Here is a 72,089-nt window from a genome sequence, read left to right as displayed (position 1 = left end):
ATGTTCACGGCGTTATGCAGAATTCTAATCTTTGTACATTACTAATCTTCATAACTAACGAGCACATGGTGATACAGTCGCATTAATTGGGCATGCGAGGCTCTTTTTTATATATCGACGACAAATAACCATCATAGCAGTTGTCTTGTTAGTGCAAATCCGATGCCAGTCACTGCTCCATGACCGGTATTATTTGAAAAGTATTGCTTTCGTTATGCTAGCCGCCAAATTAGCAAAAACATAAGAACAGAATAGGTCTAAGGACAACTCTTGTAGAATAATCACTGCAACTCCTCGCAAGAACTCAGATTAATTAGTATATATCTTCGAATATACAAGTAAAATATAGAAGAAGAGTCAAGATTCCACTCCTCAGTTTTTAATCAAATAAAAATAAGAATAAGCATAAACGTTCAGGCGAGACACCGCGATACTTAATTTGGCTACCGAAGACCAACTATCGGTTATCCAGCATGGCCGAAGACTCCACCAGGACCCAAGGGCTCTTGGCTGACGCCTTGGCGGGGTTAGGCTCAACGCACAAACATGCAGAGCTCAAAATAAAGTTTTTGTTTCTCTCTCTCTCTCTCTCTCTTTCACTAGAATTGTTTGTCAAAGACACCAACCGGTTTTGGTGTCGAACACATTAGCCGAGGCAGTCGGCCAATGGTAAAAAGCACTTACGAACAACTAGCTTTATGGGATCAGCCACAATGCAGGAGCATGAAGAGTCTGTATTCATGAAAATTTCTTACTCTAGAACAATTCGTAAAAGTCGATACGAGCCAATAGTTATACCGGGCATACCGGCGTCAAAGCCCGTTGGCCAATATGAACCAACACTTACCAGTGGAGACACTTGAATTTGGCCCCGATTCCACTTTGTTCCTCTTCATTATCTGCGTAAATTATCCCATACCATGAAACAAAGCACCGTTGCGTCTACGCCATCGCTTTATTGCTGAACTTTTTTTTTCATCTATATATCTGCAGTTATTATTGTTAACACCACGGGCTCTTTGGTAAGAACGCTTCCATTTGGTCGTAGTCAATAAACGACGGGTTGCATTGCACACCAGGCTCCGCCGTCATATGCATGTGCTCCACTTCGTATAGACGCGACACATTTCTTTGGTTTGCATCCCTCGGAGCGACGGCGCGCCTACTGCCGCCTCGGGAACACATATCCGCCTCCGCCGTCCGCTCCAGTGGCGGTGAGACAGCGCTCCCGGGGCCAGACAAGGCTTTTGTTTGTGCGCCGGCGAAGCGCGTGGCTAGCCAAGGACCGCCGGCACGCGGAGGATTGCTTATGCAACCGCAGAGGCGAACAGCAATCGTCCAAAGGCGCGAGCCAGTGAAGTGCCGGCGGAGGAATCGACCCGCCGACGGGAAGTTTCGGCGGCCAGAACAAAGCGGACCGCGGCCCAAACAATCGCTTCAGCGGCCAAGTGCGGCGTCAATCAGACGCACCGCAGTTGCGAACATGCGCACGTGGCCGTCCAAACACGAACGTCGTCGCCGCGTCTGGCCCCTCGCAGACAGTGCTGCACGCTGACGCATTCGCTCGGGGCCTCGCCTGAATCAGCGCTGCACCGCCACCAGGCGGTCCACCCGGTTCGCCGAAGCGGTGACAATTCGCGCGCGACAGAGCGAAGGGGCCTGCAGAGTCGTTATCAAAGACCTCGCCTCCTGTTATATTTGGTCGTGCGGATATACGCCTGCGCCCAGCGAGCGACGCTCCATAGGACGCTCCTACAAATGGGCGCGCGAGGCACAGGAAAAAGGCAATAAACGGGGCTGCGAGGCCGGCCGCCGTGTTCCGCGTCGCGACGCTTTCCGCCTGTCTGTCTGTCGGGTAGAAGTAGATGGTGAGGGGGCGCATAGGCGGGCTGCAGCGGAAAACAAAGCGGCCAATCGGCGAAGAGGCGCCCCGTAAACATCCGTTTTCTTCAGTCCTTAGTACGCCCTGCGAGCAAAGAATGCATGAAATTCGTACGATGCCGGTGTCATATCCGTGGCCGAATCGCACTGAGGCTTTCAACTAAAGTTGGATCCACATGGTGACCCGGAAAAGTTCGCAGAAAAGTTGGACCTTGCTGAACTACAACGAATCGTGCCCAAGGCGGTTTTCAGCTGCTTTGTGTGCGCGTGTGGGCGCTCGTCGTGGTTATAATTTATAAGCCACACGTCCAGCTTGTACGCAGACAAAACCGGCCCATCATGTGCTCCGCTCTATTGAAGCCTTCCTTTCTGTGTCCCCTCTTTATGTTCTAGTTTGATCATCCACAGCCCACGGCTGACTGATCTGCTCGAGAACGTAGGCGGATTGCTAATCTGAACACTTCGGATGAAAATCAATACCGCCATCTGCCGTTGTTTTAGCACTAACATATCAAAAAAAAAAACACTGTAATATTTAAGGATTCTGACACTTTAAGCGGTAAAATGAAGTTATATAACTACGAGGCGCGCCGCACTTGGGGACCCTTATTTAATTTCAACCACCGGGGAATAGTTAACGTGCAAGCATCTAACTATATACACGAGCCATTTTGCTTTTCGCCCCATCCACATGCTACCGTCGGGGCCGGTAATCTAAAACCGTTCCTTCGCAATATGATATCCGCTGAACCACCAGGACGGGCAGTGAAGCGTTGACGCTATATTTTATAATTGCTAACTACCGATTCGATTACCCAGTATACCCAGTTATGTATAGTCAGTAGACTGACTACACATAAACCATAAAGCTGCAGTGTGAGGCAGGCTGCATGCCAGCCTTACAACATACTTGCCGTCGTAGCAGATAACCTATATGGTCCCTAATACATTATAGAGACCATATACGAGGTGTCACATTGCTCAGTTTGAGGACGCGGGTTTCCGGCCACGACGGCTGCAGTGCGATCGGGCGAAATAATAATAATAATAAAAAAACGCCTCAAGCACTCCGTACAAATGGTTAACCAGCGAAAGCTGAAACGCGCGGCCAACGCGGCACTGAAGCTTTTCACAATTATTGGTTACAAGTTTGTGCATTCTTAATGAGGTTTAACACTCGTTTGACTTGGGTTTACCACCGTGTTTATTTCACATGCCCCACATTGTGCCTCGAGTGGCCGTTGTCATGGCGGAGTGTAATGAGCGGTTAAATGCGCTTCGCAATGCATTAATCACAGTGGTTGTTCTCGAACCACAGGCGTCGCAGCCGAAGCCGAAGTGCCGTTGGAGAAACCCCCGCCGAAAGCGGTGCTCCCGCAATCGTCACGTCGGCGCTGTCGTGCCGGCAACGGCGCTTGTTCGGCGCGGCGTTGTTGCAAGCGTTTAACATCGCGACTTCACTCGGCGGCGTGGTTTGCAGGATCCGCCGGCCTCCGGCGCCTGCATTCCCGTTCGCGATTGAGCATGTCTTGGAAGGCTGTCGGATTATCGGTACGCAGTTGCTGCCCGCACTCGGCCTCCCGTGCCTGTTTTGTGCCCGGACTGCACCATCGGCCCGGCGAATGCGAGCTCTCAGATGTGTCCACTGCCAGCGCTCTTGTAGATTCGTCCGTGGCTTACCCATGTCAAAGTCTCAGTAGGAACTGACGCGCGTGCTCGACGAATGCCACCTTATTTCAGGCCCTGCTCACTGTGTCTGCCGCGGGCTCTGACGTCAATCCGCGTAGACTGGTGTGTTTTCGAGGCGTGCTGGTGTGCTTGATGGCGACTCGAGAAGACCGTCTTTTTCTGTGTCCGTGAATTGCAGCGTGGATATGTGATGCGTTTTGTGCACTGGATATTTGCAATTTGTACGGCTGCGAATCCGAACGGTTGGGTGATGCTGCGTGGCGAATTATCGTGGCGAAGGAACCGAAGTGGCGAGTGTTCTCGTTTTTTAAGGACAACCGAAGAACGGAATGGCAGCGTGTCGTTAGTCGAGCTGATGCTGTTGTGACTGGGGGAATTTGTCGGGCCTTGAGCCATCCAAGGGTCAGGGCGAAGACGGGCCGAGGAGCCGGAGCTGATAACTTGAACGATTTATTTACACTATTTTACATGATGTTGAAGGTAGCGTGTTACATGGAGTAAGCATCATACTAGATGATGGAAGGAAGCTCTCTCTCCGAGCGTCTTGCGCTCGCGTTTTTATGCCCCCGAAGAGAGAAAGTCACACCGCCTCCTTCCCAACCTGGGAAGGGAGGAGAGGCCCGCCCAGTTCGCTGCCCGGCGAGGGTGTAACACACACAATACACGACACCACTGGCACAGTGCGAGAACGGGGAGTCGGACGCGCCGAGATGACTCTTCGAGGAAACATCGCTCGGGAAAGGCGCCATGGAACGTGAGGAATGTCCCCGAAGATGAATACAAAGCGCTCGGCTCATTGTCCGCTGAATGTTGACGACCCAAGCAATGACCACTCCTTCTAGGCAGCCCAGACAGCGAACAGCCCCCCCCCCCCCCGGTAATCTGTCGGTCGTGCGTGCCCAAAGGGCTTTTTGGCAAGACGAGCCGACGACTCCAAGGAATTCGCAGTACTACTGCTGTGTTGTTGCCGATTCTGGACGTCTCAGGACGCGCTGCGAAGCCGGAACCATTCCACGCGTCCAAGCGGCGCCCAGACATGGGGGCCGATCACAACAGCTCGTCCGCCGCCGGGAAAAAGGACTCGTAGATGGGCAGCCCAACGCTGCACCTTGAAGAGGCCTGGCAGCGCAGCAGCTCTGGAACGGCTGCGGCTCAGGTTTTCTCTCTCGCTCAAGTGGGGTCAGCAGGTCCGTAAGTAGTACTCTCCGTCGAAGGGGCCCCCGCAGGTCGAAGGCTGGGACTGACATTAGTGATAAAATCCGCACAGTACCCAAGCAGCGACAAGGCGGTACACCACCCCTCCCGAGATATGCCAGGCTACTGAACTCTTAGCCCGTTGTCGGCATAAAAGCAGCCACACTAGAACGTTGCCTGGAACGTCCCCAAACAAAGCAATATGGCAACGCTCCTAAAGTTTTGAAGAATTTACCTTAAATAAATTGCACTCAAGCCGCAAGTCGCATAGCCTTGAGGCACATGGCGAGTGAGAAGTGAGAAGGTCGGGAAACTCAACTAACAAATTATATCCCTTTCTCAACGTCTGGCCGTGGCAGGCAGACTAAGTAACAGGTTCACCATGCAGTAAAGGTTAAAAAAAAATCCAAAACGAAAAGATACACGGAATGACATAACAAAATAAAAAAACCCGGGCTGTCGTAACTCAATCGGAATGCGCTTGCTCCTTATCACAGGAAGCCTCGGCTGAGAGCATCAGCATTTCCATTATCCCGCCCCTTTTTGTAGCGGATCTCAAAATTATGTTCTAGCAGTGCCAAACTCCATCTCAGTAGGCGGCCATTTTTAGGCGACATATTCCGAAGCCATGACAAGGGACAGTGATCTGTCTCGACAAGAAAGGGCGAGCCGGCCAAGTAGCACCGAAGCTTGTAAATAGCCCACACTAAGCATGCACACTCTTTCTCTGAGGTGCTATAAGCCTCCTCACGTGTGGAAAGCTTACGACTAATGAAAAGCACGGGGTGCTCCTCTCTACTTTCATCTCGCTGACTCAGAACAGCCCCAAGACCCCTTTCACTAGCGTCGCACTGAAGTACAAAAGGTCGGTTATAATCCGGAGCTCGTAAAATCGGTTGAGACGTCAGTGCTGCTTTCAAAGCCTGGAACGAACTTTCCCTTAACTCGTCCCACTGGACTTTAACGGGCTCTCCCTTCCTTAAACTGTCGGTCAGAGGACTGGCGATCTGTGAATATTTGGGGATATAGTGTTGGTAATATCCAGTGAGGCCTAGAAAGGCCCTGATATCAGTTTTAGTGACAGGTCGGGGATAGTTCTCGATGGCGGCAAGTTTTACCTCGTGGGGCCGCCGGCATCCTCGCCCAACAATGTGCCCTAGATACTCTACTTCCGCCTGTCCCAATTGACACTTTTCTGCTTTAACAGTGAGGCCCGCGTTCCTTAAGCGCGTCAAGACGTCCCGCAAGTGGCTCAGGTGTTTTTCCCAGCTGTCCGAAAACACTGCAATATCATCTAGATAAGGAACAGCGTAGTTCTCTGCTCCCGCCAGCACACGATCCATGAGCCGTGAAAAGCAAAAGGGCGCGTTTTTGAGCCCAAAACTCATGACCAGGGGTCGGAAAGTGCCCAAGGGGGAGATAAACGCTGCGTATTTACTGGCTCGTTCGGTCATAGGCACCTGCCAGTAGCCGCGTGTGAGGTCTAGCGTGGAGACGTACTGAGCCCTGCTAACAGTTTCCACTCTCTCCTCTACGTTGGGAATAGGGTACAGCTGGTCTCGCGTGACGGCATTCAGTTTCCGATAATCGATGCAGGGTCTCGGTTCCTTCCCGGGTGCTTCCACCAGTATTAGAGGGGAGGTGTACTCACTCTCCGACGGGACGATGACACCAATTTCCAACATTCTTTGAATCTCGCGTGCGAGAATTTCCCTTTGCCTGGGTGACACGCGATAAGGCCGTGAAAGAATGGGTTCATTAGAAGTTAGTTCAATGTCGTGCTCAACTAAATCGGTTCTTCCTGGCCGGTCGACGAAAGCTCCCTCAAACTCGCGCAGTAGGTTCTCCAGTTCTCTTTTCTGTTCTGCATTCAAATTCGAGTTACTGGTGACCGTGTCTAGCAAGATGTCGAGGGACTGAGAATCAGAAGCCTGCCCGGGAAAAGGAAAATCTGTCTCCAATTCTTCCGGAACGTTAAGCGCGAGTTGAACTACTGCTGACCGCTGGTGGTAAGGTTTCATCAAGTTTGAATGGTAAATCTTTACCTCTTTCCGCCTTCCCGGTAGTTTGACCACATAATTGGTGTCCGACAACTTCTGCATAACCTTCGCAGGGCCCTCCCACTGAACCGCGAGCTTGTTCGCTTTAGATGATGCTAAAAGCATCACCTGATCTCCTTCTGAAAACGAACGTTGACGTGCGTTCTTATCGTACAGACGTTTTGCTTTAAGCTGCGCCATTGTCATGTTCGCCTCAACGAGTTCTCTGCAGGTCTGAAGTCGCCCGAGTAAGCCCAACACATACTCGATCACAGTGGGATCCTCACCCCTCCCTTCCCAAGATTCTCGCAGCATGCGAAGTGGGGTCCTTAGAGATCTCCCATATACTAGCTCAGCGGGACTAAAGCCGGTGGCCTCGTGCGGCACAGACCTCAGGGCAAACATGGTGGCTGGCAAGCATGCTTCCCAATCTTTCCGATTCTCGTAGCACAATGCCCGTAATACCCTTTTGAGAACCGAGTGCCATGCTTCTACTGAATTGCTCTGAGGATGTCTGACGGAACTGTGTATTATCCTAATGCCACACCTCTCCAAGAATGTGGTAGTTAGTGCGCTAGTAAACACACTGCCCTGGTCGCTCTGTAACTCTGACGGGAAGCCTACTCTCGAAAACACTGAAAGCAAAGCATCCACTATTTCTACAGATGACTGCTCCTTCAAGGGAACCGCCTCCGGGAATTTTGTGGCAGGACATATCAAGGTTAAGATGTAGCGGTACCCTGACTTTGTCACAGGCAGGGGGCCCACAACGTCCACGACAAGGCGGCGGAAAGGTTCACTAATGAGTGGCACCAACTTTAAGGGCGCTTTCTGCTGGTCGTGTGCTTTGCCTATTCTTTGGCACACATCGCAGGATTGCACATACCTCTCGGTATCCTTGAAACAATTGGGCCAATAAAACTCCCTAAGTAGACGAGTCTTCGTTTTCTTTTTGCCAAGATGGCCCGACCACCCGCCACCGTGACACAGCTCCAGTACTTTGGCTCGGTATTTCTGTGGAACCACTAATTGATCATAGTGCACCCCCTTCGAGTCTTTGTACTGACGGTACAAAATTCCGGCGCGGCGGTGCAAAAAGACGTTCTTCCGCGCCAACCCCTCCTCCACCATATCGCTCAACTTTTGCAGCGTTTTATCCTCGGCCTGTTCCGCAGCGATAACCTCCGGGCTTACTTTCGATAGCTCCAAGAACCCGCCCATGCAAGGCAGCACGGAAAGAAGGTTAACTTCCTCGCTGGCCTCACTGGAACTCTTAAAGCTGCTTTCGCCATCGCTCGGGACGTTCTCCTGATTCGCGTCTGCCCTTGTTTCGTCGGGGGCCTGTGCCTCTCTATTTTGGGAACTGCCGAGCTCCTTTGCGATCTCCTTTGCCTTAGACCGCGTTAGAGCATGTACAGTGTGTTCTCCAAAGCTCAGACCTTTCTTTCTTAACAGGTCCTCCGAGTGGTTAGAAAAAAGGTAACCGTACTGCTTCGGCAAACTTTGTGACACGGCAGCCTCTGTTTCCAGTTCTCCGAAGGGACCCTTGATGAGGACTTTGGCCACTGGCAGACACACACTGTCTTCCTGCGCTACCTGTCTGATCCACGCGCAGTCTCCGGTGAACCCATCCGCGGGCACGTAAGATGGGTGTATTACATCCATAGTGGCCGCAGAATCGCGTAGAACCCGGCAATTTTGCCCATTGACAGTCATCTCTCTTAAGTACGGTTCAAGTAACCTCATGTTCTCATCAGTATGGTTAAAAAGGGAGAAAACGAGTTTTTCCTTACGGCAACCCACTGCTAAGTGCCCCGGTTCATTACATCGATAGCACACAATGGGTTTCTTTGCCTCAAATGCTCTGTCGCGATTCTTATCCTGTTCTTTCTCTTTGCCAGCGCGTCCACTCATGGTCGATTCCCCGTGCGTGTCTTTTTCATTCGTCCCTCCTGGTGCAATAGGGGCATAACTGTTGCGCTCAGACTGCTTAGAATTCTCACGGTATGGTTTCTTTGCGGGTTTGTTGCGCTCTCTTATTTCCTCACGCCTCATGGTGTATTCTTCAGCCAGTTCTGCGGTACGCTCCAAATTCTTTTCCCCGGGCTGATCTAATACCCATAAGCGTGCTTCGTCACTTAGAACGTTCAGGAATTGCTCCGTGCAAATCAACTCGACTACCTTGTCATGGTCTCCAAAAGCTCCCTCGCCCTTAAGCCACTCGGTGAGATTGCACCTCAGACTGTATGCAAAATCGGCAAATGATTCACTGCTACGTTTGCTACTATTTCTGAAACGTCGTCGGAAAGCTTCAGCAGACAGCCGATACCTCTTTAGTAGCGCACGCTTTACAATATCGTAGTCATTCGCCTCATCTCGCGGCAAACGAGCCAGTACATCCGCTGCCTCGCATGGAAGCACGGTCAAGAGCATTTGTGCCCATAACTCACGCTCAAACTTGCCTTCGCAACTTCTCTCAAAATTGACCAAAAATAACCCGATATCCTCTCCCATCTTAAAAGGATTCAGGAGGTCTTTTATTTTTGGTGCCTTGCTTACTGGAGCATTGAGTGTTGCGCCTCCTGAGGTAGTTGCCCGAGCTATTTCTAAGTCTAGGCGCTTCTTATCCAGTTCGTGCTTGCGCTCGCGCTCGCGCACGCGTTCCTGCTCTTCTTTATGGCGCTCGCGCTCCTGATCTTCCCTTTTTTTTTTATATCCTCCCACAACTCCACGATCTCCTCGTCATCTCTGCTTGCCTCCATAGCCCTGATGACTTCCGCCTTTTTAAGATGTTTCCCGCAATCAATCCCGAATTCCCCGCATATCACGTCTAGGTCCGATCTGTGCAACTTTCTCCAAGCCATGGCTGCTACTTTTCTGCCGACAAGTTTCTCAAGGGAAAGCGTTGAAGCAAGGTTCCCGTGAACAGGCTTCCAACACTCTTGTTACCAGGAAGAACTAATTTAAGCCTGGCAACTCTCAAGGAGAAAAGGTCGTGCACTCACCAAGCCGGAGTCGAATTCCTGCGCAGATCATCTCACCGCTGCCATCCACTGTTGTGACTGGGGGAATTTGTCGGGCCTTGAGCCATCCAAGGGTCAGGGCGAAGACGGGCCGAGGAGCCGGAGCTGATAACTTGAACGATTTATTTACACTATTTTACATGATGTTGAAGGTAGCGTGTTACATGGAGTAAGCATCATACTAGATGATGGAAGGAAGCTCTCTCTCCGAGCGTCTTGCGCTCGCGTTTTTATGCCCCCGAAGAGAGAAAGTCACACCGCCTCCTTCCCAACCTGGGAAGGGAGGAGAGGCCCGCCCAGTTCGCTGCCCGGCGAGGGTGTAACACACACAATACACGACACCACTGGCACAGTGCGAGAACGGGGAGTCGGACGCGCCGAGATGACTCTTCGAGGAAACATCGCTCGGGAAAGGCGCCATGGAACGTGAGGAATGTCCCCGAAGATGAATACAAAGCGCTCGGCTCATTGTCCGCTGAATGTTGACGACCCAAGCAATGACCACTCCTTCTAGGCAGCCCAGACAGCGAACAGCCCCCCCCCCCCCCCCGGTAATCTGTCGGTCGTGCGTGCCCAAAGGGCTTTTTGGCAAGACGAGCCGACGACTCCAAGGAATTCGCAGTACTCCTGCTGTGTTGTTGCCGATTCTGGACGTCTCAGGACGCGCTGCGAAGCCGGAACCATTCCACGCGTCCAAGCGGCGCCCAGACATGGGGGCCGATCACAACAATGCCGACACCCAATTTCTTCGTGACACGAATGTACGTGTGTCCGCACTACATACTTCTAAGTCCTTCCGATGGCCCCATCTCCACCATGTTTTGTTCTTGCTTTAAAATAAAAGGGTCGTGGTTGCGTCTGACGTCTTGGCGTAAGCCCTAGCATTAAAATAATAAACGCGCGTAGCAGAACGTTTTCAGAACAAGCGTTTTTCTTTCAGGGTTGGTAAACATTTTGCTATTGGCGATTAGCGCCGCGGACTTGTCTATGTTCACTTGGTTGAGAAAAATGGAAGGAATGCTGTTGCATTACTTAGTTTGTCAGTTTCGGACATGGAATTTTCTTGCCTGTGCTCCTATCACTTTATTGCGATGTAATAATTTTGCGCCAGTCTCGTCAGCACCTTAGCCTAATATGCTTCCTTAAAATTTATATGCGTGTAGACCCTTACGGTAAAGGTCTTTCTTAATTGGTTTTCAGGTATGTGAGCTCTACTTCAAGCTATGTTTAGGAACTCCTACAAAAAAAAAAAAATACCGATCCAACAACCGGCATGCTAATTTTGTGCGTATCACCCCTTAGTTTGTTCTTAAACGTAAAAATGTGATGGATAGTGAGAACATCCTTTTTTTCTTGCCCCATCGTTCAGCGTTTCTACTGTAAATAACATCGCTCAAACGTTCATGTGCGGCTGCTAGGTCTAACCTTTCTGTTAGCTGGCGTGATAGCGCCCGAAGGGACAGTGTGACTGTCTTTCCTTACGCAGCGCATTGGTGGTGAAAGCTTCACCATGTATAAGGTACACAATACGTACATAGAGCATTCACAGTGACTGTAATCCAATGAAAGCAGCAACTCACGTTGACGCTGTGGACGCGGGACGGTGATGTCACTGAAGACCGATTTTAGTGTTTGGTGAGGCATCCAAAGCCTTATGAATGTGTCAGGAGGTGCACAGTTAATGCATTCGAACAACTGTGGTTGTGTCTTGAAGTGGTTAGACGCAACAATCATATTTCAAAAGTGCGCCTTGTGGACGTATCTCACATACGAACTATATCGCCTAAAGAATGAGCTAGCGTATGAATGAACTAATGTGCCAGCACAAGTGATTATTTCGCGAGAGCCCCACTCGCAAATATAAACCTTCACACAAAATATCAAAGAAACTATCACACCAGAGAGAGAAACGAGAAAAAAAGGAAGGCAGGGAGGTTAACCAGATGCTAGTATCCGGTATGCTACCCTACACTGGGGTTGGGGAATAGGGCGTTGAAAGAGAAAGAGAGAGTTAAAAAATAAATAGGAAAAAAAACACCCAAACACACGTACCAAATGACACATATGTGGGAGGTTCCTCAACGATGCACACACCCAATGACTCGAAGGCATGCACGCTTTGCATAGCTGCCCTTGCATCGCGAGTCCCCCGGCTGATCGGTCAACGTAAAAGAGCCACAGAGAGCAATTTGATCTGAAATATACGAGCACGCAACAAAATCAAACAGAGAGTACCAGTCCTAATTCGAGTTGCTGCACTCCAGTTTTGTTTATTCAAAACAGCAACGTGAAATCTCTGATGTTCCGTAATCACAATTCCGAGCGTCTTTCCGCATACATTTTAAGCGCAAAAACCAGTACCGTGAACTCAAACCAGTCGTCGCATAACGACAAGCAGAAGACGTAATGTTACGCCTGGCATATTCCACACCGAACGTCATTGCCTCTGCAAAGGCAATCTGTGTCAAGGCCAGCGAGCGAGCCAGCCTGACGCCATCATTTCAACGACGTCATGCAAGCGGCGCCATCCAGTCTGGCGAGTCTTAAGCAATGCATGGCAACTTCACTCGTCCTTGGTTGCAACCCAGCGCAGCGGCTCCGGATTCGAGGATCATGACGCAACCCAGGGGCGGGTTCCCATTGAAGGATTCTGACGCAACCCGGCGGCAGTTCTGATTGGACGTGGATGACGTAAAGAATCACCTGGGGCCTATAAAGAACCACGCGGCCCTTCGCCGAGAAGCCGACCTATGCGTCAGAGAGAAGCCGACGTATGGGTCAGCGAAGGCATCTCGGCTTTTCGAGTCCCTAAGCTGCCGGCCCTCGTGCCGAATATGTAACGCCTCTATTTCTATGCTGTATATAAATCGTGTCCTAACTCACCATCAACTTGTCCGCTCGTCTATCAACTCTGCGCAGAAGCAACCGCGAGCTGAGAAACACACGCTACCAAACAGCCAGTGACGTTGGCAGCGGCGAGTTTCAGAGCAGTGGCGCCTTCGGGACCGTGTTGGCGTCGTGCCTTGTAACAGTAAGCATTTATTGTTGACAAAAAAGAACAGCCCCCGCAGAAACGGTAATGAAACCCGAGTGAGAGATCCCGACGTCCTGCACAATTAACTGCGGCTTATAGCAGAAGGCGCCACAACCACTCACGGCAACGAACCGCGACGTCATTCTTGAGTGAAAAGTATTTCATAGCACAGCGCGTACGGAAGGACAAGTTCGTATACGTCAAAACAGATGCGCTGCGCCCCAAGGAGTCCGTGCCTCGTCGCCAGTGATTGTAAACAAACGAACATTGCGAGCGATCTCACGTGACGGCACCTGGCCTATACCGACGCGGCGCCGGCCTCGGAGAGGTCGGAGGAGAGGGGAAAGAGAGGAGGCGCGTGAATAACCACGTACCTGACTACTTTACGAAGATTTAGGGGCTTAATATGACCGACTGCACATCACTGCGAGAGGGGCCAGAGCAAAAGATGAAACGCCGCTCCTTGTGTCGGTCATAAGAAATTTTTGTGAAACGAAAATTTAGTTTTCTCTTGCAATGGTCATCACCCTGATATTGTGCTGAATAACATGCTTGTGGCAGCAGCACATGCTCTCCTCAATAACTACGTGTCTATGAAGGCAGATGTTCACAATAGTACACATAAAACTGCACAAACTTTGCTATTGAGTTAGGAACAGTTTCTCTACATGCTCTAGATAGTGTGTGTGCGCGTGCATGTGTAAATAAATCACGAATAAAATTTACTGTACTTATTTTGTGAAGTTGTTGGTCTATAAAATTTTGCTTTTATAGATCGACGTGCCCCGTTCGATAGCGTCAATTTTTGGCTTTTTCGTGGAAGAAATGGCTCACAGGTGAATCTCCAAATGCTTTCAAGCGCAATACATTACTTAAACCAGCGCCTTTTTTACCCAAAAGGCAGAATAAAGCTTCTAAGCATGTAAAACTCACCGCGAACGCTTTATATTTTAACGGGAGATGATGGTGGCAATTGATTCACAACCTCCCGTATGTGCACTCACTCGTGCTAAACGAGTGACATCATAGCAGCAGTGAGCAGGCCTGATAAAATTTTTCTAGGTGGCATTGGCTCGACGCCCCGGCTGCGACGGGATGGACGACACTCACAACGGAGCTAATGGCATGCATGCTTAGGTACGACGCTGAGAATGACGTAACTGATAGCGCAGCCAATCGAGACTGCTCGTGATGTCGCTGCCAGACAGTTTTTTGTTTCTCTTAGCCATTGTTGCGATTCCGGGACCCGCGGGTCTCATTCTGGTAGCGGTTCCTTGTCCTAGGACCCATCGTCCACAAATCAGATGAGGCGCTCGTAAGGACAAGAACAATTTATTTACATGGTTGGTAGCTGAGAATTTGAAAGTAGGTGACCAAGTATGCAATAGAACTCAAGAACTCTAGAACAGAAAATATACAAAAGGTATTCTGCTTATATAGCGCTGCGTTCCCAACCCTGGGCGCATTGTCCGCGGCTTCAGCCAATCCGGCTCTCGATGGTCTGGGTGCTCCACCCACGAAGGGGGGGAAAGACACAACACAATGCACGTGGAGAGCGCACAGTCTAAACGATGCCCAAATATGGTCACCAAACGCACTGCACCAACGTTTTGCCCACGTCACCAAGATTTTGCGCACGTCCGATGATCTTAGATGGTCTTGGTTTACAAGAACTCTTCTAGCAGTTGGGGGAGGTTCGAAAGACCAGCTCCCGGTACACATGTCAAACTTGCCTGACTGCGTTCGGGAAGGACAATCTAGTGGCCTGCCAGCTTATCGTGAAACATGCCACTCCATTTAGTCGATGCTATGAAGAGAGGGGGAATGAGGAGTGGTCGACTAATTTCTCGTTGTTTGCTAGACGTTACTGCTCAACTGCAAATTTCCGGCACTTCGCTTCTCTTCGAACGAGCTCCGCTTCTCCTCGCAAGGTGCAGCAACAACCGGTTTGGATTTTAGCTTTCAGTCCAAACTAAAAATACCACGCTTGTTTCGGTCTCTTGAAATCCATGGTGAACTCTAAAATGGCCCAGTCGCTTCTTTGTTTTGCCGGAAACCCTTCCATGGAGTCGAGTTCACAATGGCCTTTCCTTGCTCGTGCGTCTTCTCAACGCCGAACCGGTCCTGGGACCCCTTGTTCACGTTTTGCTGAAAGGAAGTGAGCCCGTCTTGACGGCACATCCTGTGGAAAAAGTAGAAATATTTTCGTCCAGTTCACAAACGCTGAAAGAACTTCAATAATGATGACGGTCATAATAGCATATACAGCTCTCGCAGTTTAAAAAAAAAAAACTACCAGTGTAGTACTTAGCTTTTTCTGTACGTTTAAGAACCATTGGTCACCGAAATGAACACTTTCGTGACCACGCCAATTCCCATCGTTGGTCTGCGAACGATGACATCGAGTTCAAAATTTGGCGCTCTCTGAGCGAGCAACAGCTCATTCTATCCAAAATGTAAATGAAGAAGTAGTTCATCAGTTCACTATTGAGTTTCTTTTTTCTGCCATGAGGAGAGCTCCTTCGAAGCTGGCGAGCGAGCGCTCATGGCTTCGGTTGTCGCGTCGACATTGCTGGTGGGTGCTCCCCGAAAACAGCGAATTTCAATGGATTACGATAAACTTGAGCGAAAATCTCTTAATGATGGTTGTAACACAGACCCGGAAGCGACTTAGATTCCTCATATATTTCAGTACGGACGATGATAGTGCTTTAAACTACCCCGCAATATCAGCAGCTAACTGCCGGCCAGTTTCGCTCTCCTCTCGAGACGTTTCATCGCAGTCGCGTGTTGATGTAAACGCATCTATTATGTACCGAAGGTCACAGTTCTTATCTACGCGGTGTCAACTTCGTTCAGGCGGGAGTATTTTGTGCCGGCGGAAGAAATAGCGGAGTTTTCTCCGCGAAAATGGCATGGTGTGGACCTTGACATGACACTCCGGAGCGCCACCTGGTGGCTTTTTCATCTCGTTTTTCATCGCATAAGGATTTGAAGCAAGACGAATAAGTATGCGTGGATGCATATTTTTGAAAAACTAACACACAGTTATGGAAACAGGCTCTATAGAGGTGCACAAATTCATCAGACTTGTGATGGACTTGAGAATCATCGACACACACACACACACACACACACACACACACACACACACACACACACACACACACACACACACACACACACCCACACACACACCCACACACACACACACACACACACACACACACACACATATATATATATATGTATATATATATATATATATATATATATATATATATATATATATATATATATATATATATATATATATATATATATATATATATATATATATATAGACAGAGAGAGAGAGAGAGAGAGAGACAAGAAAGAGACGAGCGCTCGTCTCTTTTTTGTCTCTTTGTCGTCGTTCTGTTCTCGCACTATAACTATCCTCTGCTTCCAGCATTAGGGATGCTACAGAGAAGTTTTAAGCGATTACTTGCCTTCTTGAGTTTCTCTTATTTAGAGAAGACTGTCATCGCATCACACGAGAAGTCTCACCACTTGTCTTGACTGCAACACATGGATGATTCATTCGCGCTATTTTTTCAGCCATGTCGAAACCTTTTCGTGGACGAGAAAATGGTGAAATGAAAGAGCCAGTTTTGTATACGGCCGTACATGATAGACAAAGTGGTCAACTGAAGACACAAATTATGGGTTTTGGCAGATTCCAAAAGATGGCACACCATTCCTACTAAGGTATACGCAGGAAGGCGCCACAGGGTCTCCATAGCACCAACCACAAGAAATAGAAAAACAACCAGGACTGCTACGAGGAAAGTTGAGCAAAAAAGAAATAATATTTCATGCGAAATATATGCAGCAAACCTTCGTTTCACAGGATCGAGAAACTATTTCATGTGGTGGCATTATAGATGCTAGGGATTATATTTTTTACGTGTGTAAGTTTTTTATTTGTACTTAGAGAGGTCATATTGGCAGTACTACTTCAATAGGGCCTTGTATTGAAAACGCGTATTGCATTTTTATCTGTTTACTTTGTGCAGAATAGTATTGATACCTTTATGAAAGTTTACTTCTTGCTACTGTTTTCTTTATTTGTATAGTTTATTTATCCTATTAAAAATAAATCTGTTGTTTCAAACTAACACTGTTAGAAAGAACAACTTTTCTTCCATCATTTGATTACCTACGCAATAGCATCAATCAGTTTTTGTGCCAGGGAGTAAGAGAGTTAAAAGAAGATTACACCATATCCACGAAGTGAATGATGATGAGTGGGCGAAGCTCCAGGGGATCATTTGGGTAAGCGTGAATTCCCCGTACATTGCCCGGTGAAACATGCAAATGCGTAACAACACGTGGGTACAGTATATGCAATTTTCTTTTAGTGGTTATCTATGGTATGGAGGTGCGGACTTCATTTTTTTTTATTGACACTGAATTATGAGCAGTGAAATGAAGGGCCAAGGGATCTTGGATTGGATGTATAGCTAAAGTTCGCAAAGACAATTGATGTACACGTCCCCCTGGTAGTTGTTCGTTGTTCGTAGTTATACGAAATACATCTAAAAGGAAATTGCGATGTCACATGTGCCACAAAGAAGTCGCTGTTCATGATATCTACGTTCAAGTCACTAGCCTGGATCGACTTGCCGACGTTCCCATGCCGCTGCAGCTTTGAGTTAACGCTAGTTCTCATCTGTGGCAAAAAAGAATGTTTTGTTTTGAACGCGCTTGTTTTTCATGATCATCACTGATCAGACACAGCACAAAGTACACATAATGCCTTTCTTATGTGTAGCGAGTACCTCGCTAGCCAACGAAATGATGAATGACATAGTGGCTGCTTAATCATCATCGTCATGACGTATAGTGGGTATACCTTGCGTGTGCTGTGCCGTGGTAGCAAAAAGAGAACACGCGGTCTGGAACATGGATGTTCTTCATCGTCCTCAGCGTCATCGGCGGTGACGACGAATGCCAACGCCGCAAATGGACAAGCCTCGACCTCAAAAAGCTTCGCCCCTAATAGATGTTTATTCTCGAAATGGTGTCCCAAACAACGTCCGGTGTTGCCCTGAGGTGGGAGGGCTCCCTGTAGAATACAGGAACGCTCTGGCGTCGACGGCCCTCTTGACCCTGTCGACGAGTTGTCGCTGGTCTTCCAGGTCCTCGAGGGCAAGCTTCGCCCCTCACGTTTCGAGGAGGCGGTCTTAATTCATTCCACCTGCTTCTTTTCCAGCCGTCTCCGGTTGCATATTGAGGATTGCATACCACTCGCATTCAAGGAGCAAGTGTTCCAGGGTGTCGGGTGCGCTGCAGAGCGGGTACATGTAGCTACATTTCGTGGGTAACAAGCGGTGCATTAGTGTTCCCTTTGTATTTGTGCTGGCTTACAGGCGGCTGAATAACACAGTCTCTTCGTTTGTCAGTTTTGGGTGTAGTGGAGGGTACACTCGGGGCTCCAATCTGTAGTGTTGGAGTATCGACGAACAGGTGTTCTGTACAGGCTCAATCTCTTCAGCCACGGGCCGGGTCGAGGGCAGCCCAGCTGACGAGCTGGCGGGCTGTAGTGTGGAAGCTCATCTGTAGCATGAAAAAGAATCTTTCCTGTACTACCCCAAAACAACCGATTTTTTCGTGGTCGCGAAAACGTTTTTCTGGTGCTCCACCCTCCCCTTCCCCCCTCCTTTCTACTGCGTGCCTCATAATGAATGAGCTACGCGCCTTTCTTTGCTACCGTGCAGCTTGGAGCTTGATGCGACATCGCGGTCATGGGGTAACCGCATCTGCCAAAGTGTGCTTCAATAGACACGCTCAGAGCAGCTGAAGATAAATGACATTGACCCAGTGAAGGTGACACGAGGTAGCCGAAGTCGTAGCATTGCGGCACGTGGCATCTTTAACTCTCGGTGTCGTCACACCTGGCAAGCGTGCGACCGACGTTCTTGCAACGATAGGCGACAGCGATTCGCCAATCCGTCGCTCTTCCGAGAAGCTCTCGTTTTCAGCGCCCGCCGATCGTGTTTGCGTCATGCGGTTCTCCCGCAGCCGACTCTGTTTAACGGTGCCGCCTCGCCGGGCTTCACTTTCTTTCTCTATCGACCTCCTTCGTTGCCCTTTAAATACGAGTTTCATTGAACCCTACGAGAGTAATTTCGCGCACAATAACAGCCAAACCCGCTTTCATATAAGCCGCTTACGGCTTATATGAAAGGCGCAAATACTATCGCTAAGAAACAACGAACAAGCCCGCCGGCTGACACTTTCGATTTGTTCCACTGCGGGTGCAGATATTACGTGCGCCTCAGCGACGTTCGTCTGCGATAGCCGATTTTTCTTTCGCGGAGAGCAGTGGACGAAAGCGCGCGCTTGATCTGGCCAGGGTGTCTTGGGGAGGGTATTGAGGCTCGTCTCCTCCCCGGCGCCCTCTCGATTCTGAAGCTCGAGCCAACGACCTCTTGACGACGACGCGTAAGCGCCGGACGGAGGGCAGAGCCCGAGAAAAGAACGCACGCTGTTACGTAAAGACAACACGGCGCAGGTTGGAGCTCGAAGAGCTGAAAGGCTGCAGCGTTCTATAAGTAGATCAGGGTTCATTACCGTACGCTCACTTATATTGTGCGCGTCACACGTGCAGCGTCTGCGTGGTCGTCGTTTCGGTACATTAGACCAGAGTGCGCTATGTCAATAGTATTTGCGGAGTGGACGACCGTTCTGATAAAGGGGTTCGCACGCTCTTGATCGATAGGCTTCGCTACTTGTATGCATCTGTTCTGGCGTATATTTTGTGTCAAAGCCGAGGACACACGATGTGTGCATAATGCACGTAAGTCGCATCTGAAAATGGAAGTACCTAATTCGAATCGTCGTCATGCGTAAAGGTGAAAGGACGTTCGATAAGCGCTGTCGGCCCAAGTAGGTAACTGCGATATACAGTCGCAATTTTCGATGCTGTATTGCCTAATGCAATAAGCCTCGATGGATCACTTATTGGATTTGAAGGTATTTGTAGTGGGTAAGACTGCCTAAATGGGAGCGAGCATGAAGAAACGCGCACGGGCACCTTGGCAGCATCAATATTGCCAAGTAGGTCAACTTAGTTCTGGAGTCGGATTTTATTCGGGTTCGTTAAGTTTCTGGGAGCGTATTCAGTAAGGTGTCTTCCGCTGGAATGGTATATTTCGGCCAATCAAGACACTGACAGTACTGTTAGTGAGAACGACCATTCAGTCTCGAAGAGCGCTATCAAATTAAGATCGTTGTATATTCGGGCCATTGACCCGGTGTTGCCAGATATTTTCGTTCGAAATGGACAAACACGCAACCGTGACATAAGAACGAAACATGTTATGTATTCGACCCCCGCAGACGTACTTACCAAATTCTGTGAAGCCATATTAGCAAGACTGCCTTAAAAGTGCTCGTTTACTAGAAATTACGACATTGGTTTAGGTGTCGGCGTCGTTTGTTGTGAGCAAAAAAAAAAAAAATTGAGACAGGTGCAAATAAGATAGCTAATACAGTTATTGGATTCAAGTGGGAATCAAAACCAGGCCTTCTGCGTTGTAATCAGGTGTTTACCTCACCCCTGCGCCCCCCTGTTATTTCTTTTCTTGTTTTTTTTTCTCATTAGCCACGCCAGTGCTGGAAACTGCTTCCGAAAAAGACCTCATAAGAATTTAATGTAGTGCGAGTAGTCTCCTTCACGCACGCGCTATTTTTGCATGACAGAAGCGTAAAATCGCACCACACGTCAAAACGTGTGAAGTGCACTACGATTCATTGTCTTAAATTCATACCTATTACAAAGCATTCAGTCGTAATTGATCATCATCAACAACAACAGCGTCACGTGCAGCCGCTCAGAAGCGCGCGTTGCCTCTCAGATGGGTAGTTCGCCGATTCGCGAAAGGAAGGACTATGTGCGTAGTGGGCAGTTCGCGACTGTACTTCCAGTAGGCATTCTAGCATAGTTCGAAGCGGCGCCAATCTCACGCACACAGACGTTATTTTCCTCGCGGCATGGTTGAAGCGCCCACCGGGAAGTGAACCGAAGCTGGCGATTGAGAAGGTGATGCGAGTGGTGCCTGACTACACTATTGCGTTTTACTCTTCAGTGGAAGCTCAAGCGTACTCCAAGTTTGTTTTTTAGGCACGAAGCTCCTTAGGGTGTGGGTCTGTCCATCCTCCGTCGTTGTCGTTTGTAGCCTCCGGGATGCGAGATGGAAGATGGCAATACTTATAATGTTCATTAGATGGACGCACGGACGGACGGACAGGCTGAAAGACGATCGGGTAGATGGACGGACGCGTGGACGTACGTATAGATGGACGGACGGACGCATAGATGGACGCACGGATGGTCGCGTGGACGCACGGACGCAGGAACGAACGGACGGACGGAAGCAGGGACGGGCTGATGGACGCTTCGCTCCACTCATCATCATTCACTCCATGGATATGCTGTGCTTTTTTTCCTTTTTTGTCCAAAAGAACAAATTTAGGTCAATCTTGAAACTGGCATAGCGTCAGCAAATGTGGACAGCCAATGGCAAAAAAGTAAAAAAAAAATCAGACACACAATAAATAGCTTGCTAACTTCCTTCCTGGTTTCTCGTAGGTTCACTGTGCTGTTTAGTTGTGGCACTATATTGGGGTAAACTTTCTGCTGGTGGTTCATTTCTTTTTTTTTTCTTTCTTAAAGATGACTTCTATAGGTTGCTAAACGATTGTGTTCTTGCGCTGCAAGCGGAATGGCGCGATAAGACTCCACGAAGCCCCGAGCTTCCACGCATGCAGCGCTCCTCGTTGTCGCTGTTCGCGAGCGGAAGAAAGACAAAAAAAAAAATTACGAATTGTCTCGGGAGTGAGGATTATGTTCCATATAGCCGTGACGCTTGGCGGCAATTCATTAGTCGCTCCTCGCTAAGCTAAGCTCAGTCGCCGAAAGAGATACACCATGCATTAATTAAACGGAGCAAAATATCATTAACGCGGGTCAGAGAGTGAAACTTTTTTTCTTTCAAACAAGAAAGAAGATGCACATTTGAGGAACTCCCTCATAAGTTACTCTAAGGCTCACTATTTCATCTTGTGCGCATCCGCTTCACCGCGTGCAAGTGTACAAGAGAGTCCTTCATGCATATATTTCGAGAAAGGATAGCAGTATAATTTATTCCAAACAAACAAACAAAAACACAGCAAACGATGGTGCCTTTGTGTATGAACCGAACTTTAAAGCTATGACAAACCTTCTTCCATGCACCTTTAAGAAGCTGTTCAAGAATAGACGAAAATAATGCATGAAAGTTATCGTTGCTGAATGTCTGGGGAAACCTTGCAAGAATTAATAGGATGGAATAGTAAGTATGGAACACCTCAACGTGGGGCCTTAGCGGCTAAGATGTTGGGCTGATAAGTTGCCGCCAAATTTAACCTCTTTAAATGAGAGTAGAATGCAACAACACTAAAGTACTTTGATTTATATGCTCCTTAAAGAAAGGCAGTTAAATTTAATTCTGAGTCCTCCACTACGGCGTGCCTCATTATCATGTCAATCCGGCACGTAAACCTGCACAATCTTTTAATAAGTTATAAATTTGCCGTTCCTGCAACCATTACTCTCGTCATCTGGCGTGGGTTGGTGAATAAGCAAACCTCCACGTGTTTTATTTCGTTTGCTTAATGTTTCTCTATATTTTCATATTACCATAATAAGCGGCCTCAGTTCGGTGCAACACGGTGCTTGGTCCCGGGATACATCCCAGCCGTGGCGATCGTGTTTCTATGGGGGCTCAATGCTATAAATCCGTGCACTGTACGATGTCAGCGCATGCTGAGGAACCCCAGATGGCCGAAAGTTGTGAAGCCCACCACTGCTGTGTCTCATAATCAGAGTTTTGGCACGTCACCGGGAATCATTATTACTATTATACGCAGTAAACTTGCCACAGCTGTACTCTGTATGGCTTGTCTTAAAGGGACACTAAAGCACAATAATGACTTGGCTTATACTGTCGAACCGCATTCTGAGAACTTTAATGCCATTAGTTCACGATCATAAGTTCATTATCAGCGGAAAACATAAATGTTCAAGTTTCATTTTTTGAATTTCACGCCGATATCTTCGCGTTGACATCGCAAATTTTATAATCTATTTTTTTCGTATTTACATGTAATTGGCCGGATAAAATTTTCTGAAACTTCGTATACTAGATCACGGCACCTACAAATAACTATGTTTCTCATTTTTATCGCTTAGAAGCTACGTAGGACCCAGTAGACGTCTTCAAAATTTATGACATCATGGTGCTTGGTGCGGGAATCTGAAAGTGGCGTCTCCACTGCACTTTTTTTTTTTTGCGCGTGTCTTCTCGCTTACAAAGCGCCGTATTGCGGTAAGAGTTCTGTTTTCGGGATTGTGAAATTGTACTTTACTAATACGTGAAAAATCGCTTTTCTGATTAGTGACATTCGACTGCTTGGTGCGTGCTTGGTGGGCTGGGTCATTCGGTGCTTGCGGCAGGAAACTCGTCGCGAGCTCGGACCGCGCTTCGGCTGATTATACACGGACCCTTATCCGAAGAAACGTCTTACGCTGAAATTGTTTGTAACAGAAAAATCCAGCCAAGCCATATATACCTTATAAGAAAAGGCGAATGTTTAGTGGCAAAGAACACTCGCATACGGAAAAGCTTCGGAAGTCCGGACCGAAATGTGCCAGTTGATTGACATGTGGGGTTTAACTTCCCGAAACCACCATATGATTATGAGAGACGCCGTAGTGGAGGGCTCCGGAAATTTCGACCACCTGGGGTTCTTTAACGTGCACCCAAATCTGAGCACATGGGCCTACATCAATTCCGCCTCCATCGGAAATGCAGCCGCCGCAGCAAGGATTCGATCCCGTGACCTGCGGATCAGCAGCCGAGTACCTATAGCCACTAGACCACCGCGGAAGGGCAATGTGCCAGTTGATATTGTTTCAACTACGCAGTCTTTTTTTTTTTTTTTGCCCAAACTATCGCAGATGCTTCGGTTTGTTTAAGGATGCTGCTACAGAGACTTGGATTGAAGCCTGTATAAGGGGTATGGGTATTTTTTGTGATGTCGATTGCTTCGCTGTTATGATTAACGTGTACTTCTTGCGTATCACTTTTCACTAGTGATGTTGCACTTGCCAACAAGTTTCGCACTAGTCGGCACACACAAAGAAAGTACTGGACTACGACAGAAACTTATATGGGAAGGGGGGCGTATGGGGGGGGGGGAACCGGACCTTCCTTTATGAATATAGGTGGGCTCGCATTTTTAGTATTTCATCCTTTAACACAAGTGCTCATCTGTGCCTGACATGCATTTTAAAGTAGGGGCTATATAAACTGCGTGAGTCGTTTACTTAGTACACTTGTGTAGTGTACTTGTCACGGCTATGTACTCTTCGCATTCACGACATACCACGCAAGATTACCTCAAGTTGTGCAGCGATGAGACATTATTTAACCAATAATAACAATGGCGAAATAATGTGGCGAAGCGAGCACGGTAAAATCGCTTACTACTTTTCTTTTTCTTAAAATTTCTAAAGTTACTACCTATGGTTAGTAACGACTATGGTAGTATACATAACAGTTATTAAAGCTGTTAGTAACGGCAAATGTAGTAACTGTTTTCAACCTCGCCGTTACTAACTGCACTTATTACCAGGGTTGTAACATATGTGACAAACTATTACTACCCCAAAGTTAGCGAGTACTAGAGCCTTTTTTTTAAGAGTGTAGTGTATAGACATTTTTGCTGAACGGGAACGGCCCCGGGCTATAAGTAAACTGTGATGACTGAGCCCGCTATAGCTTGTTCAGAAATTTCTAAAGGGGTTATGCCGTGCATTAGAACCTCTTGAGGCTTGTAAAGAACATTCAAACTCACGAAATAAAAGTTTGTAGTGTCCGAAGCAATTTATGCATGCATATAGCGCACCACACAGCCGGACGACACATGAGGCGAAGGCCTGAAGAAGATGTGCTGTTGACAAAAAGCCGTACGCATCGTATTAAATGTGAGCAATGACATGACCAGTACAAGTTGGACCCAGATATTCACTGGTGAACAAGCCAACGATTAAATCAAAACGTTAAGCAATGTTTTCTGCTTTCCATGCTTCTTTTTACCAAACTTTTCTACATTTTTCTTATCCAGTCCACCTGTCTTAGAGAATAGATAGACTATATTGCTCTGGCAAACCTGCTGTCTGCCTTGAAATAGAGAGTTCTCTCTAATAATGATCTGAGCACTGTGATTTCATTGATTTGCGGTGTTTAGCGTCCAAAAGCAACACTTATGAGAGTATACCCTGCATAGATAATAATGCCCATTTCTTTGTTTCTTTACTCTGTTTTGTGAAGCTGATTGTACGTCCAGCACCGGTCAGAATGCGCATGCCATCACGGCAAAACGGGACATGGTGGTTAGTGTACTCCTGAATTGTATGTGTACAAAATTAGTCACTCATTTTTAATCAATCGGTGAAACCACCACGCCACAGAAAATCAACCAACTAAACGCATGCTCTCGTCAGATGTGCTGCACACGGAGCCTTGACTATATAAGTTAATTCTTGTCAAACAAATACTGTCGTCCTCATTTCTTAGACGATTCCTGAGCACAAAAAGAGCACAGTTAAAAAACAGTGGCATCATACTCCATCGGCCGTCATCTCGCGCATGCCGCAAACAGCCTGTCCGCAAGAAAACATGATATTATTTAGGAACCTGGCACTCGGCATCGTATTTCCCGATGAAGGCCGGTTTGGACGCATGTTTTCCGAGGTGCGTTTCTTGAGCAAATGTTCATCCTCGTGCGGCACTGCATTGTCGACATGCATGCCTCCTCTCTCAACTTTACTAAACCGACCAAGAGTTTATTTTAGGTCATTTCTTGGCATTGCTACTAATGTCACGCACCCAGGCTGGACAAATTGGGTGTTACGCAGTCACGCAGTGGACGTGAGCAGACTGTTAAGTTCAGCGTCTTCATCGAGCAAATCAGTCGGGGAGTAGAGTTACTCGTTCGTTAGCGTTACCCAAATGATTGCTGGGCCGAGCTTAACCTATACACTCTTAAAAAAAAGTAAGTGAAAAAGCTTGTACAACCACGACCAAATCGTTAGTAACAGCCGCTGCTACTATAACTTCCTTGGGCCATTACTAACTTTTTATGGCCTTTTTACTACCTACGTTAGCAGACTCTTGAAGGTTGCAACGGTTACTACCGCTGGCGCAGACGGTTACAAACTTTTCGCCATGCACCTGTTTAACGAACTTCTTGAACAAACCGTAGAGGTTATCATTACGGGTGCCTAACAACCTATTTACTGGCACGGGAATGCGTTCAAGTTCGTTGAGGTGATATGTGCAAGCTTAGTACCCCGTCTTGGGTCTTGTATATAAGGCCATGTTGAGGTGTTATTACGCAAAACAAACACAAAATACTGTTTTTCTTTGTATGCTTGATTAAAAGTCCTACGCTACGTTACCTTGTATGCTCGATAATCTTGTACGCCCTATAAATAAAAGCGCATAACGTAAATTATCTATCCTAAAGCATATCCGCCCACCGGCACCCGTTGCACTCCTCAAAGGTAGGGCTGTGAATACTCCTGGAACCACTTAGGAACTTTACGTGTCACGTAGACTTGCGTATGTGCGTTATTCTCATTTATGACATCATGTGCGTAATTAGTGATATATCGGAATGTTAATGCTCGCGAATTGGACCGTTATAAAAAAACGTGATTCGTTATGGAAAATAGTCGTGGCTACTACATTTTTATTAGTAACGGTTACTACTTACGTTAGTAACCGTTACTAGCTGCGTTAGCAACGGTGGAGGTAGTAATGATTACTAACCTCCCCGTTACTAACTTCACTTACTAACCAGTTAGTAACTCATGTCACAAGCATGCAGTTACTAAACCGAAGTTAATAATACTACAACTTTTTTTTAAGAGTAAAAATATTTACTTCAACTCGAAGCATCCTAAAATATCAGTACCAACTCTAAGAAAATAAAAAAGAAGACGTTGCATGCTACATACAACTCGTTATCGCAGTCTGTCTGTCTTCTTTCTTTTCTAAAACGGGCGTCGGGAGCGATGGGTGATGAATGACTACTCGTGCATGCAATACGCAAGTCGCAAAGGTCACCGCAGGTGCATGCGAATTCGTGAGAGATCACACAGCATTGAGATAACGTAATGCTTAACGGCATGCATGAGAGACACAGAGGCCACCGGGGCTTCGCGTGCTGCGTAGATGCCTCTACTATGACGCAGATCGTTCTTGCAACATCCATAGCCTATATGAGTGACATGCTGTTAAAGCCCACCTACAAGGGTTTTCATCGTTATCTCGTTTTGTTCTTATAGTGTCTAGAGAGTGCGTCGTACGGAAAAGTGCGACGTGCGACTTACGAAAAAGTATACTATTTGTCGTTAAAGTACGCACTTATAAGGAGGTTGTTAGCACGAGAACATGGAATCTCTAACGTATATGCGCGCTTTAGTGTTGCGTTCGGGAGCACACTCCACAAGCTGTGACATCTCAGAAGCGTGAAATATGCACTACTGTATACGGTGCGCACAATCAATTCATCGCTAGATGGAAACTTGCAGAAGGTCGACAAAACGAGCTGGATGAGCGTGCGCATGTTTCTTTTCTTGTTTTTTTTTGTCTTTTGTTTAGCTGAAATACAGTGTCCAAGGAATACCTATTGATTGATTGATATAACGTCCCAAAAACCGCCATATGTTTATGAGAGACACAGTAGTGGAGGTCTGCGGCGGCTGCATTTTCGACGGAGGAGAAAATGCTGTAGGCCAGTGTGCTCAGATATGAGTGCACGTTAACGAACTCCTAGTGGTCAAAATTTTCGGAGCCTTCCACTACGGCGTCTATCATAATCTTGTGGTGGTTTTGGGATGTTAAACCCTCACATATCAATCAATCAGTCGATCAATCAATTAATCAAACCATTCGAAGTATATAATCCCTCGTTATTAACACTTCCCTACACCTAAATAGAAAGTAAGCTTTATTATTGCTTAAACTGGCTTGAGGGTATATTGGCCCCGCTGTCAGTTACCGTCAGCGTTAAGCCGGCGTTATAAGGAGACGACGCTCAGCGAAAGTACGGCGTTTCCTTCCGTGCCAGCGTGATTTTGCTCTTGTGCCTAGAAGAAAGAGACAGAGAAGAACGTGCGAGACGCGCGGAAAGTATCAGTAAAAAAAAGTAGAGCGGTTAATTCGCTTTCCTCGGCGCGAAAGCGTTGCTACAGACAGGAGACTGGGCGAGGTTAAGCTGGCGCACACTAACGAGACGGATCCGCGAGGAGAGGTGAAGGAACGCCGTGACGTCATAAGGCATTCGCTGTTCGCGGATCGTCATTAAGCGCCGCTCGACAGGGCGCACCATGCGCGAAACAAGACACGCCGGCGCAAACACGCAATACGAGACTGGCACGCGCTCAGTCTTTGTTAGCTTCCATTTGGCGTCCGCGACCAATCTCGCGGCGATTTAACGCTCGCCAGGCGCTGGGTAACCGGAGCGAAGTCGTGCCACGCAACACGAGGAGCCAGACGCGCTTTCGTAATCACTCCCGCCACACTGTACGGGGCCGCGCATCCCTTTCTTTTGCTTTCTGAACGTGTTCGAGGACACAAGTCGGCCAATTTCAACTTTACGCTGTCGTTGAACAAACGCGACCAAAAATAAACCGGCGTCCTTCGCGCATTTTATTCTTTCCATTGATCCGTCAGAATGTATGCGTATCGTTCACAGCGCGTGGAGCAATTTCGACAGACAGCTGTACCACAGCTGCAGAATGCGCGCTGGTTCCACCCCTCACGTCTTGCTTGCCACCTACTCGGCTTTACTTCTTATATTTCGTATAGCGTCTGGCGGCTGCCGGATGCTGCTACGCGGCTATACCGACGGGCAAATGTATGTGCGCGCGTATAACTCGGCCCGTGCCGTCGCCGAAGAATAAAGGGGGCAAAAGAAGTAAAACTGAATATAGCCGCGGTGAAAGAATTCACCGCGCCAGTATATCCGGCGGACCTACCAATCAACTTAACAAACACTGGGCCGTCTTAAACTCCATTCCCAACCACGGCGTTGCGAATGAAGTTTAGGACGTCCAGAGCCGCCCGCAATTCACGTCATGCAAACGAGGTTCTAGCCACGCAGGTTTTTTTTTTAATTTTTTTTCCCCCAGGACGAGCCCGGATGCATAATACGCTAGCATTCTGAACTACCACAGACAGCTGCGCGTGACGACCGACCGTCGTATTTTCCACGCATCATTTCGCTATGCAGCTTTTTAGTCGGTCTGGGAACCCATGCATACATAATAAGAATGTGCACTTCTCTACATAAAGCGCGAAAGGTATTGACTTCAGCGCCCTCGTTACAGGATCATAAACGCAACATCTGTGAAATCTTGAACTGCGAAGCAGCTTCGTTGCCGATACTTACACATACTCACAACTGCACTAAAAAAATACTGTTCCTGCATGACTCGATCGGCGTCGAACAGAACGAACAGCTCGTGACACATCTCGGCTTGGCAGGAGCACGTCATAGAATAAAGAACCACGTGTTGAACCGAAGACCCAGCGCTCAACAGTCGAGTACTTTAACCATTATAACCATAAATGAATTTAAATTGTACGCACGGGTAATCGTTTAAAAAAAAAAACAGATTCAAAAGTGCAGTTGCACCGACGCAACGATTTATCGTTAAAACGGGGTTGTGCGATTACGTGCGGCGTCGGGAGGCACGTAGGAAAAAAAAAAGACATAGCAAGTGCAGCTGGGATGACGTAGCGTCTAGAGTCGCGGTTTATTGCACCAGAGAGAATGCGGTCGGCGTGAGGCTGAGTCGCGTCGCCCGCCTCGCACTGTGCAGTGGTTCAGTAGAAGTCGGGGGCGCCACACGTCATCGGGTCTCGCAAACAAGTTGGATCATTACGTTTGCGTCTTCGTGCTATTCAGAAACGATTCGCATCAGCCGCGAATATCCCTGTAGATAGTTCCTGCCATCACTTCTTTTATGCATCCAGAATATGCTGTATTTAGAAGTATGCGTGTATTCAAAGACGTATACGCAGGCATTCAGAAATTTCGTGAACATAAAGCACGTTCGATGTTCTACAATTAAGTTCCTCTGCTGAAATACTTTTGTAAAAACCCATTTGGTTTTCGGTACTGTTTTCAGAGTGGACGTATAGCCACATGGTTCAATTATGTCCGAAGTTCGAAAAACGCAAGTTTATTTGTTTGTTGTTCTGTCACTTTTTTTTTGCATGAACTGCTGAAGCACATAAGCACTGAGTCATTAGATGTGTCAGAGAATAAACATCGTCTCAAAGATCACGCTGTTTATGCCCTTCGTGTCACCTTATTCGAAGTATCGGTGGACTTGCGCTGATAGCCCATAGCCCTATTCTCCTGCCGAGTATTTAGGATTGGAGTGGTTATCATGCAACCCAACATGCAATGGCTGTGACTTTCAAGAGATAATCACCCGTGTTCTTTGCAAGTATCCTCGCTACAGTGAACCAAGAAAAGAACTTTGAAGAGTGTTAGTTGGACTCAACAATCACCCAATGTCGGAGGAAAGGGCCTGAGGACGCTGGCCAAGACCGTCTTCAGCAAAGAGGCTCTGAGAGCGTTGGCACGTTTCTTGCGGACAACTGTTCTTAGGGACATATACCTAAAGCAGTGTAGTTTATTGTATTGATTTCTTCTCTCTTTTTTTCTTCTTTTGTAAGATATCTTTTCTGTTATCTTTCAATCCCCTTACCCTTTCCCCAGCACAGGGGAGCCAGCCGGCATGAGAACTTGCTAACCTTTTCCTCCTTGTCCTTCTTTGTAAGGGCTCTTTATTGCGCCATTTTTTTTGTCACTTGCGAGTTTAAATTTATTGCTATTTTGTTTTTCTTAATTCTAATTTTTCTACTTATAACGGGCAGCCTTTTAGATTATAAATTTGAATTAATGTGTTGGAAGAACAGGCTTCCGCGGCGTAAAAGCGCCGTATGGGTATTTGATGATCATGTTGGTATACGCACTGTTTGCTGAGGCAGCATATTTCCTTGACATTCATAAAGTAGGTCACCCTGTTCGTCAAGTGACGAGCGCCACATTGCCTCCGCGTTTTTCGTCGCCTGCAAGAATTTCGGAAATTCAGGAGCATTGGTCATGATCAGCTATACGCTACTGCGTTCAGACCCACACTTAAATACGCGGAAGTCTTTTGGGACCCATCCCCTGATATCGGCATTACATGAGTACTACACACGATTTGGAAACACCGCAAAAGGGACATTTTTTTGTTTCCCTTGATACACGGTGCCAATGCTCGCCATACACCAGAGTCGTACAATACGTATTCATACGTATTTCGTATACGTATTCAATACGTATACGAAACGCGGCTTTAGTTCTCTTATTTGCTTATTTTGTTTTATTTTATTGCTCCCGCTTTTCTCGCAGTGTACAGAAAGGCACACGAGGGGACGGCACTGCGTCCTACTCATTAATATGCAAGCGTATGCATGCACTCTGATACAGTGTTTTGTAGGTGATATTGTCACGGGGTTTGACGAAATACCATCTTGGTAGATGAAGGCCTCGCAGCGACCACACTTCCTGTCAATGTCGGCACAAAACAGCGACAGAGACAATAGGCTGGCGCCACGGGCACCTTGCTTATTTCTACACTGTGCCATCATCAGAACCTGAAGCGTATACTTATTCCCAGGGATACACAAAGGGTTTCATTAGTCGCCGCTGAATTAGTTAGGAAAAAAAAGAAAATGTTTATTTAAGTACACCAAACCACGAATTCCGGTGCTTAATATTGTGATAGAATTCTCGCAACTATCCCAGGCGCATTTTCGTCGTCGCTGTGAGGTTCTGCACAAAATCCTCGGGTCATTAGGTCGCACCACGCATCGTACGTTCTGTGTGCGAGTGGAAGCATGAAGGGGGGCGGAGGGGGGACGCTGTTTTAATCCGGCAGAAATTTAGCGCTTTCTGCAGCTGGATGTGGTCGCGCGCGTCCTATCTATGTATAGCATTCTAAAAAGAAAGGCTGCTTGTTGTCACTCTCCGCACTAAAGGGACAAGGCGTCCAGCATGGAATGTTGCAAAAGCCAACCACGCTTCTCCACACGGTGGGTCAAGCGACATTCCTTACCATTACTCCACTACTCCAGTACTGGATGTCTTCTCATTACTTCTGTCGTCCATCTTCTCCTAAATTTAGTGCTTGTACCTTCCTCCTAAAATTGATTTCAGGCATTGTTTTCAGTACGAAAATGGCGGTGTTTCTTGTTCAGCGCTACCCAGGTTTGAATAGGCGCTTATTAATAATGTCCCATGACCGAGAGACTACATATATACAATGCTTAATCTCGGCGAACTGATTCATTAAATACTTTCATTACGGAGTTCTGAGCTTCCAAGCGTCAGTTTTTTGCGCCGGCGTCTGTTGGTGAAAGGTCATCGCTTTTGTGAAGCAGCCAATAGACTGTAAACGGCTCTCAGCGCCGTTTGAAATCTAAATCAGTCACATGATCACAAAGGAGGACGTAATGCGAGAGCGCTCGCCTATCTGACCTTTCAAGTTGAATCCCAAAATCTTCTTTACGTTGGGTGTCTCACTGCGCCTAGTGATAACAGGAGTCCAAACCAGCCGATAAATAAGAAATTCAGATTCTAATGTCTGAAGAAGGGATTCGGTGGGAGTGTGCGGTACGTATCTTTGTCAAGAAGACGGATAGCACAGATACGGCTATTTAAGGCGTGATGAGAAAAAGAATAAAATAATAATAAACTTAGTAAAGCTTGATTGCATGGTCCGCAAATTATTCTGGTTGTTAGCCGCGTAAGGGCCACCATAGACTTTTTCGACGTCCAACAGCACTCGTAGCGCAATATTTGTAACCGCTAGCATTAATATCAGCCAAAACCTCCGATAAGACAAAAACATTACTCGTGACAGTGCAGACGATTTATCCCGAACGACCCGCGAACATACGCTCTGGGCGCGCTGCTTCTTAAATCAAAGCCGCCGTTGCTGCAGAGGGCCGAAGCAGCCCAGAGAGACGGAAAGAAGCGAAGAAAACTGATGAGGCGCAGCAAGGACACTCCGACAGCGCCGAGTCCTCGCACGAGCGGCTGGACGCCGATTTGTCGGCCGCGAGAACGCAGGGGTGACGAGAGGAGAGCGCGCGGCGAGGGAGCCCCGCGGGCCCCGTGCTGGACGGGCGTCGGCCAATTTCCCGGCGGGTCCCTGGGGCGGGCAGATCGCGACTCGAGCGGCGTTTGGGAAGCTTCTCCTCCATGGGGACGCAGCTTCCCGAGTTCCAGCGCTGCAGCAGTCGGCGCCACCGCCGCTTCAGCCTGGAGCGCGCGGGGATCGATAGCCGAGCCACCGACGCCCCTTGTCCCAATGCGCCCGATTCCACACAAACAAAATCGCTGTCAAGGCACCCGCCGGGAGCCGAGGAAGACAGTCCCACTCGAGCCGATGTGTATAGGCCTCTGCGCCACTGCATCGTCGACGCCATTGGCCGACCGTAGGTAGGTCGTCAGGAGGTGACGACCACCGGCCTGCGAGGAACGACGCGGGCCACAGGATGCGACAAAGTGTTGATAATAATAATTTGCAAAGGTTTATGCTGCCAGAACCACGACATGATTGCGCGCCGTACTGAAGGTCTCCGGTAATTTCAGCCATCTGGTGTTCTTTTACTATAGTGCCTATACTATAGTGTCTAGTATAGTACTATAGTGTCTAGTATAGTATGGTTCTATACTATAGTGTCTTTACTATAGTACTTCTAGCCACTATACATTTACGTACACTGACGATTGCACAGTGCACGGGCCTTTAGCATTTCGCCTATATATAAATGTGGTCGCCATGGCCGGAATCGAACCCATGACCTACGGGTCAGCAGTCGAGCAGCGTATAGCTACTGCGCAACGACGAGAAAAGTTTCGAACCGGCACACCTTCAGGACATAATACCACGTCTTTTACACATCGTCACCACGCTGGTTCCACTGCTGCAGATAACGAGGCATTGCAAGTAAACATGCGACACAAAGAAACTCGCGTTCAAACGCCGCAACAAGGACACATGCCGAAACGAAAGGCATGAGCCGGCACACTGCGCTTGGTACGTGATGTCTTCTCTCTGCGTCATTGTTTATCCGTGATCTCTCCGTTGAATGCTACAGAGCCAGACCAACTATGGCACTCGCAAAGTTACCAAAGCGATAACATACGGCTACTATACAGTCAGCGCAAGCAATATGCACAAGTACTTACAACGAAATAATGTAAACAAGCAAACCCACTACCAGCAATAACATAAAGCATGCACGTTTACAGCCTGCCTTATTGATGTGGTATTAAGAAAATAACGCGCTAGAATAAAAAGATAGACAATTGAGGGCATGCCCCGTGCGTTTGGTCTTGCTTCTCGCTTGGTTTTGCTTCCACCAACCATTCGTTTCCCGAAGCTGCTGTCGTTATCTTTCTCCCATCTTTGCCTAACGGTCGTAATGCGATGAAGAAACCATGGAGCCTAGACGGTCAACTGAGCTATGGCACGTGTCATCGCTATAAACGTTATGCGATTTAAGTGACGTGCATCACCAAATAGTGGTCCCTTCTGTGCATGAGTGGCGGAGGTAACATTCAGCATTATATACGCTCAAACCCCATTGCTGGTGGACGTTCCAGCATTCATTCGCAACGTTCTTTTCCATGAAGCCATCGTTCCTTTCGCAATACCACCTCCCAGCTGTCGTTAACCCATCACCCAGCAAAATCTAGCGAGTTGGTTATATTATAAAAGCGTCTTAAAAAGTTAGAAAAGTGTTGGAAAGCAACAAATGGGCGCTTAGACGGAGCATGACAAGTACTACAAAAATGAAAAATTTCAACATTTTTACGCACATGCACATGGATACAAAAAAAACGTAGCAATACAGCTGGCACAGTATTAAAATCAGTTGCAAAACAAGGAGACAGATAACGAAGCAAACAAGTGCTAGCGTACGAACGAAGTGATGTCAACCAATTCTGGTTCAGAAAAGAATTACATGGCTTCGCAGAGTGCCATGTTAGACGGTGTATCTGATCCCGATGCTATGGTCCCGCACCTCAACTCTCGAGGTAAAAGTAATACTTTACTGAAGAAAAACTGCAATTCGGCCTAGTTGGAGCTTATCCATCTTGAAATCTTTGTGCATGCACACGAGGCACAGAAGAGAACCCAAACAGACGCCTTTGTGTTCTGTCCCTGTGTTCCTGCGCAAACATTTCAAGATAATATTTTACCTTTGTCACTGCCGAAAATAAAATAACCTTCGCATTCATTGACTTAGCGTAGCTGATGTGAGTACCTGAGCATCTTGATTTGCGAAATCCTGCAGCAGTCATTTCTTTCTTATACTCAAAACGAAGCAATGTCATAAACCTCCATGAATTAACATTGAAAGGCTGCATTTCTCACGCCATGCCAATACAATACTTGGCACAATACGCAGAAGCGCTGAAAGTAGCGTCAGTGAAACACACTGCATTGTTGTGTTCGTGAACATTAAGGCATGCCATAATGTTCATAATGTTCATGCCTGCTTAAAAGCCACTGCACTTGAAACAATCTAATCCAGGGCTATGTGCTCTATTTAAACACACTATAAAAAAGAGTGCTTTCCAACAACGGAATAGAATAGTTAATGCAATGACCGCGACCATGGCATGACTATGTATGAGGATAGATAGATAGATAGATAGATAGATAGATAAATAGATAGATAGATAGATAGATAGATAGATAGATAGATAGATAGATAGATAGATAGATAGATTATCAGTGGGTGTGGTAAGTGCCTTCAACACTTTGGCTTCTTTTTTAACATTTATTTAGATCACCAATTATTTCCCTTTTTTATCCGTTCCTGTGTCCCTCGCTAATTGTTTCATGCTGTCGCAACACCCCCCCCCCCCTCCTTTTTTTTTGTTTTGCACACGCTGTGCGCGGTATGCCACAGGGGTCCGCGATGCATCTACATGTTATCTTTATTTCAGTAGCCTAGGAGCCACGTATGCTATTACACGGAGCAAGGGGTAGGGGTGGGTAGGAGTACAGATGCCCGAAAAAGGAATTAATATTAATGACCTGCTTCCTAGCGTTTCGTCTAAAGTTGGCATTACGCTGATGGCTGCGTATACTTAACGATGTGGTCGGATCTCTTGATGGTCGTCTCAGCGAAGCCTATGACTCTTTGTGTTCGCTATGCGAAACGGTGCATACGGCGGTCAAGAAATAAGGAAAACAATTCAACCGTATCTTACGTTCCCAAAACCACGCTAGTACGTCATTATTCTTCCAGCGGACTGTAGATAAGAGAGCACCTGATTACAAATTCCAAGACGTTATTTCCTCAGGAAAACTGTGTCGGTCGAATCACGGTAAGCATATGTATATCGGATACATATGTTAAAGAATATGAAACGAATCACTCAAATGCATTAAATTTGTACTGGTTTAGTACAGGCTTCAGGACTTTGGTACTCACACAAACAACGTCAGTAGTAGTGGAGATAACCCATTATGATGATGATGGTTATATGTGGGGTCTGACGTCCCAAAAACACCATGTGATTATGAGAGACGCCGTAGGGGAGGGCTCCGGAAATTTCGATCACCTGGGGTTCTAAATTTAGCATGCACCCAAATCTGAGCACAAGGGCCTTCAACATTTCCGCCTCCATCGGAAACGCAGCCGCCGCAGCCGGGATTCGATCCCGTGACCTGTGGGTCAGCAACCAAGTACACCTCAGCTACTAGACCACCGTAGCGGGGGTGAGGAGATACACAAGGCACCACCGCTAATACACCAGTGTAACACACCAATGCAGCACCATTGATAGCACCGCCAATACTACCGGTACAGCGCACCGTATACCAATCAGCACCACCACCGGTACAGTGCACGATACTTCCCCTCGACATGGTGGCACCGTACCACAATGCTGTCCCTTCTGCCGACTGTGTTCTGCCTTCGGTATCGGCCCAAGCAAAAGCAGGCAGAGAAGAGGAACTGACTGTAGTTCCCGAACAATGCTGAATTCCTTACTGATATTATCTATTCAGTGGAAATTTATACGTGGATATTAGTAATGTATGCATCTATTCATGCTAAATTTGATTTTAAAGTTTAGCAGCACTGACCGACAGCAGAATATTCTTATACTCGTTGTATTCTTTTTATTCATTTATTTATTTAAAAACGTATTGTTCTATTTATTTTATTTAAATTTCATTTATTGTATAGAATAGAAAGCAGCCAACCGAAAATTAAGGCAACAGATACAGAGAACATGGAATGATGAACGCCACATTATTTACATGTCAGCATGACGAAACAAACCCTCAATGACTCTTTGTTATGCATCTGGTCATTAACGAGGCCCAAGAGAGAATACAGGGGAACTATTCTCGCGGTGTCCAATTCGTGGACATGTCCAATTCGGCCTCCCCTGATTGGCTGGAGTGAAAATGCTGTAGGCGCACGGGCTTAGATTTGGGTGCATGTTAAAAAAAACCCAGGTGGTCGAATTTCCGGATCTTCCGTGCCCTACGGCGTCTCTCATAATCATGGTGGTTTCGGGACGATAAACCCCACATATCAATCAATCATGATTGGCTGGAGCGCGCTGCCTGTTTCCGGTCTTTCTTTCGCAGCGTCATTTTGACGCCACGCAGCCTTCACAACTCTCGACACAAATGAGAAAGATGGAATGCGTTTCGGCACAACCATGGCCTCCGAGATTGCGGGCGCGCGGCGTCGTTCGCCGCGCGCCCGCAATTTCGGTGGTTATGCCACAACGAACGCTGCCACCCTAGAGATCCGCTTTTAGACGCACATTTCTGAGGCCGTGCATAGACTATAGTCACGTTAGCCCCTGAATTAGGCTTAACGCGGCCGCCCACCTGACGCCCCTGAAAGGTCTGTACGCATTCTCTGCATCGTTGTTCGAACATCTTAACACCTCCATACGCATGTTTAGACTTTTCAAGTTTGTTTAAGAGTCCTGTTAATCTACATGTCATCCACTTAGTTTCTTTTTACGCTGGGAATGTGCTGGTGGGTTCAGTGTGCAGACGTGGTCAAGCGTGCCATGACGTCACGACTCACCGTTTTTTTTTGCGTATCTGAACGCGCTCCAGTGAACGAGACATGTCCACGAATTGGACCCCGCAAAAATAGCTCCCCCTGCAGAACAGTTTCTACTAACCGAAAGCACACCCCGCTCACCCCTCATTCATCCCATTTACTAGTAAATAAAGAAATAGCCTGTCTGGTTAGTGCGCAGCCAAATAAGAACCATGTTCGACGATAAACTGCACGGTCAGATGCAAAGGAACAGGGAAGTGAAATTACTGCGAGTTGGATATTGTGCGTTTCTTTGTCAGCGCGCACATCATGCCGAATACTGACGGGGAAAACGATGGGTTTAGTCAATAAAGTTTTCCCAATGGCGTGCTCTGTAGAAAAAAAAAACGCAAAAACTCACTCAGCGAAAAAAAAAAAAAAAGCGGTGAGTATGTGCGTGTTTAGATAAAAGCGTCGTCCTTCATAATGTCTTTTTTTTTTAGTCGGTGCCATGCCACCATCGACGGCCTGTATATAGCAAAAACGAATCGAGAATAAAGCCAGTGTCCATTTCGCCAGCTCGAACACCCGTATAACGACGTAACGTTAACCCGCGGCTAGCCCTCGAAAATAACTTCGTACATCAAGCAGCCAACGTGTGTCGGCTCCGTTTCTGCCAGCCATTGCTTGCACCGGCGCAGGCTGCATGCAACAGCGACGGCCGATCGTGTTCTGTGCATAGCCGAGGCAAAGATCGCCGCCAAGTGTAAATGGAAGCTGGTCGCGTGGCGCCGCGAGGTGACGAAGAAAGAGCTACATTGTATCGCGGCGCGGGAATCCGAGCCTACCTCATCATGAAGCAGACGGAACAGTCAGGCCGTGTGCGACATCCAACAATCGACACCTCTCGTCGCAACGGGGCTGAAGGAACTTCACTGATGCAACGATAGGGAGGCTGCAGACGGCTCACCTTTCGGCGGCGACTGTTACCGCGCACCGTTACCTGAGCTCCGCGCTCGCTACGCAACAGGCACGTCGCAGAGATTTGCCGCGGGACACGGCTATCCGATTCCGGCGTTTTTTTTTTTATTTCTTTTTGTTCTGCAGGTCTGCAATTGGCATAGTCAGAGAGTGGAGACAGCCAACGCTTCCCGTCCCCACTCCTGGCTATACGCCAATCTGCCTTTTTCGTGATACCCATTTTTTTTTATTTCCCTTTTCAGTGGGAAGGGTGTAAGCCGCCTTCACATGGCAGGAAAGTCGCAAAGAACCTCATCATCTCGCAGGCTTTGCTTCTGGCAATAGCAGTTGTCCCGGCCCCTTACCAGAGCCTTAACGAAAACGGCAGAGGGCAGCACAAGAACATAAAAAAGGCGGATTCTCAATTCAGAATTGAAAGTTTGGGGGGGGGGGGAGTGTTCCACCCCACCTCATTTTCAAATTTTCAATTTTTAATGTATATACATATAGATCCACATATACGAACGCACACACGAACACACTTAAGTATTGTCAAACATACTGCTCGTAAAAAAAGAAAGAAAAAGAGCACATTTTGAATTAGTGGCGCAATGCTTGAACCATCAGCGGAGCTATAGTGTTATACCTAGCTAAGTTTTGCTAGTATAGTGCCAATTGAGCTTTTGCTAGAGATACTGATGGAAACTTTTTCTATAGGAAGTACTAAGTACGCGCTAGACGAGGCTATACATGTCATGTGACTACCTGTTACTTGACACTGCAATTTTAGTCACTTGACTAGATGTTGCATGGTGCATGGTTTCGGGCGGGAACATGTCTTGTGACTGTATAGTTAAAAGGACGCGATACCACGTCTTTTTAGTCACGTCGGTAAATGTGATTTATAGCCATGGAAGTTCAGTCGCGCGGTATTTATTGCCATTATTAGTTGGTACGCGATGTTACGAGATTTCTATCATCACGTATAGCACACTCGGCCTTCATAGTCTTTGCATTCCATGCCGCACAAGTGTGGAAGGGAATGAGTTGAAGAGGACGAAGCGAACAAGGTACGGTTGATGATTACGATAATTCCCGTTCTTCATTACTTAGCGCTATGAAAAGCTTAAAGAGCTCCGCTCTTAATACCAAGAAAAGGAAAGTTCAGTGGCACCTCATGTTGGAGAAGTGAAGCAGAAGTGGAGTATATGGGAGTACGTGCCTGTTCATGACGATGGTAATTCCTGAACGACCCTAAGGCCTGCACACCGATTACTCTACTGGTCCACGCATACTAAGCCGAGAGCCGCAGCTGCCTCCGCGAAATTTGACCGTCGGCGTCTTACAACTACGGCATATGAGACGAGTGATGCGGAATATGATCATCACCTGTTGACGTCCTCGTACGACGTCGCAAACACGTCACAGACCATCAAACCTGTGACGTAATTGTGACGGTGCAGTGACGTCACGTGGCATTGTTTCACACGATGACGTCATCGCATCGCATCATCATAGCTTGGTCAAATTTGATCTGATCACGGGATCAATGCAGAAACACTAAGGTGCCTCCGGTCTTGGAGGCACCTTCCCGTGTGCATTACGGAAGGCAGTGTTGTCTGTCAGTCGAATCATCACCAAATCACTCAGCAACACACCTTGCACCACATCCTGACTACGTAAGCAGATCCCTACAGTATGACATCCACATCGGCGGACCTTGGCATCGCAAAGTACACTAGATCAGCGGACTGTGGATCCGTACAAGACTCGTGCAACCTATTCGACCTCCACGGGCTCTGCATTATGATAAAATGGAGCGGTACATGGTCGCCTATTTCAACAATTACGTCGCTGCCGAGACATTCAGGTTTTACTCGACAAACATCTTCGAAAAATCATGGGACAACTTCAAAGAGGAAATGATCCTCTCAATTTAAAGGGACGCAAAAGAGGAGAAACGATTTTTCGAATATTAGTAAAGTACAACTTCACAATTCCGAAAACCACACTACTACTGCGACACGACACTTGGTATGCGAGAAAAGAAAAAAAAAAGCTCGAGAAAGAAAAATGCGGGTGGCGACGCCCCCTTGAGATTCCCGCATCAAACAGCCGAAAATTCTGATGGCGTCTAAAGAGTGCTACGTAGTTGCCAATCAGTAAAAATGAAGAACATTGTTATCTGTGGGTATAAATAGACCTAGCATATGAAGTTTCAGAAAATTTCATCGAGCAGATGTCGCGAAAATGCGAAAAATACATTTTGAAATTTCTTGAGTCAAGCGCGGAGATGTCTGCGCGAAATTTAAAAAAATGAAACTTCAATCCTAATTTTTTTCTAATAATGAACTTATGACAATCAAACTTATGGCAACAGAGTTCTCATAGTGCAGTTTATCAACCTAAACCAAGTCACTGTTGCTTTTTAGTGTCCCTTTAAAGAATGCAGTGATGTTTTGGTTATAAGCCCCCATCGGGACTCGGGATATATTTGAACTTCATCACCGTCGCAAGCAGTCTTCATGCAGAACACAGAACATATATTTACAACGCAGAACATATATACAAACGCAGAACATATATTTACAATTCCCGTCAGAAAAAACCAGGCATCTGCTCACAAAAATGCATCATGGACGTGTTTCTAGAACCAACCATCCGCCAGGTTTCTTATGAGCGCCGATTGCTATCGCTTATCTCTTTCCTCCAATGCAAAAATCAAGATATTTTTTTTTCAAGCATTCAATGAACATGATTCTCGTTTACATGACTCAGTCCTTCATCGGGCGCCGAGCGGGCACATAGTGTTCACTGTCAGAACCGAACCGGTGGGACACGGACTGAATGCCCTCAAAGTAATGCTGCGTGACACAGTTAATGTAGCGCAATGGCTGGCATGCCTCACCGCCTGGTTTCACTTCTGTGCTACCCGTAACTCTAACCACACACCTCGCGAAGTCGCAATGGACGCGACAGACCAGATGAAATATCGGAAAAGTACCTCGTCATGCCACTGCCAATCCGTAAGCGTTCTTGCTTCGGGAGCACTTTGCTCGATAGTTAAGCAAAGTGCAACACATTCGCAATTGGCCAAGTTTACGCTGCTAGACAAGTAAGACAACATCACGTCATGCACCAGTTACCTACCAGAGATGACGTCAACGCGGGGAAAACAGAATTACGCACATCAGCAATTTACTAAAGAGCAAAGCCAGCACAGGAAAGTCGACCAACTTCAGTGAATACAACTAATAATTCGACGAGCACAACGGACGAAAACGTCATCAGAAGCATGATGGTGGCTGAAAGGACGACGTTGTAAAGCAAGCCCTGTAATTCAAATACCAATTCAAGATATAACGTATTTGCGTAAAGGAAAGTCGCCAGAGACTCCTTCTGCACAAGAGATCGAGACTGCACGTACGGTTGCACCATCAACACCTCAGAAAACATAACGAAAAACAAGAAGTCATCCATTGTGCCCCTCAAGGACTCCGGCGTGGTCTTGTCAGACTATACGTCTGACAGAAACAGAAAGCACAGCCTGTGTGCCAGTCACGACAAGCAATCCGATGTCTACAGCACAACTCGGGATGCTTCAACGGGTTCCATTATTATGCAATTATGACATGCCCACGAACCAAGTCACCATCACTCTCCGCGTGCAAGGTGCGCTTACTATATGCTGTTCACAGCTTAACAGTCATGGCTTTGTCCGCCTGAGCTCTTGTATAAATGCCACCGAACTGGACCCTCTATGCACTGAACATCTTTTTTTTTTTAGTTTAAAGAACTTCTTCGGGACCCGAAACTAACTGCACATTTTCCCATCCTATAAAGAGTTCCTCGTTCACTTCTTTGTTGTTAAATGAACCATGACACCCAAATTCATAATCTAATAATTAAGTTAATAATCTATTAATAATAGTGTCTGACATTTTACGTCCGAAAATCACCATATGAATATGAAAGACGCCGTAGTGGAGGGCTCCGAAAATTTTCACCATCTGGAGTTCTTTAGCGTGCGCTGACATCGTCGCACAGCACACGGGCCTCAGCCTTTTCGCCTCCAGCGAAATGCGACCGCCACGGCTGGGTCCGAACCCGCGACCTTCCGGTCATCAGCAGAACACCGTAGCCACTGATCCACCGTGGTGGACTCACTCATAATCTGTGTTATGCACTGTAAACCAAATTACACCCATACAGGTGTTTTATAGTGTCTATAACTCACACCCCAACACCCCACGAAATGGGTGTATAAAGCAGGGCTACACCTATATCGTGGGGCGGATTTCCGAATTTACACCCTATGGCACAAACATTTCTTGGGGTGGAAAGACAAATGTACACCCAAGTGGCCTTAAGGGAGTGAGGGTGTAAAAGCGAATGTACCCAAGTAATCTTAAGGGCGTAAGGGTGTAATATTGCTATGACACCCTAACACCCTTAAAAACCAAAAGTAGTGTAGGGGTGTAATTGTACAAACAGCAAAAAGGGTGCGAGGGTGTTCATGCTGAATAATGCCCCAACACCCATGCAAAAAATACCATAATTCGAAAGTTACCCCTTTCCAGTAACCCCCTGTGGAAGCACGTGAAAGCTTACCCTTTAGCTAGACCTTTCATGTGCAGATGTCCTATTGTAGTGGCTCCTGCCACAGTGTGGTAATCCTGGCCTTAGCACAGCTTTTATGGTGCATATATGAAGCACGGCATATAACACGTAATCCTAGCTTAATGCAAAGGCATCACTCAAAATGAGCTGCCACACACAACACAACAATCACAAAGTCATGCCATTGTGCAAAATGAAATCAAGCTTTATTTTATTAGACACAGAGAACATACAGGATTCAGAGACAAATTGTACCTTAATCAAAAGCCTTTTTCAATTGTTCAAAGCAGAATGCCATTTGCTACAAAAGAAGACCGGAAATCAGACGTCAATGGTACGGCATGGAGCTCTATCGACCAATGCATGCATATCAAATACAACAAAAGAGCCTTTATTTGCACTTAAAAAATAATATATCAATGCACACTACAATTACCACAATGATACGCCACAGTTTACATGTGTTGTGGCATGCCTTATGCATATTATGCAAGGCTAGTGGTATTCTAATGAATGTAATGACAAAACAGTCTTAAAATGGCATTTTCATTTCACAATAACCCTTGTGTGTTCAGACATTCAGAATACTGGGGAAACAATAATACAGGAGTGAAAACAATAGGCAAAATTACAATAGCTTAACAGTGTCACTAGATACTAACCACGCAGAATTGATTTAAAGATGTAAATTATCAAGCGCATCACATAATATGTCCCCCTGAAACAATGCAACATCAAAGAACATAAAATGGGCACACAAAAGCAGGGTGAAAGAGTAACCACTTACAGCTAGCAGAGGTGGAGCAGCCAAGCTATCATCTGGAGCAATATTTTGGAGCATCATATCTTGCTTTTCTAGGGAGAAAATCTAAATTTGGAGCAGGTTTCAGGAAAAACAAACACAGCATTTTTGAGCTTGAAATTTTAAATTTACAGCATTGATTGATATGTGCAGTTTAACGTCCCCAAACCACCATATGGTTATGAGAAACGTCGTAGTGGAGGGCTCCGGAAATTTTAAACACCTGGGGTTCTTTAACGTGCACCCAAATCTGAGCACACGGGCCTAATGCGTTTCTGCCTCCATCGGAAGTGCAGACACCGCAGCCATGATTCGATCCCACGACCTGTGGGTCAGCAGCCGAGTACCATAGCCCCTAGACCACCGCGGTGGGGCTCCAAATTTACAGTAGTACAACAAATTATACTGAATCACACACACAAAAAAGTATATGTAGAAATTATTTGACATACGCTAATTCATTCAAAATACACGAGAGTGCAGCTATTTCAACAAAAGCACTCTTGAACTGTCCCACAGTGCAAACAATGCTATCCTCCCTATATACGAATGCTCCTCGACTCGAATCTCATCCTTCACTTGTACTAGCTGAGCACAGTGCCACCGCTTGTCTAAAAATGACGCTGCGTTTCTTGAGAATCGCAGCAGATTATCCCTGATATTGAGTGACTTGCTCTGCCTAGAGACTGCGCTGGAATCAATTTTCTGAAGTCAAGGTGAAGCATTTAGTGAAGGGACGTTCTAAAATACGGGTGTAAAACTCGCAGTAGCATTCGGTGAGCTTGTCCAACTGTTTGACAGGCGACCCAGAAATTCCAGATATTCGTAAAGGAGGAGCTCAAGGGGGTGGCGAAAAGAAAAAAAGTGGTATATGATTTTCTTTATCGTCGCTTAAGGCTGCAAAAACCTCATAAATCACTCTAAAAGACGGCCAGCACTTATACTAGTACTCGTTATTGAATGGCATCTGCATGGCAGAGTAATATAGGGAGAAAAATATTTTGTGTCCTGTAAATCAAAAAGCACTTTTCCGCAGAGCCAAAGCGTATTCTGGCAAAAGCGACTTAAAAAGCGTTATGGACGTCATAGAAAGGGGGGGGGGTAGAAATTTCTTTTAAACCGTTCTACTCTTTTCTTTTGCTGCGAGGTTAGAATATAGTCAATTAAAAGTTATAATTACGGTTGGCACATCTGTATTAGATTGGATGATGATGACCCCGCCTCGATGGTTTAGTCGCCAAAGTACTCAGCTGCATTTTTCATGCAGGCGGAAATGCTGTAGGCCCATTTCCTTAGATTTGGGAGCACAAGAACCCCAGGCGGCCAAAATTTCTGGACCCCTCCCCTAAAGCGTCTCATAATCAAATGGTGGCTTTAGGACATTAAACTGCACACATAAATCAATTGGATGGTGATGCGCAAACTTAAGTTGAATAATGGATCTTATGTTTTTTGATAAAATTAACAATACTGAGAAATAATTGAGGTTGGTTGGGCATTTCATAATGGTTTTGTGCAAAATTAGGAAATTGTATCCAATTGACACAATTGGCACGGCTGCTGTTCTCTTGAACATGCAAATATGAATACGAAAATATCATGTAATATTTTGCTACAGACATTAAACATGTGCTGTGAATACACATGAATGCCTGAATTGAATAGTCAATTTCACGTCAAAACCACGACCGCACAAAGAAAACACATGAACAGGACGGGTGCTCACTAGCAGTTGTTTGTACCTTATATTCATAATATACTATATATTCATACGCACAACCTTAAAAAGGTGGCGAGCCGGCATCAAGTACTGATTGTGTTCGTGCCCCTAACAAACTAGAAAATTGCGCCGGTGCATCGCTGAAAATCAAGCTGAGCAGCTGAAAGGCTGTAAAAAGAAGCATGCGTGGCCATTCACGAAGTCTGCCACTGAAGTGGTTTACAAAATACCCCTATCGTGCAGAAAGACGCATGTTAGCCAGACGACAAGGCGCTGCGTCAATGATCGAGCGAGGGAACACGCCCTTACGGCAAAGAATAACGACGAAGCCCGTTCAAGAGCACAAGTCACTTCATGTGGATTCACACCAAGAGCCACTTTGATGGGCTTTCACAAAAGAAAAGGGGTATCAATTACGTTAGCAAAACTTCACTCATCATGTATGAGCTGGAAGCACGGTATCTAGCGATCATGTGTCCTATAGCGTGATTAGGTAAGGGACGGCCCGAGTAGGTTGCACAAGCGTTGACAAAAAGTGGGTTTATATCAGCCTATTTCCTCAAGAAATCAACAATTGCAAATGAGTGCCCAATCCATTTATGTGTTTTCTTCGTTTGTGTGGTCGTCATTTTGATGCAAAATTGACTAATATTTAATGCAAACATGCACCAACTATCCCAACAGCAAGTTCTACTACATATTGATGCTACTGCTGCACATGTAAACAACAATAGCACGTGCAGGTAGTTCCCTTAGAACTGTGAAAAAAGCGGCACTATAGTGCCTCATAGGAGGCACTTTCAGTATATTTTTTGGTAAATAAAGGGCTTAATAAGCATAGGACCTTTTTCTGTGTTCATGGCACACTGTTAGGGTGATTTCATGCTAAACGCCCAGCCGTTTTGGCGACCATCTCAAATGCATTAAAAAAATATTGTGCTGATTAACTGTATTGAAAGCAGTGAAACGGTAGGATATTTCGGAGAAAAAAAATGTTGGGTCGCAAGGTTGCCGTCGGAACTTTCCGGGATGTCGTTTAGGTGTGTGTGAAAAAATTTATTTTAAAAGTACGTTCTATACCAAACTTGGTCTACATGTTGAGTAAAGGTTCTTGTGTAAAGTGTTTGAAGCTCAGTAATATTATTGCAACTATACTGGCAGATATGCTTCTAAGAATTTATCCAAAATGTGCTATGTTTGCAATTTCTTTATTGCAATACTGCAGTTTGTATGAATGTCTGTGTAGTGAATACCTACTCCATGCAAGGTATATTTTGAGAAAAAAATATTTGAGACTTATCAAGCTGGTAAACTTTATGAGAAAAAATCATAAATTCTACAAAATCGTAATTTTTGATAATATCCAGATGCGATTTACGCTATGTGGTGGCTTAACTTAAAATTACCTTTATACATAAATTCAAAGCAAATGAACACTTCTTTTCATATACTATCATTGAATTTTTTGTTTTAAGGAAGAAAATATTTTTTTAGCATTCCCATCGGTGCCTACCTTCCCATTTCGTCATACGACAGCTGCCACCTTGAAATTTCCTATTTTCATCAATGGGAAAGTTCAAAACTTATTTTCTTCCTTAAAACAAAAAAAATGTAATGATTGGCACATGAAAATACCTTTTTTTTCCTTTCGATTCAGGTTTGAAGGTAATATTTATTTGGACCACTCCACAGAGCAAATCGGGTCTCAATATAAACGAAAATGATGATTCTGCGAAACTCGTAATTCTTTCTCGTAATGTTTAGCAGCTTAAGAAGTCTCATAATATTATTTCCTCAAAATATACCTTTTGTGTAGTTAGTATTCATTAGTCAGACATTCATAACAAATGTTGGCTAAGTTCTTGTAGGCGTAGTAGACGAAGAAAGTGCTTAACAGCGCAAATGACAAGAAAGAAAAGATGAGACGAGAACAGAGCCCTGAACAAACAACCAAAGCTTATTGCAAACCAACTGCAATGTACAGAAAACAGAATCTGCGCATAACCACACATTACAAGCAGAATAGCACATACATGCACCATACGGCCTACCTTATCGACAACCGGTCATATAAGGGAACCCCAGATAACTAACTTCACAGCAGTTAAAAAAATTGAGGGTGCGCTAAGACAGGAAGCACCAAGTTCTTGAACATAGAAAGCTTCACTAATCTCGTGCTCGCGCCGATTTTTATATACCCCGTAATCAAACACTTGTCAAGAATTGGCTGCCAACAAGACTTATTACAATGGTCTACCAAGTGGCTGGGAAGAAACCTTTTAGAGAGTTAGCGTGCTCCCTCAACCGATCATTCATGCATCGCCCTGTTTGGCCGATGTCCACAGGTAAATAATATCTTGTAGAGAATAGCTAAAACACATTCAACATGGTGCATAGCGTGTTTCTTAGTGCTTAGGCTTAGTCTTAGTTCTTAGTCTCGGGTCCTTCGCTGTTTACCCTGCGACATAGGCCAGCGAGCTTGTCGCGTGCGCACAACGCAACTCTTACACCTATTTTTCCAGCGACCTTCTTTAGCCTATGGGAAACTTCGTGTACGTAGGGAATAACAGCCTTGCTAGAATGAGGCTTGTTGAGTTAGCTCTTGCTTTGTGTCTCATCAGGCAATCTTAGTGACGTTAGGAGAGTCTCGGCAATAGAAGTTAGCAGGGGATTAGAGAAGCCTGCTCGTTGAAGGCAGTGAACTTAGAACGAGAAACTGCACTCTATCTGGCGGTGACAAGAGTCAGTTAGAATTGCCTTTAGGCAGGAAAAAGCGATGCTTCGCTTGACTAGCTTAGAATTAGTGGACGTAAAAAGAAGGCTTTTCCTTGAGAAAGGTTCGTACCGCCAATATACATGGTCAACCAAAAAACCATTTCCAAGTCAAGGCATCGTAACTTGTCGCCATGAATCTAACTCCGACTTTAATTCCATTTGCATCATTTCACGAAAAAAATGTCAAATATCTCACCAGTGCAGATGTGTACAATGGCTCAAGTTTAGCACCGGTTCTTTGTGACTTTTTACTCGCGCGGTATGAAAGAAGTCTCATAGCTAACTTTGATCACACGAGTACAGTTAAAGTGTTCGACTACGTTGACGACTTTTTAGTGCTTTACCGCATCGATCAATCTGACCCTAGGCGAACCACCAATGAGATATTTGAAGTTTTTGGGTGTGAAATGAAGAAACTAGAAATAACGTCGGAGTTTATTTCTGACGACAAGCTACGATGTCTAGAATTAGAAATGCTTTTTTTTTGTTCATCATGTATATTGGCGGTACGAGTCATTCTCAAGAAAGACCTCCTTTTTATGTCCGCCCATTCTAAGCTGGTCAAGTGAAGCATCGCTTTTTCCTGCTTAAAGGCAATTTTAACTGGCTCTTGTCACCGCGAGATAGAGTGCAGTTTCTCGCTCCAAGTTCACTGCCTTCAACAAGGAGGCTTTTCTAATCCCGAGCTAACTTCCATTGCCGAGACTCTCCGAACGTCACTAAGAGTGGTTGATAAGAGACAAAGCAACAGCTAACTCAACAAGCCTCATTCTAGCAAGGCTGTTATTCCCTACATACACGAAGTTTCCCAAAGGCTAAAGAAGATCACTGGCAAAATAGGTGTAAGAGTTGTGTTCTGCGCACGCGATAAACTCGCTGGGCTATGTCACAGGGTCAACAGCGAAGGACCTAAGAAAGAAGAATGCACTAAGAAACACGCTACGTGCCATCTTGATTGTGTTTTAGCGATTCTCTACAAGATATTTTTTACTTTTGGGCATGGTTACATTGGCCAAACAGGGCGATGCATGAATGATCGGTTGAGGGGGTACGCTAACTCTCTAAAAAGTTTCCTTCCCAGCCACTTGGCAGACCATTGTAATAAGTCTTGTTGTCAGCCGATTCTCGACAAGTGTTTGATCACGGGGGATATAAAAATCGGCACGAGCACGAGATTAGTGAAGCTTTCTATATTCAACAACTTGGTGCTTCCAGTGGTAGCGTATCCTCAATTTTTCTCAACTGCTGTGAAGTTAGTTATCTTGGGTCCATTTACATGACCGGTTGTTGATAAGGTAGGCTGTATGGTGCATGTATGTGCGATTCTGCTTATGGTGCGTGGTTATGCGCAGATTCTGTTTTCTATATATTGCAGTTGGTTTGCAATAAACTTTGATTGTTTGTTCAGGGCTCTGTTCTCGTTTCTTCTTTCCCTTCTTGTCCTTTGTGCTGTTAAGCACTTTCTTTGTCTACCATACAGCACCAACCAGTCGTATCAAGCACATTGTTAGTCTTGGAGGCGTATGTGCCAGTGAAATTGCACTAATATTACTGCGCTTCAAACACTTTACACATGAACTTGTGCTTAACATGTAGACAAATTTTGGTATCGAAGCAATGAGCAGTACTTTTAAACTACCTTCCCACAAACCACACTGAAACGATATTCCAGTAAGTTCAGAAGGCAACTACGTGACCGAAAATTTTTTTCTTTTGAAATTATTTTACTATTTCACTGTTTTCAATGCAGTAAATCATCACAATTTTTTTTAATACATTTGAGATGGTCGCTAAAATAGCTGGGATGTTTGGCGTGGATTGACCCATTAGTGGATCAACCTTTTATCTGGCGACATGTAGGCCATCTCCAGTTTTTCATACAACTGTAACATTATGCATTGTACACAGTTTTCTACACGCACTGCTGTTGATCTGATGGCAAACTGATACTTGTATTGAAAATATAAATAGGTATATAGGACACATAGCTTGAGATGAAGCCTCTCCCATCAGAGGAATGTTCCTAAAATGTACAAGATATTTGGTGCACCCTATGAGTAGCGTCCACCACTGCTGCGACCCTTTGAGTGAGGTCGTGAGCCCGGAACAGCTGCTTTCAGGTTGTGATGAAGAGTGCACTGCATTGTCAGCACCCAGTCCATCGTAGAAGACGTAGTGTGCTTTCCTTTCAACATTCTGCATGTAAGAGATGCACAACATTCAACTAAGCATTTAGAAAATACTGGGAACAATCAGAACCTCATTATGATGTGTCATATAATAAAAAGCTCCAGCTTCTCCACTTTCAGCTTTACCACTATTCACTTTTACGTTTACAAGCATCTGTGCATATTAGTGTACGAATGCAAGTGCCATGTTTGAGTATGGTTTTTTCACCACCGTGGTGGTGGTGAAAAAGTGCTTCTCTCTTGAATCATGCACCTACCAAGAAGCTTGAAATATACTGAGAAGCTCAAATTTCAGCGTTTATACCAAGTTTTCTTGCTAAGCTAGAATACCCTAACCAATAGGCCACTACAATGGTTGATACAAAAAATTATATAAACCCATTCAGACAGAAAAGTAGCAATATTTATCATTTACTTTGAAGGATCGTTGTTTAGACATGTACACATCACAGATGTACAATCTACTGTGTGAAAATAGTGTAAAACATCGAGCAAGCCCCAATATGGAAGGATCAACAGCACTTACAATATGACAACTGCTGCTGGAAAAACAGCACTGTGTATTTGTGGAAGCTCACCTCTAAATTTCTTCTCCAGTTACATAAATTTGGTGTACTCGATAATTTTATGTCTTTCACAGGTTGCTTATTGGTCAACAAAATGATTACTTTAGGCCACGAGTAAAACTGACTACTCTCAAGTATAAATAAGACGTGCTAACCCTATTCTTCGAGTGCATGCAGAAGCAGCTCATTCGCAGTTGAATTTTTTTAATTCATAAAAACAGCCATGCAACAGATAATGTATCACAAGTAAGTTAAATATATGCTCAATAAGCTCTGAACTGTTGGACCATAAATATGTGTAATTTGAAAAATGCACGACATATTGGAGAAGTAGCTAACAGAAATATATGCATGGAGGGCTTATTAGTTGGATCAGTGTCCTTACATTCGTAGGGATGAAACCGGCACAGACAAAATGCATGAAACAGACAAGAGCTGTTAGGTCTGCCTGCTTTCATTTACAGCCACCTGTGTCGCCATCCTCATTTTGTTTTTCGCGAGCGTGTTCTTTAGTGGCTAACTATGCCTACACCATTATCATCTGTGCTGTATCAGTCTAACTGAAAGTTTTGTGTGCATGTTTGTTGGTACACTTTGGCTAAGCTTTCATATGTAACCACATCGCAAAACCCTACACCAAAATATACAGAAATATTCTATTCTACAATATTCTATGTGCCGCAGTACAACGGTGCAAAAATGCAAAAAGATGTGTGCAATTGAGTGTGGCTGTTCAATCTTTTATTAAAGCAGATCAATATTTCTATATCCTGATTATTTACGATATACTAGTATAAATATAAACAAACCTAGCAAGGCATAAAAAGCGCGAATCACTGATTAAACAAGGTACATATAAATTCTTTGGTTAGCTGCACGATTTTTCACAAAACACGTCACGCCACTGCAAAGCGCAGGCATCAAAGGGGTACTGATACAAAGTTTAAGTATTTTTCAATTGTTGCTTTAAATAGCGTATTTACTCGCATTAAAAACGCACCCCTATCTTCAGTTATTGAAATCTGGATTTTTTTTTCTCCCGCGTAATAAACGCGCCCCATTTGTCCACTGCAGTCCCGCTGACAACTGGCGCCTCTTTTACCGTTGATCTGCTTCGTTTTTATTATTATTATTATTATTATTATTATTATGCCATTTCTTTCGCCCACCTCGGCTCACTCAGCCCCCCCCCCCCCCTTTGATTTCTCACCCGCTGCCGAATGCCGTAAGGTTTATCTGCGCGGGGCACATCCCCCCCGTTTTCTTTAACCATGCCCCAAAGCGAGGTTCACGAACACTGCGACTGTTGAGACATCGCAGCTGATAAGCACACAGCGAGCGAAGGTCACGAAGCTACCGACGCCATGAGACGGTCGCTTCCTGCAATTACCAGTATCGCGGGCAAATCGGGAGTTGGCAGGCAGGCACGCACTTCTGCACTTCGTTGTTCGCATACACGAAAGCTTACCTTTTCAGCGATAGCACGAAATCCAAAAGCGTTCTCCATGTAGCTCCCAGCGTACAGTCCGTTGATTGCTTGATCGGAAACACTCTCTTGCGGCGGGCACAAGCTTCAACGAAAGCCGTTGACAGAGGACACACACTCCGCCGCGCCGAAGTTGTTCTGTACTAGCCGACACGCCACAGATTGCAGTGACACGTACTGTATCTACTGTAAGCACAAGTTAAACTGTGCAAGCCGTATAAGTACGCGTCCCTGACAAAGCAAGTGAATAGTAAAATAATAAACCACCGTCAGCCTGCAGCAAACACGCACACGACATGTTACCACCCAATTCAAAGTCTGCCTGTTGACGATGGCGATGCGCAGTTGCCCCGAGATACAGTACCCGAGACCTCAAAACCAAAACCGAAACCGAAACACATAGCAGTACCGTTTTATGATATAATTTCCAAGCTATGTCAAGCCTCCAAGATATAGTGTAATATTTCATGCTTGACAACATATTTATTTGCTAGCAGAGCTTCAAAGTCTTTTTTTTTTTGCCACTGACGTGTGCAGGTGGCAAATGCGTAGCCTTCGTAATGTACATTTTTTTTCCCGGGTGAGGCGTTATTGCGGCGTTGTTTCGACATTTCGGAGTCAAAATTTGTTACTTGCGGAACATTGATATAAATAAAAGGTTAGGGAAGGGTGGCAAGGAGGTTGTTTCATATTTGACACATCTCCCACCCTTTTTTATGTTCGTTTGAGGAGATATTTTTTAATTCAAAATGGGGCAAATCTAGAACCGAAACAAGCTCAACTAACGCTGCCTTGACATATACATAGTATCAACGTTCTTCTAGAACAGTAATATTTATAAATAATGTTTTAATATTACTGTTTTAGAGGAAACGTGAACGTATGTATGAGCCAATTGAGTGTCATTTGAGCTACTTTCGGGTCAGGATTTGGCCCATTTCGCAAAAAAAAAAAAAAAAGAAAGCTTGCGATTCGGATCCACACATATGCAACTACAGGCAAAAATTTACATACAAATTGCGCCAGGCCCCCTTTTTTCCTCTTTCTGTTCCCAGGCACGCATAAATCTTAGCAACACGCCTGCTGCGCTATTAGCTTCTTTTAAATAACACTCTGCCAATCAGCAAGAACCGGGGGCTTTTCTTTTTTTACCGACAAAGTATGAAAGACGCTTGCTTTTATTTCAAGTCTTAAATTTTGTGTGAGCATACCAATGTGCGATTATCAGTGCATTGTAATGTGACAGTAACAACTGTCAATTACAATGCTGCAATTAGTCAACTACTCTCCATCTTTGTGGCACGGGTACATTGCGCTAGTGTTGTCTACGATCGTTCACGTTTATATTATACGACGCGCAAGCGTGCATTTCAAGTAAATATAAAAAGAGCACTAAGTGCCCACAGAGTGGTGCGACCCATTGGAAGAGTTCACCCGTGCTTAGCGTATGTGCGCCAAGCTTGTCCTGCGGCGCAGCATGCGTGCACAGCAGCTGCATCAGAGTAAGCTTAGCCTGTTAATTGCAAACATGCCTAGTTCCGTGGCAATGCGAATACTACAAACATTCAATTTGAACTGACCCATGTTCATAGATCTAAATATAACTCACTGAATAAATCAGGGACCCGTGTATTGATGCGAAATACTTCAGTGTGAGGAAATATATGGACCCCCATGTAAAAAATTGGCCCCGTATCTCCATGTTTCTGCAAATGTCGTCAAAAGACGATAGTCTTGCGTGTGGAGAGAATGAACGGGACATTTATTTGGTGTTCTTCGCAAGAAAGTCGGTGAGTGGTATTCTGTAGTCACTGCGTTTGAGTGCCTCGAGCGTACAGCTAAGGCGAAAAAGAACATCAAATCATGTCGCACGTCAGACATGAGCGCCATCTGGCAGTCTTCTTAGAAAACAAAGCGTGTGGCTTTGATAGGGGTGTGCCCGCCCATCTCAGAGGTGATAAGGTGTAGAACGCAAGGCGACGGGTAGATTCCACCACCTTAGCAAAGCGTTGGAAACACTCCCTGTTCCGTGCAAGCATTGCATGGTCAGCGCAGCGTGATAAGCGCTACGGCCCTTAATATTACTAATGTATGCTTTTTCTAGTAAAAGACGCACATGCAGAATATATACGTGTTGTTATGGTGCCACAGACATGCGCAATCATGGCTTTTTAATTGACGATTGCACAAGCATGAACGCTTAATCTTGAGCAACACTGGTGGGCGCTGCGGATGAGGTCGCCCATTTCAAGTACCAGATGCCGTATAGAGTGGATAAACCGACAAATGTACAGACAGACAGACAGACAGACAGACAGACAGACAGACAGACAGACAGACAGACAGACAGACAGACAGACAGACAGGCAGGCAGGCAGGCAGGCAGGCAGACCAAAGTTTTTGCGTTGAAGGTCCCCAAAAAAGACTATCGTCTTTAATAAATCAGGACCTCTGGTACAAAAAACTTAGTGTGATTTCAAATGAGAAAGCGCGCACGATAGCCTGTCGAAAACCGTGTGTAATCGTTTCATGTTATGTTTAAGTGCAACATAATCTTTTTTACTTATGTCTCTGTGAGAATTAGGGAAGAATGGACATAAGCGGCAGCAAAATATTTTTAGTAGGAATCCCAAAAAGTTAACCCATGAATTAAGTCATTGAACATGTGAGGAATCTTCTGAATATAATAAATAGGGGGTGCTTTAATAAATATAATACATAGCACGATATATTTTGGCGAATGAATTATGGGAAATGAAAACGAATGCCGCAACATCGATCTTTTCACCAGACTTTTGGCATGCGGTTTGATTGCATCCGTTGAGATGTGATATGTATTGATGCTCTAAACTATATACATATATGATAGGTGTAACGTTCAAGGAAACACCCTTGGGTGTAATTTGCTAACATATACCTATAATACACCTAAAAATGAGAAATGGGCGTACAAAAGGTGGAATTGCAGAACTTACACCCATGCGGATAAGTTTGGCAGAAATAATAGGTGTAAGATGGGTGATTTCTTCAAAAATCCACCCTTAAGGGTGTGAAATGATTTGCAGTGTGGGGGTTCATAACTGGGTGTTCGCAAATAAGCTGGCGAAATTTCGGCGCATTTGATCGAGAATTTATTTTATAACGAGCATTTTAATAAACACATGAGATACCCCACAGTCTGGCAAGCTGGGAGGTTAACAAGCCACTTGCTTTGAGAACGTCTGTATTCCGGTCAACGATTTTCTTTCGTGGTCAGTTGCGCGTACAATGGAGCTATTAGAGGTTGCCTGAGTCTGGCATTGAAAGCTAAGTGGATTGCAGCTTCCTAAACTTTCGTTTGGCGGCTTCACTTCATGAAGCACATGGCGTTACACACGCCATTCCGAAGTGGCGGTCCCTGGCGGGGGGAGGCTTTTATAGCTGGCGTCATCTGGGGCTATTTTCGCAATTACCTATTCTTTTACAGTCCACTTTTTATTCAAGTACATGCACAACAAACCCCCTGCTTCTAGTTTTCGCTGAAAATCGCAATTTCGTGGATAACTTTCTCATTAAAAGTATGACACCTGAACCACAACACATCTACTAACTACAGCAGTTATCTCAAACACTTGGCCCTCACATGCCTCTTCACCCCAATTTTAAATATTTTAATTATAGGTATGTTCGAGAGCTACGCAGGCATTGGTGGACTAAAGCATTGTTCCCGTGAGGTACCTGTGACATTACTATCTGCTGAAACATAACCGCGAAATAAAAACTATATTTCAGAATCGCCATCTATATACACTTATTTTAGAGATCGCTATCGACACGCTGCTTGAATCCCCAAATGTCCTTTAGAAATGATCCATATATGAGTTATGAGAAAAGTTTGTACAAACAATTTGTACATACGAGCACCACCTCCCCGCTTTTACGTTCTGCATTAACAATGGCCCGTGCGGGACTAAACTGCGTGACTACAGACTACAGCCCGCTGGCTGAAGTGAGATTGAAACCCCAAATCTATAGCATCACCCATCAAAAAGCACACACACACACACACACACACACACACACACACACACACACACACACACACACACACACACACACACACACACATATATATATATATATGTGTGTGTGTGTGTATATATATATATATATATATATATATATATATATATATATATATATATATATATATGCAAGAACGCTAGACCAGAGGTAGCCAGCCAATAACAATAAGTTTCTTCAGTGAAACATCTGACCAGGCGTGATGTCGCCGAGCCCTTTATTGCATTTCAGAAGCCACCACGTGACGTTGCTCCCTAATGAACATGAAGCAATCAATACTCCTATTCAAAGTTAGACATTGTTGTTATGTAACTGCGCCTGATGTGTAGCGTTATTCGTCAACATATACAGCGTCCGTGTCAGTGCATTATATATCAACTTTTGGGGTATATGCAACTGAAGTGTAGTTCATGGTGTTTTTCGTGTTGCTATGTGAAAGGACCTCGTGCCTATGCGATTTATTTATGGCTTGACTGACTAATACCAGTGGTATTGAAGTGACTTGTTTTTTTTTTCGTGGCTGATATTTTTACTGATTATATTATCTGTGCAAAGGAGTAGCCGGTGATGTGTAAAAGCGCCAACAGGTTCTAGAAATAATAATAATAATAATAATAATAATAATAATAATAATAATAATAATAATAATAATAATAATAATAATAATATATGTGGCCCTCCTAACTTCATCTTTTTATTTTTTTATTTCTTTGACTTACAATAGTCTCCTACCCCCCCCCCCCCCCAATCACCCCTATCTTGCTTAAGACCTTTGCATCTTTCAAAGGTGAAGCAAATTCATTAGGATAGATAGATTTGTGAGGTTTAACCTCCCAGAACCGCCATATGACTATGAGAGACGCCGTAGTGGAAGGCTCCGGAAATTTCGACCACCCAAATCTGAGCACATTGGCCTACAACATTTCCGCCTCCATCGGAAATGCAGCCGCCGCAGCCGGGATTTGATCCCACGACCTACTGGTCAGCAACCGAGTACCTTAGCCACTAGAACACCGCGGCAAGGCAGCAAATCAATTAAAACAGACAAAATATATGACGTATAAACTTATTTAAGACAGATTTACCAGCGTAAAACGACGGTACTCCCAAGGAAGGACACACACACACGTGGTGGCTTCATATTTTCTGTCTTAAATATAAACCACGTCACCCAGGCAGCACTTTTCATAGAATCTTATGGTCAAGGTGTTATATTACAGGCAGGCGATCGGAGAGCCAAAGAAAGGTCAATTATGTCCACAACACCTTAGGCACAGCTGCTGCTATAACGTATACAGTCCACGTGATAGAATGGGACTTTCCGCATGCGATGGTGCCGTGCGTTCAGTGGTTCAGAAAATGCTAATCTGGTGCAATAAACTAAGTAGAGGCATGCCCGGTGTGAATAGTAGGGCAGAAACAAAGTGGCGGTTATACGGTATTTGTATGGTGTCGCCGTAAAACCAGTGGCACCATGCAAACACAAAAAATAAAAATACAGAACGACTCACATTAAAGTTTTTCTTTAAAAAAATGCCTCTGTCTATGTGCGTCATCATACGTGACGGATAGAAAAGAAACGTAAATGTGCTGATCTGGAGCAAGCAGTCGTGCGTGCTTGCACCAAGCAGCATCATTCCGTGACGCGTGGCAATACACGTACAAGCCAGACCGCCACGTATAACTGAATTAACACCATATACAACGCTACCAAAATAAGATTGGGACGCCCGACCTTGTCCTGAATCTGGTTCGCCAATGATAAGCACCGTTACGCCATCGTCTAATGCGATAGAGTAAATGCTGATGTGGAAAAGTAGCCAGATTTACGAGATTTTCAGACTTGGCGATGTATGTCATCCAGGCCGATGAATACTAAAGAAGTCTACTTCTTGTCACTCGAACGAGTCATTTATATGTATGTTGCGATACGACCAGTGCCGTGTACACTTTCTAATCTTGGAATTAATTAACTTTTTATTGCTGCTTCGTGCGCGCACGTAAACCTGCATACCCATAAGTTCCACAAGCCATTAGCTGAAAGTTGGAGCCATCGCACTGCCCACGCTTCTTTGTCGTCGGCGCCGGCTTGCCCAACAGCTTGAGCTCATGCACTTCAGCTCAGAGTGCCGAACAGCCAATGGCGCTGCACCTTGCTTCAGCGCCCAGGTATTACAGTAGCATGCAAGTGGCGAGCTGCCCGAGGCACAGTTTGCCGCAAGCCTCGTGCTGGCGTGGCGTAAAAGGACACCGGGAAAATGGTGTCGAAACACACTAGCTTCGTCAGCAGTACTAGGTGCGGCCGCTTACGTGGTGAATGCGGCTGGCGGACATCAGGGACGCGATGGCCGTGTAGGTATAGCAGCACCCTCTAGTTTTTTTTTGCTTGCGCAGTGTGCGTCATGTAACAGCACTGCATGACGCACCGAGAACTGAAGCGCGCATAGGACAGGTTTCTCGTCACATGCCTTCAATATACGCCTGAAGGCCATTGTTGAAGGTACACGCGAATTGAGAAATTCTAAGCACGCGTCCACTGCAGCAACAAGTGGTAAACCGCAAACACGTCGAGTTATGGAAGAACGGAAGAGAGAGAGAAAAAAAGAATATATTGCCCTCCCCCCCTTCCAGATATTTCAGGGCAATGAAACACCAAACAGGGCATACGTTTTTTTTTTTTTTGGTGCATCGCACTCATTACTAAAATGGATCCACCGCATCAGCAGCAGACTATTTGGTATACTGAGGTGGTTAGGCAGCGGCTGGGTGCTTCCAGTGCAGTAAAAACAGATGCCATTAAATGCACGTGTCATTAAATGTCGAGTTGTTTCACAACGACCAATGCCTTCTTTCTGCTGCTGCTGCTGCTGCTGCTTACAGGGTTGTCGTCTACAACTGCGCTGTTTCGATTTCCTATAGCTATGGCAAAGTCTACGTGAACAGAAAAACAAGGGACGTGAAAACGCAGAGCCGAAATGTGATGGTCTCTTGCGAAAATGGAACGTGGAGCTTCTTTATTTCGAAAATAACAATACCGTCACCGTGAATGAGTTTTAAGTGCAAGGGCGGGATACGCAAGGTCATTCGCACCGCAGAATAGTTCTTAAACCGCGGAGGCAACGAGTCGCGACAGCCTGCTAGATCGTTATAAATACGCCGGTCGATCGAATGTGGTCCTTTTCCTTTTAAGTCCAAGGCTTCGTGGATCTTGCTCTGGCTGCTTCGCGGTGAGATCAAAACAAACGGCTACCTTATTGTTCGGAATATACATGTCGTCCCAAAAGTACAATGCGATGATGAGGGCCTCACGAAATGCGAGCGAATCGAACACATGGACACCATGTTATCCTATAACCTGTAATATTACAAAGACAAATGTCGGCTTTTTTCTACAACAGTAAGCGCTGCGGTGGTGCAGTGCACAGCTGCCTACCCGAACAACGCGATCCCGGTGGCTGCGGTCGCATTCCGATGAAGGGGAAGTGCCAGAGGGCTGTGCACTTAGATTTAGGGGCACGTCGAAGAGCCCCAGGAGGCCGAAATTTGGGGAGCCCTTCCCTACGGCGTGCCTCACATCGTCGTTTCGACATGTAAAACCCCAGAGAGTGTTAATAGTGTTACAAATACGCCAACAGTAGAAAGATCGAAATTAAGTCATGCGTTGTCGGTACCCCGCTCCATTACGTTATCTCTATGCTGCCGAAGTTGTTGGTTCTCCTTTGTCGTCGTGTGACCCCCCTCCTACCCCCCCCCCCCAGCGATTCCACCTTCTCAACCTCCCCCATTGTAGAAAGCAGTAGTACTTCAATCCATTAATCAGTATACCTTCGATGGAGTGTGAATTGATGTCACCGCGGTTATGCAGAGTCACGGAGGACAAGCCGACGACACGGCTGTATCTCACTTCGATGTTTGAAAGCCAGCGCTCATTGTGCAGTGTACGTGCAAGGTAGAAAATTGATACGACTTATCTGCGTTCTTATCGCAAAAATGATTCTTTGCTGATGTTTAGTGTGAGTCAACGCAGTGTCAGCGGTGTCATCGTGGCTCTCCCCTTGTTGCCGGACCTGCTGTCGTTGTCAGTGGTGCATGCGATTGAGCGGAGTTCGACATAAACAGTGGTGCGTTGAACGACACGGGGCCGTCATTTCTGTCGCATGCGGGCTGCCTTGTTGGTACAAACGTATGTGCAGTAATTTATAGCCGGCGAAACCGTAGAAGTCTGTCGATTTTTGCCCCCCCTTTTTTTTTCTTTAAACATAACTCTAGGCTTATGCTCGGCGACTGTACTTGCAAAAGTTGGCTCGGTATATATGTTTCGCAAATTGGATGCAAAAAGAAACCCATTTAAAAATAAAATAATAAATAAAAACAAACACCAGGCTTGCGCGGAAAGCGCAGCACAGTCACAGCTAAAGCTGAAGGAGCGGCATTTTTAAAACCCGTTGTTACCTCTCTTTGGGCTACTAACACTGGTTGAATAAAGCTGTTTCTCTCTCTCTCTACTAATACAGGTATACGCTTGCAAGGTAACCGCTACGCCATAAAATAATTTTTGTGAAGATCGGAAGCACTCACTGATTATTCGTCATGCTGCGGAGAAGCGACGTACCCGCTATACCCATTTACAAGGCTTTATGATTTATGCACTTTGTTGACGCGGTGGCCGACGGGGATGGTTGAGAGCTTCAAACGACCCACTCGTTACGCAATTTGTCTTCTGGGACGCCTGCTTACACAATTCGCAGTGCGCGGCATCGCGTTGTTTTGCTCTTCTACCGCGCTATATTAGATATGTTAACGTGGTTTCTTCCCGACATAACGCCTATGCAGGGTATTTTTGCCAAGGAGTTTCAAGAAGTGGCATGGCTCTGTGTTAAAATACTGGGGTGCCACGGAGAGGGCCCAGGTTCGAAGCCCGTTCCATCCGGCATATTTATATGCGAAACCTTTCTTAGCAGAACTTCAGCGACTTTGAGCGTATCTATCTATCTATCTATCTATCTATCTATCTATCTATCTATCTATCTATCTATCTATCTATCTATCTATCTATCTATCTATCTATCTATCTATCTATCTATCCGCCTACGTCTGGTTGCTCTCGTAATCACTCCTTTGGCTTAGGGTAAACCAAATTAATATGGGAGGGTAAGATGTTTAGACGCTCATATATGAAATTTGATACTACGTGACGGGAATAGACGACAAAGGTAAAGGACACGGCCAAATATAATATCATATTAGGCGTGTCATGCTAAACATGATTACATTCTATGCTCATAGCATGCTCGCGGCCATTTCGTTAGCTCCACATATACCAAACTTGGTATCACGTGAAGTGAATATGGACGACGAATGTAAATGACACGTCTTCACGACCGGGCATGAGGTATGCCGCGGAGCGTCATCGTCTTGGAACGGGGAGTGTACGAGCGTAGACTTTGCACTTGCAATATCTCGGCCTGTTATGTTTAGGCAAACTGAACGGATCCAGAGTTCAGTTACACTCTTAGGGGGAACGCGTAGGGCCGGGCTTGAGTTACGCCGCAGAGCGTCATGGTCTTCGGACCAGGAATGGATGGCGCCGACGAGAAGTCACGTTCGCCTGAGTGTCGGCCCAATAAACTGTGTGAAGGCCCAGAACTCATCTCCGGTAACTGAGGCCTTACCCAATATACAAATAAAAAATTGACTGCGCCCCCCCCCCCCAATATAAGCGCACTTGAGAGTCTGTCTGCGCACGCAAGAATAAGAGAGACTCGAACCGACGGACGAATGCGCTTTGGAATACGAGCCGCGGGTAGGGGTCAGGGGTCAGTTGGAGGTTGCTGTCAGCAGCGGGGGAAAGCGCAACGCCATTCGCGCTGGGCCAAACTGTTCTCTCAGTCGTCCCTCCTCTCATTCGCTCTCTCCCACCCACTGTGTTTGTCGATTGTAAACACCGCATGGCGGGCCGTGGAGGAGTAGTCTGGGCTGTAAACCCGGTGTGATAGAACGGCAAGGCTCTGTGCTGCGTACTTCCTCGCAGTGACCTGGGCTAACACCAAGTGGTGCGTAGAAGAGTGAGGGCCTGTTGGTTGCACCCATTTTTAAGTGCAAATTAGTCTTTTTACTTGTATTTACCCTATACAAATGTACTACAGTTTGTTCATATTCATTGAACGTCTCCTTTCGAATACTTCACCCCCGCCGAGCTACATCACCAAGGGTCTCTCGCATCAACTTCACGGGAGGAAAAGAACCTTTACTACGTCCAAGCATGATATCATGACATGGAAGTCATGTACGGCATAATTTACATAATGTGCGTGCACCAATATTGTTGGTCTGATTTTAAACTGACATAGCGAGCTTCCTCAATCGTACTTCGCATATCACCAATTCCCACTGTGCGTGGGATTTGCAGATTTTTTTTTCGTGCAATAGCGGGGACGGACTCCTGTGGAGGCGGCGGCAGACAGCTATATACGGTGCCAAATATGGCTCTTTTCGTGTTCAGCTTTCACCGTAAAAAATTTGGCAGATCCCACTCATTCTGGGAGTCATTGCCATGCGAACCATTCGGAGCGTAGTGGCTTCTGCCGAATTTTAACACGAACGTTTTATGTCAGGGTCCACCACAGCTCCACTGACGTATTTCCGTCACGGATATGACGTTGTAAATATACACTAACATATTGCAAAGAAAAACGAGGAAACAACAATCTGTTACCTGGAGTGGATCGAACCAGCAACCTCTCGATTCGAAGCGCGCGGCACTAACCTGCACGCCACGTAGCGTACGTTCCCTCGGACTACTAAAAGCAAGACCGTACACCGTTTGGCAGTCCTTTGAGCTCCGAAACTTTAGGGCATTTTCGTTATCGGTAGCGAGTCTGCGTGACGGGCTCGTGTAGGGCGCGCTCTAAAGATCGTCGCCTTCGCGAAGCACCGCCTCCTTGGAGCATCGTTTCTTGTGCGCGCGCGCTTATCAGACTCGTAATTCGGGAGAGGACCAAGGCCACTTCGCACGCTGCCATGGCCGCATTTACGAAAATAGTGCGCTGCTGATCCACGACGCAGGAAGAATTGTGACAGTTGTTCGCCCTTGTCTTGTGTATACTTGTGTGCTCATTTCTTGCGTTTTTCATTCTGTTTGAACAGCACGCATAAACTGTTGAGCTGTGAGAGTCGGTAGTCCACGCTCGTCCTTTGTATGCTAATTTCGTGCGTGCTTTCTGCTTGAGGTTTGCGCAGTAAACCTTCACTTTGAATTTGTGGCTGTTGCTGAAACAATGTAAACAATAAACGCGCAACTACATATGTGAAGGCATGCTTCACTTTTGTGTTATACGAATTCCTTTGTAAGGGCCACGTTTTTTTTATTACTTTTAGTCACGCGTTGTGAGTTGGACCGACACCTTTGTGCATTTCCAGTAAATATGGATATATTGTGGGCTGGCCTGTAATAGCAATCATTGTTTGGGTTTAACGTCCATAAGCACCGTATGATTATGAGAGACGCCGTAGTGAAGGGCTCTGGAAATTTCGTCCACCTTGTAGTTCCTTAACGTGCACCTAAATTTAAGCACACGGGCCTCGAACATTTTTGCCTATATCGAAAATGCGGGCACCGCTAACGGGATTCAATACCGTGACCTCCGGTCAGTGGTCGACAACCTTAACCCCTAGACCAACGCAGTATTTTTTGTGATAGAGGAGAGAGGGGGACACTTGCTGAAGGCCTTAGCGTTATGAGCAAAGTACCTCTTTTGAGGAAAGAATCTATCCGAGAGAACAACCTTGGGGACGTACTTTAAACCCCGCCAACCTTCTCCCCTGACTACAGAATTGATCGTGGGCTTACCAGGCACTCCGACTACACAGACGCCTAACGGGTATACGATGGTGCGAAGTAACGTCACCATCTTACTTGAGGACACATATGTCAGTTTTATCGAAATAAACAGCGCGATACTGTGGCGGGAAGCGTTGCGCGTACAATCGAACGCAATTGTATGCGCTATGATTCCCATCACAGACATGCGTTAACTCGCGCAAAAAGAAGTTCTAAATTACGCTTCTGTGGAATGATGTGCGTGTCATAGGAAGCGGTTTTCACCGCATTCGACCGTGTTCGGCAATGATTGACCATGGCTTGCTGAGCCATACTGTTTATTTTGTAATGTTCATTACATTGTAATAAAACCCTAAAGCATACACTGCAACTGCAGTGGACATTGCCGCGATGTGATGCCATTAGAGGGTCTTTTTCATAAGCAGTTTCAAGCATGGCTCAACTCTGCGGTAGAACACTTGGCTGCCACACAGAACGCTTTGGTTCGGTTCTGCCTCTCACCGTGAATCTGTCCCTTCGTTTTCTTTACCTCACCGACAAATAAACGCCCTCGGTGCCTGTCCCGCATTTTCTGAGACATGTGCACAAATGTCATCACGCGTTCGCATAGAGATTTTAGAGTACAGCTTTTAGGCCTCCGCTCCTGCGTTGTGCATTGTCGCCGTAACCGGTAGCACTAACGAAGATGAGACAGGGCGAGCGGGGTCGATATCACAAACCATTGGCCCACAATCTCGCTTTCTTCGACCCGCACGTCGTGGGACCGTATCCCAGCCACGGCGGCCGCGTTTTCAAAGGAGGCGAAAATTCTTGAGGCCTGTATACTTAGCTTGAGGTGCACGTTAAAGAATGCCAGTTGGTCGAAATTTCCACAGCCCCTCATTGCAGCGTCTCTCATAATCGCGCGGTGGTTTTGGGACGTTAAAGGGGAACTCCAGTGCATTGTCAACGTTACTGAGATAATGCTGTTTTCACGTGTTATTGACAGTCCTGCAAAAGCTGGTGGTTGATTTTGCCCAGGCACTCCTCAATAATTTCAATTAGGTAAAAAATGACGAGTCGAAACCGAAACACGGAGCTGTCCCGTCATACATGGTGGGTATGGAATGACGTACCGAGAATCCGTTGCCGATGGCGTCACGAAATCTGGTACACCCCGCCACGGCTGGCCAGGGCGTAAACGTGTATCTCACGTGCCTCTTCCGACGCGCGAAAAGCAAGTTGGCGATGTCATCCGAAGTGGAATCAAGCTGTGCCAGCTCATATGAACTTACCAGTGACAAGTTCAGCGATGATTTCAGCAGAGCGCGGAAATATCGCCTTTTGATTTCTACCCGCTGGCGCGTGATATGCCCCGAATGGATTCACTCGTTGCTCAATACTGTAAGACCGGACGTCAACGACGACTAACACGCTGCATGCAGCTGACAAAACTGAACTGTGCTCGCGTTGTCGTCGCCTCGTAGAAGAAAGCGCGAGCTGCACCCGTCTGCTAGGAAAGGCGGGGTTTTTGAAAAAGAGCAGGCCCTTACGTCACATACACAGGGTGGCTCGCGTTTACAAGTTTGATTCCAGAATCCAATTCCAGAATCCAGATTCTAGATTCCAGAACCAATTTTAAAGTTTGTTTTCTTAAAAACTAAATTACTTACGGTTGTATAATTAGGCAATTGTCACCAGAATATGACGGGAACACATGCTCAAGGTTTTATTGAAATCGGTGAATGGCGAACACACACACACACACACACACACACACACACACACACACACACACACACACACACACACACACACACACACACACACACACACACACACACACACACACACACACACACGCACGCACGCACGCACACACACAAAGAGAGAGAGAGAGAGAAATAAAGAGAGAATATTATAGTCGCTTTCTTCCTCCATCAGCACGCTGGCCCCTCGGTCGAAGCTCATGCGTACGCAGGGCTGGCAGGTGCACTGCGGCTGACTTCGCTTGTCCTAGCGGGGCTGTCTGCGTTACTCTTGGTTGGCGACGCCACAAAGTGGTGTGCACTCGAGTGCTGGCAGTTTGCTAAGAAATATGGAACAAATGTTACATTGCTACAACTGCGGATAGCCATAATTTCAGACACATTTGGCGTTACGCCAACACGAAGCTGCGCACGAAATTCGCAATAGGGAGTATCGTAACCGCCGGTGAATTCCTGATAGTCTGTTGTTGATTAACTACACACTGTGAATTACTTGGCAAACGTTGGCTCATACCTGCGTTCATTGGGCCCTCCCACGCAAATTTTGGCGCTTGTCAAATAAAAGAGACGATCACGAGAGCACCGGGACTTGATAGATAGATAGATAGATAGATAGATGGATAGATAGATAGATAGATAGAGGGATAGATAGATAGATAGATAGATATATAGATAGATAGATAGATAGATAGATAGATAGATAGATAGATAGATAGATAGATAGATAGATAGATAGATAGATAGATAGATAGATAGATAGATAGATAGATAGATAGATAGATAGATAGATAGAAACGGTGAGAGTGCCCTTGGTCCTTTGATAAATATTTTGCGTTTAAAACAAAAATAAAACCGATTGATTCTCTTCGCGGAATGTCGCTTTCGAATTCAGGACGTTGCGTAACTGAACTATAGAGGTGGCGCACCCGCAGCGGTCTAATTCCGATCGGAGCCAAATGCGAAGGAAAAAATCGACCCCGTATCTGCATGTTACACTGCAAATGTCGTCGAAAGACGATAGTAGTTTCATCACTAAGTCTCCAAATTATCTGAGATCACCCATTAACATATGCATTATCGAAAGTGCGGGAACAAAAGTGAAAGAAAACTGCCAGACGGCTTTTATCTATATGAATGCTTACCGGCGAAAAACTCGCCCTTTCACAAAGATTCAGGCTATACAACTACCATAGCAATGACAAACACTGTAAATCTTTTTTTTTTTCGCTAAATACCCCTGCAAATGCATATAAACTGATCCATCTGACATGTCTGTTCACAGTTCACAAAAGTGAAGTTTAAAAAAAGTTTCATAAAAATTAACACGCATTGTGGGAATGCTTAATATAGATTCACATGCACCATGGGAATCGATGTTGTTATGCGAAACACTGTGCAGATTATGCGGCATCTTATGGGGTTCTCAATCTAGTTGACAGATGGACAAACGCGTCTGGGGAAAATGAACAGTTGAGCATGTGGCATGAGCTTGTTTGTGAGCAACGAGTCAGAAGCAAGACGACGTCGCCAACGAGAATCGCATGGGAATGCAACGGCTTAATTTCGTCTACACCCTTTCGATGGTACTTTACGACACGCTGATTCTTTTTGTTTTTCCACGTGGACAACTCCTGAACGCGTGCGTCTAGCGGCTACGTCAAGAATCTTGGGACCTATCATACGTCTACTATAGATGACAGCCTGGCACAAACGCCCCCATAGCCGCGACAACTATAGATTTGACAGTGACCATGAACTATGTGTATTGAACAGCCGACGTTTTGGGTCAAGGTGCACTGCATGGAGGGAGACCACCCTGCAACACACGCCCTAATAGCAGCGAGGCTTAGTTTGCGCGGCGACAGAGAAGAGAGACAGAATCCGTTTATCGCTTTCTGAGTAGATCGACCATTAGCCTCTCGCTCCAGAATTTTCGGCACGGTGGCGGCAACCCAGTTTGCTCAGATCCCAGACGGACTTGCACAAACGTCTGCGTCGCTGCTTGCTCAAAACGTGTGGGCGCGTCAGAAAAGAGCAAAAAGCCGCATTGACTGCGACGCGCTCGAGCCTGAGGCCGTTGCAAAACAGCTTCGATCTCTTCTCCTGCAAGCGAGGACTAGCCTATGTGCTCGATCGCCATTGCTGCACTCTTCGCACGTAGTGCAATAATACAGCGTCGTCAATCCTATTTGAGGAGTTCTCGAAGTATTGGTGATCCTAGTATCGGAATATAACTACAGCGCGCTATTTCCTTAGGAAAGCCAAACTGCGGGGTGAAATAAGAAGTAGATTAGGTGGGTGTTAGCCAGTGCATCGGAAATGCCCGGCGGGCACATCGGGCCTAAAAATTCATACACGATAAGCAGTGGATGACGCACCCTAGAAGAATCTTGCTGTGCGTGCATGCGACAGAGACAATTAGTGTATGTGTGTGCTTATATGCTTATTTGTAGCGTAACCAGAAACCTTTTTCGGGGGGAGGGTGTTCAACCATACTTTATGAATGTTCTTTCGTGCATTTGTATCTGTGCGTGTATAAATACACATGCGAAACTGAAAAATTTTGGAGAAAAAAAAGAATTGCCCCTCCCCATCCCCCCTCAAATCCCCCTGCTACTCCAGTGATGTTTACACACTATGCCATTCGCAAGCTACATGCCGCAGTGCAAGCCTAAATCCATGCAAATGCTCACTACAAACCGCAGAAGCAGTGGCACAACTAGGATGAAGGCGATATTTTACTATTTGTCGAGGAAGAAATGACATGGAGAAATTTCTGCCTAACCTGGCATAAAAACGACGTGCCTCCTATCCACCTATCCACTCCTTCTTGTGGACAAGCGCGAGCCCAACCACTTAAGAACACTTGATATGTAATGGCGAAGTTCTAAATGGACAACCATGCGCCTGTGTTGTATGCGTATACTACGTTACAGGATTTTGATCAAGTATACAGTGGGCTTAGCGAGGCGTGCATCGTTACATTGGCTCACTGCAGTGGCACAGATCGTACGCCACGGCTTCGTGATTCTCGCCTTATAAGCAGGGTTCAATGACCAGCCGAACAACGCGGACATCAAGGGGGGAGGGGTGCAGCTCGCATATTCTCCAGCTAGGTATATGCCGCGCGCGCACGCAACCATCGCTCACGCATTTAAATACTGCGTGGTGCAGACACTGCGGAAGAGGTCCGGCTTCCAGAAGAAAAGTGCGGCGCGAAGCAGACAAGGGGAGAGGCTAACGATACGCACGCGACCGCGCGATCCAGAGACGTAATTAGACGACCAGTTCTTTCCGTTATTTTCTCAGACAGGAGAAGGCCGCTCGCAGAGATATCGAAACGATTAGTCTCAGCCGCGCACCGCCGTCACCGAGACGCGAGTAGTCGTCTGGCCGGAAAGGCTCTACGCGTGTGTAGAGGTCGTGGGCATTTCTCATGACGAGGCGAATTGTTCCCGCCCACTCCGAAAAGAAAGCCAGTGGCGGCCGAACACGAAGCTCGCTGCAGGGCTGCCCTGCTGTCGTAGTGGGCCTGCCGGCCGCCAAGGCGAGGACGTGCAAGCGCGTGCACCTTGGCGGCGCTGACGTTGCGGCAGTGGTGGAACTTGAGACTCTGCAGAGGCTTGCGCAAGCGGATGACCGCTGCGAAGCATCGTGTGTGTGCAAGTGCCACATCACCCGCGAAGTTGATCTGAGCATGCGAGGCCCTCTGAAGGTGCGTTAATTTTCGATGGGGCAAACGGGAGAGTGGTTGTAGAAAGTCAGACTGAAAGAAGGCAGTTCTAGAGTCCCCGGTGCTTCGGGCCTCGAACATCCTGTATTACCCTGGGCTGCCCAGCCACAGGGAAAGTTGAAAAAAAAACAACCGCTGAAGGATTATGGCTAGTCAGAACGCATGAGGGAAGTCGCTCGAGGTACTGCCAGAAGGAATTTAAACGTGTCTGACTCATTAGGAACCAGAGAAGGACAACAGTAAAGCCGGATTCAGGGCCAAAGCTTCGACAAACAGCTCTATACAAGTACCCGGTGGTAGGTGCATGTTTATACACTGCATGCATGGGCAACCGGAAACAGCCTGGCTGAATCGCCGCTTCGCAGGACACTGACGTAGCTGCCTGAGCAGCATTTACAAACCTCACCCCCAAGAAGAAAGCAAAAGACAAAATGGTTTGGGGGTGGATTTTAAAATAACCCTTCGTTTGCGCTTGCGATATCCAACTTGACTTCGACACGCGACTTATTTTTTGCAAGATTTCGCCTACGCTGTTATTACCTAAGCCCCACGGTACACTCACACCCATATACGTCACAGTTCAGCATAAGAACCAATTCTGGGCGCACGATGTCCATGTATGAAAAAAAAAAGGAGGCATCCTGGCTTTCTTTTTTAGTGTTCTCACGTGGTAGTGATGGTGATGAAAGCTATCTTAGCAGTTAAAAATGAAACACTTTCTTATCCAAGCTTGTTGCCATAAAAATAAATAACGCTTAAGCCATGTTCAGACTACGTGCGATACGTACCGATCACCGGCAAAGATCGCAAGCGCAAATATAAGTCACGTAATGAGCTTGTTCAGACCTTGAATTTAGCGTAAAGTACGTAACGCATGAGGCGTGCATGTTGTACGGTCTGTGACTTTTAGGATAAGCATAGATGCGACTGTTACGGCACGACCAATGGGGAAAGCAGTTTATGTTTTCACTTTCCGCTCACGGGGCTTCCAGCCTCCCCAGATTCTGCGTCTTCGTGCGCGTTTTGAAAGCCATACAGTGGCGTGTCTGGGCAGTTGGTCGGCCGGTGTTTTTCGCGTTGTGCCGTAACTGGTGTAACTATGAGCAGTGCGTTAGGGTTTTAGTTTTGCCGTGACGAATTACTCGTACGAGAAGTGCGACAGTCTCACTGCACGACGAGCACTTGAAAACGTTACCGCGACAAGCAGCTTCAGAACGATGCCTGGCAAAGCTAGAAGTTGGAATCTTGGAGCTGGGTGATTATTGACAACGCGCGAGTTGCAAAACCTTCAAGGGAAATATTTGCTGCAGCGTAGAGAGTTCACTGGCTTGCAAATAAAGGCGCTGGCATAACCTAGTTGTATTCCTTTGTAGCCCATTTATTGGTTTTCGCTCAACTGTAATTCGTTTCCTCTAATTTTACAGCAGTGTTCTAAGGCGTTTCAAGAAGGCTGGACAGGCTTTCGT

The 72,089-nt window shown here is 46.1% G+C and overlaps 1 long non-coding RNA gene across 2 annotated transcripts; it reads right to left on the bottom strand.

Moving 5' to 3' along the window:
• Nucleotides 1-14,176: 14,176 nt before the first annotated feature.
• LOC142775687 (uncharacterized) lies at nucleotides 14,177-39,315 on the bottom strand. Of its 2 annotated transcripts, none has more exons than XR_012886920.1 (2): nucleotides 38,971-39,315; nucleotides 14,177-15,042 (listed from the first exon to the last, which is right to left on the bottom strand). It is a non-coding gene; the product is annotated as an uncharacterized LOC142775687 (long non-coding RNA). The 2 variants fall into 2 exon arrangements; XR_012886921.1 differs by lacking the exon at nucleotides 38,971-39,315 and adding an exon at nucleotides 29,412-29,666.
• Between the last annotated feature and the right edge of the window lie 32,774 nt (nucleotides 39,316-72,089).

The sequence above is a fragment of the Rhipicephalus microplus genome, chromosome X (genome assembly GCF_043290135.1).
Source record: "Rhipicephalus microplus isolate Deutch F79 chromosome X, USDA_Rmic, whole genome shotgun sequence".
Classification (NCBI taxonomy): domain Eukaryota; kingdom Metazoa; phylum Arthropoda; class Arachnida; order Ixodida; family Ixodidae; genus Rhipicephalus; species Rhipicephalus microplus.
The sequence above is the reverse complement of the archived record's forward strand: the minus strand, read 5'-3'. Positions and strand labels throughout refer to the sequence as shown.